The 72,089-nt window shown below is 41.8% G+C and overlaps 1 protein-coding gene across 1 annotated transcript; it reads right to left on the bottom strand.

Annotated features, from left to right (window-relative positions):
* Nucleotides 1-2,969: 2,969 nt before the first annotated feature.
* Nucleotides 2,970-40,434, bottom strand: E2F7 (E2F transcription factor 7). The gene is made up of 13 exons (XM_065934128.1): nucleotides 40,219-40,434; nucleotides 39,444-39,533; nucleotides 31,507-31,782; nucleotides 30,009-30,177; nucleotides 25,469-25,759; nucleotides 24,122-24,280; nucleotides 22,532-22,666; nucleotides 14,846-15,031; nucleotides 14,329-14,401; nucleotides 11,694-12,186; nucleotides 9,582-9,822; nucleotides 7,591-8,012; nucleotides 2,970-5,939 (listed from the first exon to the last, which is right to left on the bottom strand). The coding sequence occupies exons 2-13, from the start codon at nucleotides 39,531-39,533 to the stop codon at nucleotides 5,769-5,771; spliced, it is 2,706 nt and encodes a 901-aa protein (XP_065790200.1). The 5' UTR covers nucleotides 40,219-40,434; the 3' UTR covers nucleotides 2,970-5,768.
* Between the last annotated feature and the right edge of the window lie 31,655 nt (nucleotides 40,435-72,089).

Raw genomic sequence — 72,089 nt, forward strand, 5'->3', positions numbered from 1 at the left:
ATGGTTTGAACTTATCACATTTTTTTTTCAATAGTACTACTGTAATGGTGCTATTTCAGATAATATTACTACATGGGTTGGTTGGATTGGTGGATGCAGAACAATGAAAGAACCTCAAACATGGAGTCTGTAAGGGGCAAGTTATATGTAGGTTTTCAGCTGCATGGAGGCTCAGCATGCTTAATGTCCATATTATTCAAGGGTCAACTGTTTTTGTGCTAACTCATCACCCAGTATTCTTCCCTCATTTTTATTAGGTGCACATTTTGTGGCAGGCATTGTGAATACAGATATAAAGCACCTACAGTCCCTGATTTTAGAAACTGATGTCCTTTTTCTATTCAGTGAAGACTAAGTTTTAGAGGGTTATTTGGTAGATTAATTCATTGTTTCTCAAAGTAACTTCTGCTGAACCTAATACTTGTAAAATGCTCTAAGGAAAACAAAGTGATCCTGCTATCAAACCAGGTTTAAAGAATTTGCATATATATTTCTTCTTGCACATTTTAGTCTCTAATAAATCCTGTAGTTAAAAAATTAGGTATTTAATATTGTTTTACCAAAATTACCCACTTTTGACTCTTAATATCTATCGGTAGTTGAGTTCTTCAGGGCACAGTTGGGGAATGGCTGACTGCTTATATAAAAGAGCCAACCAAATTGAATGCTACCATTGTGCTATTTACAAAAAAAGGATTTAGATATGAGAGAATTGAAAGAAAACTATTGTAGCTTCAGGTATGATTTCTTTATTTCAGTAGCATTTTTAGGACAGAAAGAACATCAAACTCATCAAACTGATGTTAACACTAAAAAATTAACAGCGATCAAAAATTAATCTCTTAAAGATGAGATATTAAGTTCCCTAACATTCACCTAGGAAAAGGCAAATCTTGGACAATGGAAGATTAGAATTGTTTTAACAGGATGTTAAATGGTGAGCTTGGCTGAAGCAGCAAGTTATAGTTGCATTCTGTAAAACTGATAAAGGAGGTTTTGCAAACCAGTTACACATTATGAGAACAAGATCTTGAAAGAGCCTTGAAAGGGCTGAGTAAGTGGGAATAGAAATGGATTTTGTGGAGAATTATGCTGTGGTTCCTCACCTCTGCCTCCCGGGAGCCACCAAGGGCAAGGGCAGGGTGCTGCTCACTTCACTCTTGCCTGCAGTTGAGAGGGATGCTGGTGCATGACTCTGGCCTGGGGGACCTGTGTGGGCTTGAGGCTACAGTGGGGAGGGAGAGGCCATGTGAGCTGGGTTGGGCCTTCTCTCCAAGAATCAGGCACTGGATGTGGGCTAGTGGCAGATAGGCAGATAGACTGTTCTAAGTCCTGCCCAGCAGGCGGCTTTGTGGAGTAGATGTTGGAAAACCAGCGACGGAAGAGCAGCAGCTGGAGGAAGATGGTTTCTCCCGGCCAGTGCTCCCAAGCAGAGGCTTCTGAGCAGCTGTCCGCTAAAACAGCTCCAACACATACCAGGCCCACCACGTGAGAGGCCTGATCACCTCAGCTTCACTGCCATCTTCACCTCTTGCACCGCCCCTGCGTTGATCTCCCTGGGCATGGAAATCTAGGCCAGCTCACTGCAAAAGGAGCGACACCCAGCAGAGAAGAGACGAAGGCTTGTCATTGGTGACCAGGCTACAGAGAGCCCAGGCAGCAGAAATTTTAAATGCTTATCCTGCATCATGAACCGAGAATGCCTTAACTTAAGATTATAGAACTTCTACTATTTACAGTAACGGGGAGGCCTCAGCGCCTGACTTTACCTTCATACAAGTGTATGTGTGTTACCCCCATTGACCAGGCTTAAAGGGACACTGGCAGACAAAATCAAGTTGCTTCCACGATTATCCCATGAGTTCTGCTTGTTCAATATACCCTTTACATGGTTAGACACAAGGATTGGCACACTCAAGAAGATACTTGGATCTTGATTGTTGGATGCCTGCAATACTCTGTTATATATGATGCCACTAAATCGATGCTAGTCAAATCCCAGTGGGCTTCCGGGTGGCTCAGTGTAAAGAATCTGCCTGCGTGGACGGGAGACCCGGGCTTGATCCATGGGTTGGGAAGAGCCCCTGGAGTAAGAGCCCACTTTACTCCTGCCTGAGAGTTATAAGGGCTGAGGAGCCTGGCGGGCTGCGGTCCATGGGTTCCCAAAGTATTGGACATGACTGAAATGAATGGGCGCTCATGCAAAATCCTAACCCTGACTGTGTGCAGAAGCAGATCTGTCCTGGGTCACTTCAGATACCTCTGCAAGATGAGGGCTAAAGACTGGGACAAGTGATTTGTCGGAAGGAAGAGGTCTCAGGCACAAGCTGAATCCAACTGAAGGCGTGGAAGGGACAAGCCCTGTTGTGGCAGGTCCTGTGGTCTGTCCATTCACCAGTTTAGGGGCTTCTTCACAGCCCCAGGGGCTGGGTTTGAGGTTGGAGTTTCTAAGCTGTTTTCCTCCGCGCCTGACAATCTAGCAGAGGAGACTTGACAGCAATGGCATCTCCAGTTGGCTCTGGAGATAATATGAGCTAAGGAAAGTCAGAGTAAGTCTCTTGGAGGTTCAAGTGAGGGTTAACCATGGAATCTGGCTTTGAACAATGATTGGGTGAGCATTTGCTAGACTAAGAACCATTTAACCTAACAGATCATGAGAAGCCAGGGAGGTGATCTCACTGGTGATTCTTGTATTGGTTAAGCCTCACATCATCTGGAAACTTCAAACCCACAGTGATTCTACCTCTGGCAGAAATGAAAATCTCAATAGCAGAGTCCCTCAACCTGCCCAAGCTCCCACATGATTCTGCTACTGTTAAGTTTTGGCATTTGGGAACCGCCGGAAGGGCTCAGGAAAAAGATCTGACTTGGGTTTGTGAAGGTCTGGTTGGCTACTTTGTAACAGTGAATGGTTTTACCATGAAATCAGTATCTACAGAAAGCTCACCAACAAATACAACCAACACCTCTTGTTAAAATGAATTAATTTTTATTGATATTTTATAAAGCTTAATACTTTGCTAAAAGAAAAAACGAACAAATTATATAGATAATATAGCCATTGGAAGAAAGAGCAGAGCTACGTGATACAAAAGAAAGCAGTAAGCAGCAATAAAATACCTACACAAAACTAGCAGTGCAATAAGACAAAGCGGAAAGCAGCTTTACACTGGGAGAAAACGTTCTTTAAATACAGAAATAGCACCTTACAAAAAGGAATCGAGAAATGTAAACTTGGTAGGTAGATTCAAGTATAAAAGTTACACCCCCAACTCTTGTACCAGAATGGAAGGGTTTCACAAACCCTGGACAGTGCAGGACACACACACACACCTCCCTCAGTGCTGACTCAGAGCTGCATTCCCTTAGCAGGGTCACGGACAATCTTTTTTTTTTTTCTTTTACGAAATTATACAATGATAGACTCAAGATTGACACCAAGGCTTCTTCCCCACCCCTAACATCCACATCTAGCTCAGCTGTTCCACTACCGTCAGCTGCTCTCTAACAAACAGATTCATATTCCGAGAGAAATGACCACTGCATTATCATTTCTACACACCATGGAGCCACGTGAAGAAGTGGGTACTGAATGCAAAAGGAACCTGCTCTTGGTTTTTCTATTGCTAAGTATGGTCACAGAATCATAATCTCACTTATGGGTTTGTCTGTTAATGCTCCTCAAGAACCGTAAATCTTCTGAGGTTTATATGGTCACACCATGAACAGAATTAAAAAAGGATTGAGAAGTTAAAGTGGCAGGCATCCAAGAACAGTGAGGGGAAAATCAGTCTGTATTTTCATCTAAATGTAGCCCTCTGAAGTGAAAATATTCTGTGGATGGTCTGAAGCATGATATATTTAAAATGTATGTATCTTGTATGGATTTATATGCCGTGTGTTTTACAATCTACTTGAAAAAAGGATATTTTTGTTTCGATAGGAAATCCATCCTATTACTTCAGGGTAATCATTACCATACAATTAGACTAGCAGAAGATGAGGACTGGACTTTTTATCTGTTTAACTCTAGAGAAGACTATGAAAAGGGGGGAAAAAACCATCTTGTAAACTTTAAAAGTTTAGTGTTGATAAAAATTTTATATAATAGCAAATTTATTTAATCTGGCTACCTACCTCAAGTTTTCAACAATCTCGTGGGGGTGATAAGGCTAATACCATCCTGTAGTTAATATAAAGCTACTTTATCAGACTCCCAGAGTCTCTTAAATTAATATTTTTATTCTTTCATATAACATTTTGGGTCCAAAAATAAAAATAAAACCCTACACCAAGACTCCAAATTTTAAAAGTTTAAAGAAGGAGAAAGGAATGAAGGAAGGAAGGAAGGAAAGGAGGGGAAAATGAAGGGGGAGAGGGAGGGAGGGTTGTGGGGGGAGGAGGAAACCATCTGTTCTGAAGAGACCATGAGGTAAGAATCAACACATCTAGGCATGCAAAGATCTAGTTCTGCCACTTAATGAAATCCTCAAGGAACACAGTTTGACAAAGGGATACTGATACGTCTCTAGAATTGCATTTATGCTAGAACAATGATCCCCTGCACTCTCTGTTCTCATTTTGCAGAACTTCTATGAAAAAAATCACTGTGGTTTGAATACTTTCGGATTCTAAACATAATGTGTCTGTTTTCCCTCTTACTCTTCCCAACATGAAGAAAAAAAGTAAAAAAAAAAAAGAAATGCATCACCTATTGTCCTATATCAATCTTTACATTGTCATTCTTCAGAATTCTACTAAAACATCCCAGCTAGGTCTCAATTCTCTGTAGAATTCCTTTCTACCATCCTGATTTATTCAATAAAAAAGCAATTGCTAGAAGACGTCCCATACCTGATACTCTACAGTTAACATTTAAATAAAAAACCACAAGGGCATGTAGTGAAGGAAACTGAACATGGTAGGTTTTTTCCTTTTTTTTTTTTTTTAAGCAAATGATCAGTAAAACCTCACTGTTCACACAGTTATTGAGCAGCAGCTATCTGGCTGCTAGAGTTCATCTTAATGCTCACGCCCAGGTTGGGTTAGCACAGTTCATTATAGCAAGGTGTACCATTCACAGTTATTTTGGTCTTGACATTCCGTCATGTATATATATTTATCCACATTATTACTAGGTTGTAAAGTAAGTGCAGGGCAAATTATAGGAAAAAAGTACAAACATTCAAGTCGTCATACCCTGAAAAATATGTGTTTTGCTGTCGTTGTAAACTTTTTTGCACTAAATCCCACTTCACGAACAAAATAAATAATACCATAGGATTCACAACTGAAGCTGGCTTCCTGATGAAGCCAAAGGAAGCAGTAGCTTTTTTAAACTGCAGAAAGGAAGTTTCTCTCACCACAGATCTACTCGGGGTGAGCGGTAATACACGTCAAGAACATTCACCCCAGTTAAGTGCTAGACGCGCCCCTCCCCTTTAGAAAAACCACAAGGTTCCAGGAGGCTATTCAGATTTCCTTCCAGCAATAAGATGATTCCTGAATGAAAATGACAGAAGTCAGCTGATGCTTCCACTGTGACACCACGTACAGAGTCGGACACTAACTGGTATGAAATGCACAATTAGGAACAATTACTTGCAGGAATATAGATGCTTCATGAAGATGGATAGTTAACATTAGAACCAGGGGATGCAGGAGAGAGGAAGGATGCATGCTGGTTTCGGTTCAGCATTAGGACATGACCTGTGACCAAGGGAAATTCAGGCGCCTGGATCCTCACCTCTGCTGGGCAAAGCATCAGGTTAGTCTGCACCCCCGCTGGGGATTTCCAGTCTCCTCTGTGCCGAGCTGGAGCTTCGTGACTGATTCCTTTCTTTTCCCCTGAGGACAGGGTCCCCGAGGCTGCCAGGCGTCTTGAAAAACGTCTCTTGGTGTGTGCACCGGATGCTCTTGGGGGTCACTGGAACTGGAGACTGAAACAGGAGAGAAAAGTACATAAAAACAGAAGTGACCTCACATCGCCTCAAGTCTCTGAACTGGAAGCCCCCTCCTGACCTGTGTGGCTGTGATCCCCATGCAGGCGCTCCATCCTCTTTGCTTTTCTGCCACATTCATCCAATGTGTCTCCTTCACAACACTCATCACAACCGGAAATTAGCTGACTTATTTTCTGTGCAGAAAGGTGGCCTAGTGAAGCGGTCACAAGCGGCTGGAGCCAGGGTCTGGGCTCTGCCATAACTAGCTGTGTGACCTTGGGCAAGTTACTTAACCGATCCGTCCCTCAGTTTCCTCATCCGAAGATGGGGATGACCAAAGTACTGAATTAACAGGACTGTGAGACTTAAATGAGAGAATATTTTTAAAGCGCTTTAGATCATTCCTGGTGAGTAGTACGTGTATGTGTCTTTGCTCTTTTTGTTTACTTGCTAATGTTTATCTTCTCATGTTAAACATTTACCCCTTTAACATGCCCTAAAAGGGCAGGAAACATTATCCTGTTTACCAGTATCTTTACTGCCTAGGTCAGTGCCTAACACATAACCAATCATCAAAAATACGCATATGGTATGTTACAATCCCCTTGTTTAAAAACATGTTGACTTCAACGTCTAGCAAACTTTTGAGATTCGGATTACTTGTCTAAAAATAGTTGTGGCCATAGCATAACCCTTTCTCTGGGAAAGAAAGTAATTATTCTGAACAATGCCTAATGCATAACAGGAGTTCAACGAATGCTTACTGACTGAACTACAGATGGAACTGGGGGAAGTGAATAAAGTACTGATTAATTTACACTGGTTATAGACATTTACACATGTACATCTGTGTATATTTTGTGAGTATGTGTGTATACACACACACACACACATCATGGAAACAATGGGTATGTATTAATATATCCATTGCCTCCTAAACAATGCATTTTAAGAAATGATAGATGCTAAAATTCATGGGGTCGCAAAGAGTCGGACACGACTGAGCGACTGAACTGAACTGAACAACCTTTGAGCTAGTATTAAGACTTTCATTTCCCTTGACTATTTCTATAGCTGCACAACTAAAATTCAGGATGGTCTCCTTTATTGATCTAATGAAATGAGAGCTTGGAGAAATCACCTGGATAGTCAGCATGCATCCAAAATCCCCCTGAACGATGAAGTCCCTTCTGATTCTAAGAAACAGATTGACACCTAAAACTATTTTTGCCTTCAAAGCACAGGATCTCCCCCTTCAGTCTCAATACTTAATGAAATGAGCAGATGCCTCTGGGTCTACAGCGGACGCTAGCTAGAATCTGGTGTTGGATCCCCGTCTGAAAGTTGTTTGACTAAAGTCTGACTGTGCGTGTGCTAAGTGGCTTCAGGCGTGTCTGACTCTTTGCGACCACATGAACTGTATGTAGCCTGGCAGGCTCCTCTCTCCACGGAATCTCCCAGGCAAGCGTACTGGAGAAGGTTGGCACTTTTCCTCCAGGGGATCGTCCCCACTCAGGGACTGAACCTGCACTGGCAGGTGGGCTCTTAACCACTGGTGCCACCTGGAAGCCTGATGCAATGCAGGTGAATCCCATCACGGCGTGCTGCGCCGCCCTGTGCCAGGCTAACATGGACCCTCAGGACTCACCTGTCGTGATTTTACCGCGGGGGCTGGGTGACCTCCATAAGCGGGGGATCCAGGCTGCACGCTGCCATGTGACCTTGACATCACTGGACTCAGGTGAAGTGAGCATGGACCCTGAAGCTGAGGGTCTGTGGAGGGGAGTGTGGACGACTTTGGGTTGACCAGGGCGGCAGGGCCGATGAGAAGATGAGCTGTTGATCCGAGGCCAGGCAAGCCAAAATTCACAGGTCCCGCGTTAGGGAGAGGGCTGGGAGCAGAGGACCCCGGCCCGGGCACCGTGGGAGAGCAGAGAACAGGAATGGCACCCAGTGTTGGCGACGGCACGACCACACACGGAACGCTGAGCGGGGGCAGCGGGCCCACGGGCAGGCCCACAGCATGGGGGCTCTGACTGCCAGACAAGAGCACGTTGAAACCATTTAATCCTGCAACGGAAGCAGAACAGGTGGAAGTCAGTGCAAAGTGAAGATGCCATCCAAGCGCCCACGTTCAGGGCCTTTTAAAATGGGAGCCCACAGTAAACTATCCACCTCCAGACCAGGCCACCCCTCCATGCTCTTCCAGCACCCCCTCACTTCCTTGCAGCAATGGCCACCTCCCCATGTCCACCTTTACTTGTGTGAATATTTGGGGGATGCTCACATCTCCCAACAGAGTTTATTAACATGGGTTCCACGGAACCCAAACTGAGGAGAAAAGTGAACCTGGATGGGAAAAATAGTATCTTTCTTTTGATCAACTTCTAACTGAAATTTATATTTCCCTCAGTTAAGATCACAGGCAACAAATCACAACCGAATGAACAGTACCTTGACACTGTCACTAGTAAAAAGCACGGGTGTATTCATATAATCTTACTTTGATGGAAGATTTCTTGAGTCTAAAGCTCCCCACAAGTTATGAGAGGCTTGGCAGATCTTCTTATCACTATAATTTAAAATAATTCCCCTAGTTGGATTTCAATGCAATTTGCCTCCTTTGTAATCCTATGTTTTTAATTTTCTGCATTTGTAAACACCCTAAGGAGGAGTCCACAGGCTTCATCATAGCGTCCAAGGACCCATGGCCCAGAAAAAGCTATTGATCCCTTTGCTGGACTGACATTTTCATTCTGAAGAACCTGGGTCTGTTTTTTGTTTATTAAGGTATCAGTAACACTATCATGCTTAGGTGAAGCTCTCACAAAATATTGGCTAAAGGAATAAAGAATGTGTTCTAGATAAATGAATAGTAACAGATACCCACCTAACCTGTGACAGGAACAAGAAACTGAGGAAAATAACTGTAAGTCTCTTTGTATCAAGAGCAGCTTCATGTACACAGTGCATATTTTAAAAAATTAGGTAACATATTTCAGCTTTATTTCAAAAGAGGGCATTTACTGAATCTTCTAAGTGTCAGGCACTATTATTCTAAGTGCTCCAGATGTATTAGCTTATTAAATTTAATCTTGTTTTCATAGCACCCCCAAGAAGCAGGTGCTTTTATTATTGCTATTTTACCAATTCAGGAGGGCTAGATACTTAATTTCACGCAGATCAGAAGAGGTTTTAATGTCCAGCCCCCTCACTCCAGTCCCGGCACTCAACCACAAGGACATGTCAGCACTTTGGGATATTTAAGTGGTCGGCGTGTGAGCTGCACATGGTGGCCAAGAGGTTCATATTGTGAAACTGAACCGATGCCAGACTCAGCTGAATTATAAAAACAGAAATGCCATTTGAATATTTGTGCTTTTTTTTTTTTTAACCAAGGAAAGTTGAATGCATTAAAAATAAATTACCTGCCCTAATGACTTTCTTGTCATCTGTGAGGTTAGTGAAAGTGAAAGCAGGCTCCATCTTCATTTCATTGATGGAGAAAGCCAGGGGCTGGAGTGAAATGACTCAAGAGACAGCCCCTCAAGACATCAGTCACATGATGTAAAGAGAAATGCAAACATGCAATGTATAATCTGACTACCCCAGAGGACTCGAAGACGTGACACCTCTTACCTGCTGGTGACTGCACATAAAGATACTGCAGCAGAGAGGGCTCTTTGGTGCTCTCATTTTCCTTTGAAGGCTTTTCTATCTCTGTATTTCTAGAAGGATTTTCCCACTCAGAAGTGACGAAGCCGTTTGTGGTAGCCTTTCCCAAAACTGCTTTTGCAGCAGAAAGTTGTCTGTTCATGAGAGTGTCTTCATGGGGTGCAGAGGTCTTGGGAGAGGCGATGTCTGTGGAATCTGAAGGTTTCTAAGCAAAACCCAACCAGAAACAGAAAAGCAAATCAAATTCCCAGCAGTGAACTATCGTAACAGTTTTCTCCAAATAGCTAACCCATAAAATGAAAAGGTCAGGCACCACTGTGCGCCATCCTCATTTGTGTATGCCTGTCATTTCTGATGTGTTTAGAGCAATGGTCTGAAGATCAAGGACATGCCAGGGGCTTCTGTAGGCTTAAGGTTCCTTAAGCACAGAAATGATGGCGATTTCAATAATGGTTATGTAAGCATGGTGTTTAGAAGGTGAAATAAATGACTGAGTTGGAATACACAAAGGATGTTGATGGCTGCAGGCTTTTAGGGGCTGGATAAGAATTGCAGGGCTGACCCAAAGCCATCCTGTTTATCTGAGACACACATATATAGACACACCAGTCAGTCTTTTCCTGCTGTTCTATAGCCACAGGCTATATACAAAACTAGAAAAATCCATTTTGGCAAGAGGAATGCATAGAGGAGGAAGGGTCTTAATTAAGGGACTGATGTCCATGAAGTGTGCTTCGCTGACCCTCTACGAATGGCTGTGATGACAGTGCTTCTGCTTTCTGGGAGTTTTACTGGTCATATCGCATTGACCTCCAAAGGCTACTAAGCAGGGGATGCAGACAGCTTAGAGTTTTGTTCTTTTATTCTAGAAAAATGGGCTCCCTGAGCAGTGACATGAGCACTGACACAGACGCAGAGCCAGCGGCACCAAATTCCTGACCTGGACCTCAGGGGCACCCTGGAGCAGATGGTTGTTTCATTGACGTGTTAAAAAAAATAAGGCAAAACAGTCTGGGAAAGGATATACAAACATGTTAACAATGAATGGCTCTCTCTTTTTTTTTTTCTTTTTACTTTTTAGCATTTTATGCCAAGTGTGATTTTTCTAAAAATTACTTTTATTACAGGACTACTTTATGGCCAGGGCTTCCCTGATAGCTCAGTTGGTAAAGAATCCACCTGCAATGCAGGAGACCCTGGTTCGATTTCTGGGTTGGGAAGATCCACTGGAGAAAGGATAGGCTACCCACTCCGGTATTCTTGGATTTCCCTTGTGGCTCAGTTCGTAAAGAATCCATCTGCAATGTGGGAGACTATTTTTGGGGCTCCAAAATCACTGCAGGTGGTGACTGCAGCCGTGAAATTAAAAGATGCTTGCTTTTTGGATGAAAAGCTGTGACTAACCTAGATAGCATAATAAAAAGCAGAGACATTCCTTTGCTGACAAAGGTCCATCTAGTCCAGGCTGTGGTTTATCCAGTAGTCATGTATGGATGTGAGAGTTGTACTATAAAGAAAGCTGAGTGCTGAAGAATTGATGCTTTTGAACTGTGGTGTTGGAGAAGACTCTTGAGAGTCCCTTGGACTGCAAGGGGATCCAACCAGTCCATCCTGAAGGAGATCAGTCCTGGGCGTTCATTGGAAGGACTGATGTTGAAGCTGAAAGTCCAATACTTTGGCCACCTCATGTGAAGAGCTGACTCACTGGAAAAGACTCTGATGCTGGGAAAGATTGTGGGCAGGAGGAGAAGGGGATGACAGAGGATGAGATGGTTGGATGGCATCACCAACTCCATGGACTTGAGTTTGAGCAAGCTTCCGGAGTTGGTGATGGACAGGGAAGCCTGGGGTGCTGCAGTTCATGGGGTCACAAAGAGTCAGACATGACCGAGCAACTGAACTAAACTGAACTTTATGGCCAGGTTACTTGGAAGAAGCAGTCCTGGCCTTAAGCATAAAAATGATACAGGCACCACCTCCTGTTCCAGACTCAGGAGCCTGTGACTACCTGCGCGTCCCAGTGAGGAAGACGCCGGGTTGAGGCGCCGTCCGTCGGCACAGCCGCCGAGCGCTCACCTTGGGCATCACAAGGGCGAGGGGGCCGGCCCCGTGGTCCCTGTTCTGTCTCTTGGTGGCGGGCGCCTCGTCCTCCTGCGGGGGCTTCCTGTCCCTGCTCAGGCGCTTCTGACCCGAGGCCACGGGGGGCTGCTCTGCCGCCGCGCCCTCGGAGCCGCCGCCGCCCGCGGAGCCCGCGCCCGGCCCCGGCGGCCCCTCCTGCAGGCCCCCGCACAGCATGATCAGCGGAGCGGGAGGCACGTAGAGCAGGGGCCCGGCGGCCGCCACCAGCGGCTCCCCGTCCCGCGCCGCGGCGGCCAGGGAGACGCCGCCTCCGCCGCTCAGACCGGTCTGGGCCGACAAGGCCTTCGACTCTGTCTGGGCCGCAGGGAGGACTTGGCAGGACAAGGGGCTCACACAGTATTCCGAGTCAACACACAGGCTGGGGAGAGGAGCCGCGGGGTCCAGGCTGCTCGGCGGAGGCATCGCGCGCTGGCTGGCGAAAGCTTCCGCCCTGTAAGGAAGCGAACAGAGCGGGGCCATGCGGTTACCACAGTCTACCGACCTCAGCTCGCTTTCCTAAAGAGAGACGAACCAAAGCAGGACTGAGGCAACACTGCTCTCTCCTGCTACTTAAAAAAAGCTTTTTAAAATTAATTTGTCTGCATTGGATCTTAGTTGCAGGCTCTCCAGGCTGTGGTTTGCAGGTTTAGTTGCTCCCCGGCATGTAAGATCTCAGTGGGATCTTAGTTCCCCGACGAGGGATTGAACCCTCGTCCTCTGCAATGCAAGGCACACTCTCAACCACTAGACCACCAGGGAAACCCCCCACTCCTGCTATTAAAGTGGGCTCCCTGAGATCATGAGCCAACCCCTGAAGCAGACGACCACATATTATTAACCTGGATGGATGCTTTGCAACAAGATAGGGGCTCTCAGTTTGGGGCTCTCAGAGGCTCCTCTCCGCCTCTGCCACAGCCAGTAGTCATCACAGATGCTATAATGACCAGCGGGGTATGGTTACATCATTCTTTAACACGAGCGACTCTCAGCCCACTCCCCCACTAGAGGAGGAACACTGAAGCCCAGAGGCTCATCTAACTACGGAAGGTCACCCAGTGGGGCTGCACACGGAATCCCTGAGAGATGTCCGGCAGATAACAGGCCAGATGCGATTTTAAGGGCACCCCTTGTTTTTCTCACGTTCACTGTGAGATGAATGAAGTAAGCAGTGAGCGAGGAAGTAAATGTATTTACAGAATTATTCTCTGTTGTTCTCCTCCAATTCCGCTCTATATTACTAGAATTTTCAAGCAGCACACATTCAAACTGGGCTTCCTGGGTAGCTCAGCTGCTAAACAATCTGCCTGCAATGCAGGAGACCCGATTCCTGGGTCGGGAAGCTCCCCTGCAGAAGCGATAGCCTATCCACTCAAGTATTCTTGGGCTTCCCTGGTGGCTCAGATGGTAAAGAATCTGCAATTCAGGAGACATGGGTTCGATTCCTGGGTCGGGAAGATCCCCTGGAGGAGGGCATGGCAACCCACTCCAGTATCATTGCCTGGAGAATCCCCATGGACAGGCGAGCCTGGCAGGCTGCAGTCCACGGGGTCACACAGAGTCAGACATGACTGACTACGCACAGCACAGCACACGTTCAAATTAACTCTTGCTGACTCACTGTCTTATGCTGGTTTCCATTTCTTCCCATCGCCAGCTGATGGTGTGGACCCGCACCACAGCAGAGCAGAAAGAAGGGAATGCACTATTCTGTGATCCCCTAACATGCAGTCCTTCTCTAATTCCAACCCTACCTGCTCAAAGCAGCCTGAATGGTCTCCAGTGAAGCTACAATAACCCTTTAGTGTCCATCTGCTAAGTCTAAACTCTACGACTTGGCTTTCAAAGCATTCTGCCAACTTGACCTACCCACCTCCAATACCCCAAGCTCTTCCTCTGTCTTATTTGGACAAATCACTACGGCTTACTTCCCATTCACTCCCTGACTGGCTCAACAGTCTTTTTCTTCCCTTGTCTGTCATTATAAACCTCTTCTGTTCTCTTTTCAGCATTTCCTCTGTTTCCTCTGCTAATATGTGATTTCCTTCAAAATCAAACCTCAAATCTGATTCAGATAGTGTAAGTTTAAATCTCAGTTCTTTCACTTAATAACTTTGTGACTTTGGGCGAGTTACTTAACCTCTCAGGATTTCAACTGCCTCCCTGTAAAATTAGGATAATAGCACCAACCTCAAAAGGTTGTATAATTGGATGAGATAATACACACAAACCTTTTAAGAATAGTACCCGGTAGTTCATAAATGACGTTAGTTAGGATAATGACAAAGTGATTCATGGGACTATGATACATTATTTCTCTGTCACATTAGTAGTGACTTGTCTTTTCTCAGTGTATTTGTCTTTTTATTTATTTTTCCTGGTAAGTTTTCATAGCCTAGGGGATAAATTTTTCACAAAAATTTTCAATTTTTGGGTCCCAGATGCCAAATCCTGCACAGTGTTGGGCACAAGGGGGGAAACTTACAAAGTTCTTAATAAACAAATGGCTGATTTTTGAGCAGGACTGCTAAACTTTACCCTTGATAGGTGGCATTACAATTGAGTCACAGTTAAAACCAGGATGGAGACTACTTACTTTGAGCTGTCTTCTATTTTCTGTCTGTAGACAGCTGCCAGACTTCCAATTTCCAAGGAGTAGCCTCCTGATCCTAAAGAGGAAAACAAAGTTCTAACAAATAGAGCAAGGGGCTTATACACAGCTAAGTTATGTACAGCAGGATTCACTATTCACAGCTCAAGGATTATAAGACTAAATCCATCCTGGTTTTGATTTAGAGACAGACATGTCCAGAAGCTAGTTCTAAGCAGTGAATGTAGGTCTCATTAAAAATTAGTAAGAAAACAAAACAAAGCAAATATTGCTTTATAAATCTGATGAATTGCTGAGATGCATCAAAGAGGTTAACCATGGCAAACCAAGTAATCTTCAATCTTCAAGGTCAACGAGAATCAATTTCAGGTCGAGGGCCACCCTGTGAAGTCACCATCTCACGCAGAGCCTATAGTCAGCTCACTTTAAAACGTCAGTGCACAGGTCGGGCTACCATTACATGGTGACTGATAGAGTCGGTGGGTTAAGTAAAGGCAGATACCTTGTTTTTGTCTGTAAGGGCTGCTGGGTTCTGAGTTCACTTTCCTCTGTATCCTCTCAGAAGCCTGCTCTGAGTTAAAAGAGCCGTGTCGAGCAAGTTTCTGTCTTGCACAGAACTGAATGTGGCCATATATTTCTTTTTTCAATTCTGGTAGGATAGGTGTAGAAACATCCATGAGATCGTCATCTAAATAAAAAAGAGATGTTGTTATAGTGTTAGTGTTGTTATATAGATGTTATAGTGTTGTTATATAGCTATAATTCAGGATAATTTTAGCCTTTTTAAGATACGGCTTTGAGAACCTCTCATTGTAATGGAGCTACCTATAAATTAAAAACGAAGACAAAGGAATTTCATGAGCCTTATCTCAAACCCCAATTTCTTTCAGTGTACTAATCTTTTCAAAAAGTTAGTCAGTGACTTTAAAGACTGAATCCATATATATTCTAAAATTATCTAAACTGCAACAAAAGTAGAGCAGGATGTTCTATAACCCAAATTAGAATGGACCTGACATTTCAGATGCTTTCTTTGGGCAGAGATATCAAAGGAAAACCCAATCATACTCAGCCCAACATGAATTTTTGGAGATTTTAACATTAATTGCAATCAGCCTCTTATGCCACAGTCCCAGGGCAATGAGTATAAGAATCTCTGTTTCCTATTATTATGCTTTATTATTTCTTTCTTATGCAGCAGGAAGCTCAGTTACTAAGTGACCAAAGACATAAGGTCAGCAGACACCTCATGGTTGAAATGCTGCGGAACAGTGAGGGTAATAGAAGACTGGCCCTGAGGCCAATTTTATGCTTAAATAAGCCTGTGTGAAATCAGGACAGAAATCTCTATATAGAACCAGGTCTATGTTCTATAAAGAAACACTTACATTGTTCAGATAGTCATTCCTACCCTGCTCATCTGTGCTATTTTTTTTAAGTTCAAGGGATGCACATTTTAATTATAAGACTGATTTAATAAACTGAAAGGCCCAGCTAGACTTACATTTTCTAAAATACAGAAATACTGAAAAAGAAAACCACCTACGCTTTTCTTTTTCTTATAATAAAAACCCAACAAATTCTCTCTTTAGAAAATCAGAAGTTATAGAATCAACTCGAAGAAAGAAGAAAGTGGGTCAAGACAGTATTATTTACCCTCCTTCCTGAAAGAAATAAAATACTGAACTAAGTATATAAAACAATGGTTCTCAAGATACTGGACACAAGGACATGAAGGACAGTGAAACACTGGAGACAGGAACTGAAAAGAGGGAAGCTCTGATCAGCCCAGCTTGCTGCCTGGATAACACTTCCAGGTTAGGGGCAGAGAGGGCGCTCTAGGCAGAGCCTGGAAGTCTCCTTCAATTGGGAATGGAGCTGGGAGACCTGGAACGTCAGGGCAGCTAGCGTCTGTGGGGCAGGGTCCTAAAGAGCACAGCCATGCAGAAGGAATGCTGGAGGTCTGCAGAGGGTTCCCCCCTTGAGCAGAGCTGCCCTTCAGCAGTCACAGGAGATCGGTTTCAAGTCCCCACATCTCACCTGAGATGCTCAAGACTCCTATATGAAATGGCATAGATTTAATCCTGTGTAGATAGTGGAGTAAATTTTGTAGGCACTGTACACCAAGTCATCTCTAGAGTACTGTAGTACCTGCTGCTGCCGCTAAGTCGCTTCAGTTGTGTCCGAGTCTGTGCGACGCCAGACACGGCAGCCCGCCAGGCTCCCCCGTCCCTGGGACTCTCCAGGCCAGAACACTGGGGTGGGTTGCCGTTGCCTTCTCCTACTATGGTACCTAATACAATGTAAGTGCTATCTCAGTAGCTGTCAGTGTGCAGCAAATTTTGAGTTTTGATTTCTGGAACTTTCTCTATTTAAAAAAAAAAATACTTTCGATCCATCATTAGTTGACTCTACAGATGTGGAACCTGCAGACTCAAAGGGTGACTGTATTCAGTGGAGTACTCATCCGTGAGCGGAAACTACCCAAGGCCAAGGAAACAGCCCTCAAAAGGAGTAGACAGAACAGTGTCTGCACTCAGACAGGGCTGAGAATAATGCTGACTGCCAGTAGCCACAGTGGGGAAAAAAAATCTCATACTTCATGGTCTTTGGTTAGAATGCTAAAGAGGGTGTTGCCTCAGTAGAGGGGACAGTGTACTCAAGACGAATTGCTGATAGGGTGGGTTCCGCCTAACAAAGCTTAAAAGCAAGAGCTGAAAGGATGACTGTTTCCAAGTAACTTTGCTGTATCAGAGAACAAAGCTCAAGAACATTTTTAGGAAGAGAGAATTATTTAGCACATAACAATTTATAATTCTCAGTGTACATATAATGGCATACAATCGGGCTTCCCAGGTGGCTCTAGGGTAACCTGCCAATGCAGGAGACATAAAAGATGTGTGTTCCATCCTGGGGTTGGGAAGATCCCCGGAGGAGGGGATGTCTTCTTGCCTAGAGAATCCCATGCACAGAGATGCCTAGCGGGTGCAGTCCATAGGGCTGCAAAGAGCTGGACACGACTGAAGCAACTTAGCACACATGCATGGCATACAGTTAAAAATTACGTCATACACAAAGAAGCAGGGAAATATAACCCACAATGAGCAGAAAAGATTAGTTGAAATGGACCTCAAAGTGACACAGATGATAGAGTTAGTGGACAAGCACATTAAAATAGATATTATAATTATATTCCACAAACTCAAGAAATTGAACTTGTTAAGTGGAAACATCAAAGCTATAAAGGCCCAGGATCCCCTGGTGGTCCAGATGTTAAAATCCCACCTTGCAATGCAAGGGACACTGGTGAGAACCCTGGTCTGGGAAGCTCCCACAGGCCACGGAGCAGCTAAGCCTGTGTGCCATAGCTACTGAGCCCGCGTACCCTGGAGCCCGTGCTCTGCAACAAGAGGGCATCGCAATGAGAAGCCTGTGCACTGCAATGAAGACCCAGCACAGCCAAGAAGTAAAATACCTTAAAAAACTTATAAAGGCCCAAGTCAAACTTCTAGCAATTAAAACTACAATGTTGAAGATGGAAAAATACCATGGGTGAAATGCATGGCAGCTTAGAAAAAAGTTCATGCCTGCAGAAAAAAAATTGTGAACTTAAAGAAAGAGCAATAAACACTATCCAAAGTGACAGAAAAGAGGCAAAGAAATGAACAAAACATCAATGAACTGTAGGACCACTTCAAACAGCCAAAAATGAGTATAACTAGAGTTGTCAAAGGACAGAGGGGAAAGAAGAAATGACAAAAAATTTATCAAACTTGATGAAAAGTTTAAATCCATAGATCCAAGAAGCTCAACAAATCAAAGAGATACTGAGAAAACTGTAACAATGCACACATAATCAAATTGTTTAAAACCAGTCATAAAGAAAAATATTAAAAGTAACAAAGAGAGGGAGGTGGGAGGGGGGATCGGAATGGGGAATACATGCAAATCCATGGCTGATTCATGTCAATGTATGACAAAAACCACTACAATATTGTAAAGTAATTAGCCTCTAACTAATAAAAATAAATGAAAAAAAAAAAGTAACGAAGAAAAAAGGAAACACATTATGTGTGGAAGAACAGGATGACGGTAGATTTCTTGTCAGAAACAATGCAAGCTTGAAGACAGTGGAACCAGTTCTTTAAAGTACCAAAAGGAAAAAACCCCTCCAACCTAGAATCCTTACCCAAGGAAAATATTTTTCAAAAATATAGGTGAAATAAAGATGTTCTCAGACATACAACAACTGGCAGATTTCACCATTGGCTAACCTTCACTCTAAGAAATGTTAAAGAAAGCCCATCAAACAGAAGACAAATGATACCAGATGGCTGGATTGAACACCACGGGGAAACACGAAGTAAAACAACAGTGATGCCTCTACACCCCTATTGGAACAGCTACAACTCAGGCTGACCCAGAACTCTCATATAGCACTGGTGGGAATGTAAAATGTCACAGCTACTTTGGAAAACAGCTTGGAAGTTTCTCAAAAACGTAAACATCCACCTATCGTGTGATGCACCTATTCCACTCCTAGATGTTAATCAGGAGGAATGAAAGCATGTTTCCATATAAGACATGTACGTGAATATCCACTGCAGCTTTGCCTGTTGTTCAGTCAGTCATGTCTGACTCTGCCACCCACAAACTGCAGCATGCCAGGCTTCCCTGTCCTTGACTATCTCCTGGAGTTTGCTCAAATTCATGTCCACTGAGTCACTGATGCCACCCAGCCATCTCATCCTCTGTCATCACCTCCTCCTCCCACCCTCCATCTTTTCCAGCATCAGGGTCTTTTCCAATGAGTCAGCTCTGTTTGTAATAGCTCTAAAGTGAAAATAATTAAAAAGTCCGCTATTAGGTGCATGAATAAAGAACAGTATATCCATACAATGAATACTCCTCAGCAATAAAAAGGAATACACCATCGATACATACTATCACACAATTAATCTCAAAATAATTATGCTGAATGAAAGAAGTCGGATAAAAAGAGTATTCATACTACAGCTGATTGTCATTATTTGTGGTAAAGTTCTATAAAGTTACTGTGAACACTGAATTAGTTAATACTGAACCATCACTCCCAAAGGAAATACAGGGTTAGTTTTCTGCAAGTCTCTGGTAAAAACATGTTTATAAACTGATCAGTACATAACCCTGCTTCATGAGCCTGTGTAAGACACATTTAGAACACCTTGTTGATCCATTAGTACTGCACTCAGTCAAAATCACTGAACTCAGGCCGGAACTAAGGTCCTCCAACGCGTGTATTTTCTCTGTAAGATACAGCACAGCCTTCGTGCACTTAGAAACACTAGACAGCGTTTCAGTATGACCCTTGGGAACAATTTTAAACAGCAAGATCACCAACACAAACCACAGAAACGTGAAAACGTGGCACTGAAAAGACCATGAAAAGGATGCTTGTTTACAGTATGAGTCAAAAGAAGCAAGTGTGGGAAACAAGAAGGCAGAGGGCTGCCTTGTTCTGACCTCAGCTGGGAACACACGCAATGGCAAATAAAACCCTGTGCTACTCTGCAATCTGTGAACGACTCAGAAAACGCTGTGTGTTGATTCTGGAGTTTCAAATAAATTTTAGAGAGTTGGTAAATTCACAAATACGGAATCTGCCAATAAGAAGCACTGACTGTGTGTGATTCACTTATTAAACATTTTAGAAGATGCAAACATGTCTCGAGTGAAGGAAAGCAGATCATTGGTTGCTGGGAGTGGGGAAAGGGAGGGAGGTATTCCAAGGAACAGAAGGAGGCTTTGGAGGGTGATGGGTTTAACTGCTTTGGTTGCAGTGATTATTTCACTGAGGCATATAATGCAGAACTTACCAAACTATAACTTTAACCATGGTGCTGTTTATTGAATGTCATGATACCTCAATAAAGCTGTTAAGAGGAAGGAAAGGTCCTGATGGTGGGGGAGGAAAAGAGTAAAGAGGTGAATTGCTAATTGAGGAGTAAAGGGGAGTGAATTATGAAATCAAAGGTAACTTGATGTTCCAAATTTAATTGTTGGGCTCATGACAACGGTGCTGTCAGTAATGGAAATAGGGCATACAGACGGAGGCCCAGGTTTCTGAAGGACAGAGGAAGAAAGTTCAATTTGAGGTTCCTGACCTAGCGCCAAGTCCTCTCTACCGTGACAGATCAGAGCACTCCCAGGGGTTGACCCACTGGTTATATAAATCCACAAACTCCTCGACTTCTCAACATCAGCTCATTTCTCTGGCTATCTTATTTTCCTCAGTGACACCACCAATTTTGAATCCCTCCCCTCTTTTAATCTCTTTATCTAAAGACCCCTGTCACTTCTACCCACTAGTACCGATTTCTTGGCCTAACTTTTGAGGCTTTCCAAAATGTGGTCCCAAATGATCACGTCTTACTTCTCATTATTCCTATCCTAGGTCCTCCACTTAAGTCAGGATGCTTGAGTTTTCTGACACAAGCCAGAGATGTTCTTAGGTATCTGTTCCTTCAACTAAAAAAACAAAACAACAAAAAAAAAAACGCCCTCCATCCCTCCAAAACCTAACAGTCCATCAGAACTTAACCCATATCATCTCTGAATTCCTACAGAGCCAGTACTATCATATGCAGTGCTTAAGAATTCTCTGATTTTCAAAGGTATATGAATTATACACCTTCAGTAAAGCTCATTAACCAACTGAAGTACATAAGGCACTGGTCTGGATGCTAGGGTTTAATCAAAGGTGAATAAAAACTGTGTCTACCCCAAATGTGTACAGCAGGGACAATACCATGATATCATCCCCAGGTATAATGTCAAGATACTAAATTACAGTCGTTCAGATGAGACACTTCTTGCTCTGAAGCAAGAAGTAATTGGGGAAAACTTCATGAAAGAGCTGACATTTGAGCCAGATTGAAGGCTGAGTAGAATATTTTATGTTGAAACAGGGAAGAGAGCGTCACTGGTGAAAACCCAAGGATAAGCCAAAAACAGGAGTATAAAGTGGCAAAGTTGTACATTTCATACTGGCAGGGACTGTATCATAAAGTCTTTGAGTTTTCCTTGGCATTACTAAAGGCAATGCTCAGAGATATTGTGGGTTTGGTTCTAGGCCACTGCAATAAGACGAGTCACATGAATTTGTTTTCCAGTGAATATTAAAGCTAGGTTTATGCTGTATTGTATTGTGCAATAGCATCATATCTAAATAGTGTACATAGCTAAGTTAAAAAATACATCATTGCTAAAAAATACTAAGCATCACCTGATATCATACAGTTGCCACAAATGTTCAATTTGTGAAAAATGCATTACCTGCTCAGTGCAATAAAATGAACTTTGCCTGCATAGTTCACATGCAGTAAGTACTTGCTGAATTAATTATACTTGGTTGTAAGTGGCTTCATCTAGTTTCTAAGTGAATAATGTGTTACAAAGTGAGGTAGAGAGCTATATCTTTTATAAGCCTGGGTTAAGTGCAGGAATTTATACTAATAAGACTAACATTGGAAGGGCAATTTAAAAATAACTTTAATGGCTTTTTTCCAGGCAATATAGCTATACATAAATAGCTGGTGCAGAAAGATCCAGTCCCCAGTTGCACAAATACTACCTGTAAAATAAGTAGAAGATAATACCCTCTTTTGCTCTAATTGAGTAAAATTATGACACTTGCGACGTTTTAAATAAATTACAGAAAAGGTGCTCATTACATCCATACTATGTTTAGGTGTCATCTTACCAACTATGAGTTTTGTGACAGTAACTGATATAATTTTTACATTATCTGGAATTTCAAAGAAAAACAATGTTTTATTCTGCTAATGCAGAAACAACCAGAGTTCATAAGAAATATCATTTTTAAAATTTAAAAAAACCCAAAAACTTGTTAAAATGAAGCATTATTTTTAATCCTCAGGCCCAAATTTCCAGGAACTTTGAAATGAAATAAAAAAAAAAAGCCAATGAGCTGTAATTTAATAGTTTCAGAAACTGCCAGGTTCTAAGCTCCCTGTGTGTGAGCTGCCAGCACACTTGTAGACTAAGGCTCACTGTTCCCAGGCTGGTGGCATGAGTCTAATTTTGAATGTGACGTGGGTGATGGGAGATGAAGGTGTGGTAGGTGTATGCTTCAAAACAGCAACTGGGCATTATGCATGAGATGGTCTTGAGCAACACCATGCCTTACCTGTGGAACTGAAATCCACAGGGCCGATCCACTTGAAGGCAGGTTTCCGGCCTCGATCTTCCGTGACATGCACTTTCTTTATCAGCGTCAAGCTGGTCAGCACATTGGCTATGTCATAGAGGCGTCGTACCTTTGCTTGAAGACATAAAAAACAGTTGTGGTCACACCACACCTTGGTCCGGGACATCACTACCTTAGTTTGTGTGACGGGTCACTTTCTCAGTCACCAAAGCAGCCTCCAGCAGAGAGCAGTGGGGTAGCAGGAGAGGCCAGTGGCTCCCGCGTGAAATCACTCAGGATTTCAGTGTCTGATCACCCCACTCAGCGAAGGTCAGGGCGTCCTTATGCTTTCACAGCTTCATGCTTCCTACCAGAGGCACCTGGTGACAAGCTGGGATCACTGTGATTGCAAAAACACCGAGGGAGGCGAACGGGCTGTAATTAAAGGCTTTAGGAAATGTCATTCTGATCCGTGGCTTGTCAGAAGTTTGCCTGGAGTCTCTCCCCACAGGAGACCGGGGCACCCGCTCTCCCAGGCAGCTGGGCTGTGACAGTGACAGGGGCCCCCTGGAGTTCCCGGCGAGGCTGCACTGCCGGCACGCAGGCTGTCCGGGGCTTGAGGTCACGCGGCATGACTGTGCTGAAGACAGTCAGCGCCTCTCCTCTCGCCCTGGCGGACACGCAGTGGGGGAGGCTGGGTGGGCTCGCCCTGAGTCTGAGAGGTTCAGGGAGAGACATTTGAAAATGCATGCACTGGAGGAGGAATTCAGAGGGGCGGGCGGTAACACATAAGAAGGGCAGGACGATGCCCACAAAGCAAGCTCTACCCAAGAAGTCAACTTGCAGGGAGGAGAGCCACTTGAACTCAGGGCTAGGATAAGCAGAGGGCTCTGGTTATCAGCCTGAAACCTCAAGTTCACCCCAGATGCAGTATTCTTCCCAATCCTGATAGAATTGGATTTTATTTAGTCCTTTCTCCCACAGGGTGGCTATACTTCCAGCTGGAAACAAACAAAAGCTAGAGAATGTTGAATTCACGGTTTCCAGGGCTTGAATGAGCTACCAGCAGCCAGGGTCTCTGGCTCAGGACCCAGGCCTGGCGGAAAAGGAAGATGTTCTGGGTGTGAAACTCCAAACACTCTCCTGTCCAGCATCCATGTCCCACCGCTCCCCCCACCCCCTCCCCTGCTGTTCTTCTGGTTCTTACCTGTAGACAACTTTCATGTCCACCCATCAGAAGAGTATGCAGGGGGTGAGGAGAAAAGGGAAAGAAAACTCAGACATTCCATCTTGGATGCAGCGATGCTAAAGAGAAACTCAAAGCCTCTGACACCCTCCCTGACATGCATCTGTGGGATGCCATTCTGCCTCCAGCATCCACTCTGCCGAGGAAAAGGCATCAGGCAGAACTTTCACAGGAATTCTAGGATGTGATCAACTTACCTCTCACAGCACCAAGAAGCTCAAAGAAGGCAAGAAGGAGCGCACATCTCAACAAAATAATTTGCTAAAAAATCTCCAAAGCTGCAAACATCAACTGATGAAACCCCATCCTTTCTGTGCTAAGTGGATTTGAGTGAAGATGCTTACTTTTAAATTTACTATGGTCTGGCGTATCTTGGCTTTCTTCTATCAGTATTTTGGCAGCCACATCAAGAGTAACTATCTTGGTTTTGGAGACCAGGAACAGCATGACAAACTTCTGGCTCATAATTCTCAGAGACTTGTCTTTCCGACTGTTTGCAGATGCTACAAAGGGAATGAAACAAAAGCATCAGAACATATAATCTACCACAAGAAAGATTGTACTTGTAGTTTGCCAGACCTATCTAACTCTGTTAGCAGATGGAGAGATCACTTTTGATCACCACTTGGCCACACATCACAAAAAGATGGTTCATAAAGAAATAAGATAGATTTTTTTTCGGGTCCTAAAATTATTCTATAGTTGGTATAAATTCTGAAATGCTTTATACTCATACTCCACCGAATAGAATCTATGAAGCAATTTTGGAAAAGATTAAAGTAGAAGGGTGAAAGGATAGAGTGGGGATCAGGAACTGTTTTCAGAACATCAACTCTTCCCTCAAAGGCAAGGACTCCACTTGTATTTCTCTGAGCCCACAAGAGCTAGAATACACCATCCACATAGGAGGCACCCACCTCTTCCATTGCATTTTGGAAATAAGTTAAAGAAATAAACAATAAGTAAGCAAGAGACATTGCTTAGATGTGTGTTGCCATAGATGTGTGATTTGCCATAGGCAAATCATCCCCGACAGATGGCTGTCTCCTCTGGTTATTTGGATAAAGACTGGTTCATAGGGTGCAATTAAAGGCATGAGGTAGTGAATGGAATGACAGCCAGGCCCACCCTTCCATATCTATTTCTTATATTTGCAAGTGAAACATAAGGAACATTTGCACTTTATCAGCTTAGCAAGGAGGATTAGGGTGAGAATAAAGATCAAAGAAGGACAGCATACACAGCAGTTAGGAGGGGGGAGAACAATGTAATACAATATAAGTAAGAAAAATTCAGTATCAGATGAAAGGTTGTCTGTCTTCCTCATCAGCATTTCCTGCAAACTGGGTTCTTTTCTAAGTTGTCCACTCCAACATATAATGGAACAAATAGACTCTTGAAGAGAGAAATTCTTTCCAAGTAAATTTTCCTTAAGGGCTCACAAACAGGCAGCAGTGTGGGACTGTTAATCTGAAACTGGAACGCTACTCGCCACCTATGATCCAAACACACCAGACACCAATGAAACTGCCGCTAGACAGGTTTCCCGTGAGGTGGAGTGGGCAGCCCAGTTGGGAAGCCATCTGTCTGCCCGTCTCCATGAGACACACCGAGAGGCCACATGCCTCCAGGGTGGCCCATCTGGCCCTCCCCATCTTCAGAAGAGCCCGGTGTGGGCCCAGGGGACTCACAGGAGGGGTAGTCTGCTTCGGAGAAATCCAGTAACTGTGGATCTTGGGAATCGGGATAGCCATCTCTTCTGCGTTCTCCGAATTTATAATCTATCAGGTCAAGCTCTTTCTGCTGGAGGTGTGCCATCTGCTCCTCATATTTCTGCTCTTCTCCTAATCTCTGGAGGTTCCTTAGGGTTTTGGGCAGGCTGTGCCTACCATGCCAGTCGTACTGATTCTTGGCCACCCGGCTGACCAGATGCAGCGACTCCAGCACGTTTACAATGTCATAGATGCGTCTCCTTTCAACGCCTGTTTGAAAAATAGAAGCCAACCACTGTCATGCTGAACTTCCCCGATCTGGGATCAAATCTGGGCCCCTGAAGTGGAAGTGCAGAATTTTAACCACTGGACCACCAGGGAAGCCCCAAAGAACATTATGAGTATAAATTCCTTGAAGGCTTGGGCCTTGTCTGTGAACTATTTCGTGTGATGCTTTGCCCAGCAAATATAATTGCTCAACAAATTCATCCTATGAGAATGCAAGCAACAGAAATTATTTTTCTTTTTTCTTCTTGGGACCCAACTCTTGATAAGATCTAGGGTAAACATCCACCTTGAGATGGATGATAGTTCCATCTGTATCACATAAATAGTAGAACAACTTTTCTTTGAACCTGTTAGGCAAACCACATGAACATTTCAACAAGTTAAAACTGGTGGGATTGAGCAATATGCATCATAGTAATAAACGCTTGATGAAGGTTGGACGGTTGATTTTGACTTGTCGTTAGTCCTAATTATACAGACTATAAAACTGTGTCCAATAACTGTAGCCTCATTACTGGACCACACTCTCCTTCCTGGAGTTGGAATGATGTGAAAAAATTACCCTGTTAATTCTTCTAATGGCCAGTAGGAAACACAGATGGTAACTATTCTGTTTCCTATTTTGTGCTGGAAACTTAGGAGGCAAGAGCTTGGGCACCCTCCTCAGGGTGCAGGCGGAAGCCAGGGCCGGGGCTGGCACATACAGGTCTCCGCGTGCCCGTCGCAGCCACGGACAATCCCCCATGCTCTCACACCCCGTGTCCTGCCTCACAGCCCAACAGAGGAGCACAGAAACTCCTGCACAGGCTAACCAGCCAGCTCACGGATTCCCTACCCACTCATGCAGCACTCCCTAAATATCCAGGATTACGAGCAGTCTATTGAATTTACTAAAAATATTTCCATGGGTTAAGTGTGGGGTCTTCAGGGTCAGACTGCCTGGACTGGAACCCCCGTGTTAGCCCTTACTAGTTGGGTAAGCCTGGAAGTTATTTACTCTTTCTGTGCCTGGGTATTTATCTCCCAAAATGAGGAGGATTCAGTGCGACAATAAACTTAAAGGGATTCTGACAGGTGTTAATTTATCTGCTCTTTGTATATTATTTTGTAAGTACGTCCTGTGTGGCGTTGCAGATTTCTAAAATTCCTGCTGGCATTCAAGGTGACAGTAGAAACAGATTTTTTAAACCTCCCATCTGTGTCTCATCCTGTTATGCAAGACACTTAGGCTTTTGGGACTCACTGGCCCTTCTTGCTCTTGCCTAAGTATCCGTAACAAATGCTGCCAGGCATCTCCAAGCAAAAGGGCCCAGCAACAAAAATGCCTTCTTCCCCCTCGCTGGCCAACAGCTGTTGTATAATCAGAGCAGACTCAGGGTATGCGGCTCTTGGCTTTACAAAGACTTAACACAAGAAACAGACCAGATTACAAGAAAACTGTGGAGCTGAGAGGAAGTGCTATCCCCGCTTGAAGAGGCATTTCACAGTCAATCAGAACATTTCAGCTCATGACCCTGAAAGGCTCTTCACCCTCCAAAAGCTCCGGCTCTGCTGCCAGATGCCTGCTGGACGGTGCTGGCAGGACAGTCAGCAGCCCCTTGTCCAGGTCTGCCTGGGCCCTGGGTCCAGTCTGTTTCCATATATTAACACATCTCGTTTAGAGCGTAACTCACCATAAACCTTCCCATTAGAAATGTCATGTGAATGCAACTGAGACACCCCAGGGCCAGCCATATGCCCGCTTGTTTTCTTATTTTGCATTAGATAGGAGCTGTTAAGTCTCCATCTAGTGGCTAGACATCCCAAGAAATAAAGGAAGAAATAAGAAATAAAAGGATGATTCGGACCACTTAGACAGAAAGATACCGCTTGACATGCACAATAGGTGTGCTGCCTGACTGATCACTCGCTTTTGCAACCTGGATTGAGTTTAGCTGTCCACTGGCTGGGCGCATCTAACAGTTGCATTTCACAGACCTCAAGTCCTGCAGGTTGCTCTGTCAGAAAGACTGTCCCTGGCGCTGAGCCTTCTTTTCCTTTTGTCTTCAAGGCAATCCTATTCATCCTAGTCATGGCACTGGTTATGCCCGCAAGCCTTTACTCATTGTTACCACACTTCCCTATGCCCCACAGAGCTTATCAAGAGCATCTCAGCCCAGTAAATTTTCCTAGGCTGTGTAATTTTCCATTTACTAAAGTCATTCCCTTTAACGTCTTACCTGTAATATCAGTATCAAATCTACATGAGAGCAGAAACTGGGAAACAGTGCAATTTGAATGCTCTGCAGGTCCTTGGTTAAAATCTGGTCTTACAGCTTGTGACATGGGATAGAGCCAGGAATTTAGACTCAATCAAGGAGATGGTTACCCTGGAAATAGCTTCCTGAAAGGGACCCTGTCTTATTTCACATGAAGAGAGACAGAAAGTTCATTTGGCAGGCCTGGAAAATCATGACACGGTAGGAAGTTGTTACAAAAGCCTTGGACTTCTGCTCCAGACGGTTATAACAGGAGACCCACAGCCCATATGAGAGCAGGAGTCCACTCTCCTGCCCTCCCTGGGACCTGTAAGGCAGCCTTCCAACATCTAATCTGTTTTCTTCTTTGATATCAGCAAGATCTCTTGATAAGGGGTGGGTGTATAGAGGAACCCAATGAGAAAGGCATTGTATGATCTGTTCTTTTACCCTCAACCTCTTCAGACTAGTTTCTAGGACCCAGTGCCTCAGCTATGTCTACACCAAGCTTCTGTCCAGCTGGCTCACATCTCGTTTCATTGCTACCAGAGCCAGAATACTGTGTCCTATTCCTGGGTTCTGAAACAGCTCCCCTGTCAAAGCCCTCTGCTTCCTCTTCCTGGCTGTACAGGTTGACAGGACAGCTTGAGGGCTGTGGAAGTGGGCAGGGGGAGCCTCTCATAACAGCTGAGTAGAAATAGTTCCATGGGGCAATAAGTTACTAAGCCAGGCCCTGAGCTGGGCATGTTACTGACATGACTCCTAACTTTTCTAAGCTTCTGCAAGGTAGGTGCTCTGGTTTCTATACTATGACTGAGAAAAGATTAATTAACTTTTTAAATCTCTCTCAGTCTATATATTAGAAAGCTGGGCTTCAAATCCAGTTTTGTCTTACCCAAAGTCCAGCCCACGGTATTCCCATCGCAACCACTGGCTCCTCATTACTTCAATTTCCAGCAAATCTCTTTAACCATCCGTTTGAATAATTCAGATTGACAAGGATCAACTGAGCCACATTCTTAGGGCTATGGGAAGATACAGAACTAATAAACCAACTAAAAGTATAATCTGTCATAAAGCCTTGTATGTGTGTGTGCGTGCGTGTCAGGTCACTTCCGTCGTGTCTGACTCTTAGGGACCCGAAGGACCTCCCAGGCTCCTCTGTCCATGGGATTCTCCAGGCAAGAATCCCGCAGTGGGTTGCCATGACCTCCTCCAGGCTCATAAAGACTACTGGGCTGACTTCTTTGAGACTTTTTTTTTTCTACATGTAAATTGTCCTAATTTGTTAAGGCGACACTCTTGACATCTTCGAATCATTGTGATTTCTACTTATTCATCATCAACAGTATGTTCCTTGTGAAACTAACTGCAATCCATGTCCACTAGGAATCTCTACTTGGATCAGCTGCCTGCGTATTTATAGCCCAGACACCACTGTACATGACACCCAGTCACACCATGTGGACGGATGTGTTCCTCTTTGTTATAAGGCTTAGCTGTTTGAATTATATCCAGATGTGCTTTTTCTAGTTGGGCAGACTTGCTGTGAAGGTTACAGTACAGGGCTTTAAACATAACTCTCTTGCTTTCAAATTTGGCTTTGTAACAGAAATAATAGCAGTTCTGAACTCATAGAAGCATTAAAAAAAAATAAACAGCAGGATATTTCTAAAAATCTTTTGAGTCTGTCTGAAATAAGATAGAATTAAGGTGTTAGCTATTAATTTGTAATGTGAGTCTTTTGCAAACACATTTTTTGAGGTTAAAGAAACCAAATATTTGTTTGACCCTCAGGCCTAGAAGGCTCCCTGGGATTCTATGCATAACGATAACGAAAGAAGAAAAACTCTACCTGCTCCTCTGTCCTCACTCTTTTGGAAGGCCTGCTCTTTACTTAGTAGAGGAGGTGATCTGGAGCCTTCGGCTTGCCCGAGGACTCAATTTCCCACCATAACTGGAGACAGGCCTCCAGGTGATTCCATGATACATACCGAGACTAACAGCAACTTCATCCAGGGAGATGGTAGTTTTTTCAGTTGACAGAGGGTAACTTGGATAGCGAGCTAGAAACTTCTGGCACAGGAGTCCTAAACTTTTCTGTTTTCTGCTTGGCCTTTGCTTTTCAAACTCATCCACAGCACTGTCATCCACAACATCAAGCTACAGACAGCAGACAGAGGGGAGGGGGGAAATGTCACGGTTAACATCCTGAAGGAGAGACTGCAGTGGGTGGGACTGCATCCCCATCCTCATCCTTACCATCCCAGATTCTCGTTGAAATACTCTTCCTGACCTAATTTTCTTAACCTTTTACCTACTGCTTTCTCTGAACGGAACTCCTCCTCCTTTGTGATTTGAGGTTGAGTCTCTGCTTGTGTGTTAGTCACTGTTGTGTCTGAATCTGCAACCCCAGGGACTGCAGCGCCCCAGCCTCCTCTGTCCATGGGATTCTCCAGGAAAGAATACTGGAGTGGGTTGCCACTCCCGTCTTCAGAGGATCTTCCCAACCCAGGGATCAAACCCAGGTCTCCTGTATTGCAGGTAGATTCTTTATCATCTGGGCCACCATGGAAGCCCTGAGGCTGAGTCTACTGGTTAAATTAAAAAATGAACAACACAATAATTTACAGGTTGCTACACCCTTGAGACTAGCGTGGTCATCAGGCTGCAGATCACAGCAGCAGCTGCAAAAACCTCTGGCCTTCCCTCAGACCTGATGTATTAGAAGCTATTTTTCCCTAAGATCCTGTGTAATTCCTATTAACATGAAAATCCGAGACGGACTTGCCTGCACTGTGTCACCAAGCTTATTTTTCACAATTTACCGAGAGTTGATAGACCTGAACAAGGACAGCTAAATCTTCCTCTTCCTTCCTCTTTCTTATTGTAAGCAAATTAAACGAGTTCCCTTGTCTTATCAACCCACATTTGAAAAAGGCTCAATTTAAGTCCCAAGAAGGACTTTTTAAAAAAAGTATATATATACTGCTTGTTCAAGAGCCCTGGTTCCTACAGGACAGGTAATTTAAAGACAACTTAATCTTAAAGCATTAAACCAGTGAACTAAACATACATGGGAGAATGATAAAATTTCCCCAATCACAAATATTTATATTATTAAATCAGAGTGAAAATTATAATTCATGGCAGCATTAAAAAATCCAAATTTCTTCATTAAATCAAAATTATTAAATACCTTTTTCAAGCAATAATTTAAGCAATGTTAAATTGGTTAAAAAAATTATGATTAAAAAAACTCGTACTGGTAAAGAGAGAATAAAAAAAACTGAAGAAAAGAATACAAAACACTCATTATGAAAAATGAGACAGACTGAGAGTCCCACTTCAGCTGTAAATAAATAAAAGGATTAAGTAGAAGAGTGCTTTCAACTCAATAGCAACCTAAAAGTTAAGAATTCTGTAACTTTTTAATAATTAGGTTAAAAATTTTCAATTCTATGAAAGCCCTTAGGGGCACAGCCTGTATACCTGCAGAGATTCTGTAAACACATTATCCTTGTTCTCAATGGGCCTGAACAGCCCTTTTTTCTTCTCTCGGTCTCTTATGTCCGGGCTGGCGGCGCTAATGAGCATCTTCAGGTTAGCGGTGGGCGTCCATGGTTCTGCCTGCTGTCTGTCAGCAAGCTTAACTGGAGTGATGGGATTTCTTTCTGGAGTGAAGATTTTTTGCTTTGACAAGTCAATTGGCTCATTTTTTATTGGCGTCTTTGGGGCCATCCTTGAGAGATCAACAAATATATTTTCCTAATAAAAAAAAAAGACCTTTTAGCAAAAATGAGAAAGGGCAGGTGTCAGCTAAGAGTGCACCTTGATCCCATCATTCACTAAGACAAGAAACTGCAAACAGACCACATGTCCAAGGCTGAAAAATATCAGGACAGGACGAAAGAAGACAAACAGAAGGATCCATGGGAATCAAAAGGTGGTTCCAATGAGAAACTGATTATAATTGGCTACTCCTTTTAAACATTTTTCACGGCATCTGTGTGAAAGAAGGCATGAGAGCATCTGTCACTGGTGGATGTTTATAAGAGTTGGGGATGACAATAAGAGCCAATGTGGGTTGCGTCCACATTGCTTCTCAGTGACGTATTTTAAAAACACTATTCACAAGTTTGCACTAACTAGTGAAGAGTGATTATGTTTTTGCTCAGTGTTCACCAGTGCTAACACAGCAGTTAATGGAAGGGCATCCACAGAAGGCCACATTTCAAACCATCCGGCAATGTACGGTCCCTCCCCTAGAGTGCTGCTTCTCAAACTACCCTTGTTGAAGGCACTTGCAGACTCCCGCAGGCTGATACAAGGACTTCCTTCATAGGACCCACATGCAACTCCCATCACATGTGACTCTCCCCTTGCGTTTGCCACTCAACCCAACCTATAGCTTGTCTAACAAGAGACCACTGATCACAGGCTTAGATGTTATAGGGGCAAGATCCAATTACTACAGAGGTTTCTGAATGCTAAACTCTCAAGTTCTGCTATTGATTTTTTGCAGCTTGATAGGAGTTTGTGGACTAGCACCTTTCCCTAGACCATAACTTTAAGTAAAATGTCTTAGTTAATTATAGGAAAAGATTAATGATGGGTCTGCTAATCCATTAAGAAAAAGGACTGAGTACTCAGAACTCACATTTGAAACTATGAAGTTAGTTTCTGAAATGAATATCTTTCCTGCAGAATAAGATTTGCCATTCAAAACCAGAAAAGATTCTGCCCTTCCCATAGCTGAATTCACCTCCAGGCAATTGTGCCAGACATAATTAGCAAGGTGGATGAGTTGCATATTTGGTATTCCTGTACAAAATATCACTCTATAGCTTACTGCATGCTTAGATTTTGGCTGAGAAGTGGTTTTAAAAAAGTGTTTTCCTATAAATGAGCAACAAGTGGAAAGGGAAAAAGAATTGTTTGGGAGAAACTGGAATTCATGGTAGCAGGCCATCTCTTGTTCCTTGGATCAGTGGAAGCTGCCAGCTAGTCAAGGTGAGTGAGATCTGTCCTAGGGTAACGGGAAGGGAGCGGAGATGGGGGTGACAATTTCTCATACCACTGCAGCAGTCAGCATGCAGGCTATATCTCCTCAGATCTCTTAACAAGTCCCTGCTAGGGTGCAATTCTGATGAGTCTTCTACAGGAGAACTCTCAAGGGAAAGTACTGAGTGCATATTATGTGCTACAGACAATACCTGTTTCATGCACTGTTTTTTTTTTTGGCTGCACTGTATCTTTGTTCCTATGCCTGGGCTTTCTCGAGTTGCAGCGAGCAGGCTTCTCAGTGCAGTGGCCTGTCTGGTTGTAGTGCACAGGCTCTAGAGCAGGTGGCCTTGGCAGTTGTGGGGCACAGCTTCAGCTGCCCCGTGGGGTGTGGAATCTTCCCGGATCAGGGATCGAACCCACGTCCCCGGCACTGGCAGGTGGATTCTTAACCACTGGACCACCCGGGACGTCCTGTTCCGTGCACTTCACGCCACTAACTCCTCATCCAGTCCTCTAACCTAGGTACTATTATTTTTCAAGCCGACAGATGAGGAAACTGAGGCACACAGAGGGTACCTTGCCTGAGGTCACATACAAACTCATTCAGTATAAAAGTCATGGGTAGGGCAAGAAATAGCTGATAACATTTTCTGAATTCCTGCGTCCAAGTTTCCGAAATTCTGCATCTAGAAATAAGCTTGTCTGGAGTATGAATTGGGATGGAGTTATCTTTTTCGCAGCTCCATGGTACCCAGCAGGCCACTGATCCCCGCAAACATCTATGGCGAAGCGGCATGGGTAGCAGTTCTGCATGCAGGCTGGTAGGGCCAGCTCATCAGCAGGGTGAGTGCAAGCAATTTCCTTCTCCTCACTGTATTTTAATTCTCTCAGCTGAAAATGAGTTCATAAAAATACTGATCTCCAGAGTTATGAGAGTAGTTCCTGGCATATAGTGAGCACTCAGTAAAACTTAGCTATTCTCTCCCCCAACTTTCTCGTTCTTTATTACCATCCATCCTTGAGCTCAGAGCTAAGAGAACAGAGCACATCGTATTGCTATTTAACTTCCTGGGCGTGTGTCTTGTCTCATTAAGGAGACTGTGCACCTCTGGAGGTCAGGGAGCTAGTTCTACATGTCTCATTCTTCACTATTTTTGGCACAATGCCTTGCCCCTCATAGGTGCAAAAGGAACAACGGGCTTTGATTATCGAGTTATTTTAAAAGGTCTCTCCATGGTGGAGGGCGTGGTCCAGGCTTGCGGAGGTGCAGAGAGTCTTCCTCCTTCTCCATTGCCTCCGTGGTAGCTGTCTTCCGAGGAACACTGAGCTCCTCCTACTTTTCCCGACTGAGGAGCAATTCAGATCAATTATTTCCTCTGGCACTTTGATGTATTTTCACTATAGTTTAAGTAATACTTGGGGCTTCCCTGATGGCTCAGACGGTCAAGAATCTGCCTGCAATGCTGGAGACCCAAGTTCAATCCCTGGGTAAGTAGGAGGGGAGTCAGGTCACGTGGTAGCTTACGATCGTTACCACACCTCTACATTAATAGAAAATAAAACAGAAAATTGTTTTGAGGTCTCAGGTGGGCAGAAAGTCAGTTGCAACCTAATCACACCATGCTCCATCCGTCTGTCCATCCCCAAATCCTGACGCTGTGGAAGGTGGAGGAAGCGACTGGATTGAGAAACCGGGTTTTGGGCTCCACTCTGTATTTTGTTGATACTGGACAAAGTGTTGGTTTTGTCTGGACTCAAGTTTCCAGATCTATAAAATAAGGGGTTCAGACCAAAGTACCTATCTCCAAGGCTTTCCAGCAAGGCTGCTCAGCCATGCAGTGGACACTGGGGTGTACCCAGCTCTCTTGAGAAATGAATGCCTCATTTCCCCAGCTGCTGGACTAATGCCAACAATAAGCATCTTCATGCTTTGACGGAAGAGGACTGACTCGTCCAAGACACACCCCTTCCTGAGAGACCAGGACCATCCTCAGGGGCTGGGAGAGGCCACACCGACATGGAGAAGCCTGGTCCTCTTGCCCAGACTCAGAACCACTCCCAGGGGGTCATCCCAGAACTTCCCTCAGGGTGAACCCGACTTCCACGGAGACCGATCTACTGCTCCACTTCACTCGCTGTCTCATTCTGCTGCCTTCTTGTTCCTTAAACGGGCACCGTCCCCAGGGCACTCCCTACACCACCTGTCCGCTAATCTCCACGTCAGATCTGCCTGCCAGGAAAAAGCTGCCACACCCTGGAAATGACCTTGCTTCTCTCTCAGATGCAGCCTTGATCACGTTAGCAGCAGCCCGTTCAAGGCCCCTGGTGATACTGTGCCAACCTCTTTTCCAGTCCCACTTCATGCATGTCCTACATTTGGCATGAACAGTCCACTTGTGTTTCTTCAAGCCTGTCCCGCCTCTTATCACACCTGAACCGCTGCTCACACCATCACGTTGCTGCCACAGGCTAAGCTTTGCCCGCTGAAACCCAACTACTCTTTAAGACTCATTGCAAATATGACAGGCACGTCCGGAGATGTCTCCTAGTCACTGACACATGCTCCTCCCCTTCAGAGCACATGTTCCAGAATGAGTAATCTGCACCCAGGACTTTCCCCTGCCCATCTCTGGGGGTTCCTCAAACCACCAGTCTGCTCTTATTCACTGCTCTCGTTTAGATCACATGTTAGGTGACAAGTCAACCGCATTTGACCTCACTGCTACGGTTAAGACTGTCGACTATTTGCTTTATAAAATTCTCAGTCCTTCTGAGCTAGCACTTTTTCTCTCTTGGTTCTCTTTCTATTTGTGACTGTTCCTTCTCAGCCTCCTTCATAGGCTCCTCATTTTCTGCTCTTAGAAACCTCAGCCCTCTACACTTCCCTATTTGCTCTCCAGGGCAGCTCACCCACTCATGGCTTTAAAACCAACATGTATTTGATAATTCCCAAGTTTGTATCTGGCTAGAACCTTCCATGAATTCCCAAATCAGGCAACCAACTGCCTCTTGCACATATTTATTTATTTACCTGTAAGCACACGGGTATAAATAAACGCTTCGAGTTGAAGTATTTCAACTTATTTCAGCTTATTTCAAAGAAGTAAGCTCACCTTCTTTTGAGCTTTATCCCTGGGTTGGGAAGATCCCCTAGAGGAGGGCATGGTAGCCCTCTGCAGTATTCATGCCTGGAAAATCCCATGGCGAGAGAAGCCTGATGGGCTATAGTTCATAGGGTTGCAAAGAGTTGGACACAGCTGAAGCAACTTAGCATGCAAAAGATGAATGACCTTCAAAGAAAAGCCATGCCCACTAAGTCTAGGTGAGGTCCCCAAATTTACTATGTTAGCTTCCACTTCTTTACTAGTGTCCTTCTTCTCCACTTGCCTAAGTCTTAGCATTCATTCCTTCAAGACCTAGCTCAAGTGTCACCCCCTTCACACAGGCCTCCCAAAGCTCAATCTTTCCTGTCCACTCCTTCATCCCAAACCATCCTTTTTCTTCTTTTGTCATTCCTAAATGCAGTACAGACAACCAAAAAGGAGAGTCTTGTTTATAATCTCACAACTTGGGCACAGTAAACTTCATGTTTTAAAGAAAAGTTTCTCCGTGAGTGGTAAGAAGTATGCAGTACTATAGCCTGTGACCAATGAAGATCAGACTGTCAAGAAAGATAAGTCCTCCACATGCTGACTGACCCATAGGACACTGTTCCAGGCACCCACCAGGGGGTTTCAGGCAGTGCCACTGGCTTCTGGCCACTCTGGAAATTTTGAACATTTCTTGAATGTCCACACCACACAGACTCATATGATTCTTCTGCCTACCAAGGCCATCTTATCCTCTTGTTCCCGGATAGGCTGAAGTCCTCAGCCCAAGTACTATCTCCCCAGTGAAGCTTTCCAACTTCCTCTAGACTCCCCATGAATTTCTTTCTTACTCTTCTGTTCTGCTGGGGTAACTGGTTCCCACTCCTAGAGCACTTAACAAATCACAGGCTAGTTGGCGAGTTTACATCTGAGCCCCTGAAACATCTCTGAGGTAATTGAGGGCCAGGCCTGCATCATATTTATCTTTGAGCTGTCAGTTCAATTGAGTAAGGGTGAACAATATGGGTTGTTGGGTGCTTTATAGACATCCAGAGGAGAGCGTCTACTTACTAATTCCAATTCATGAAATAAAAAATAGGCTTAGGGAAGCTAGGAGATTTATTAAAACACGGTACCCCCCGCAACTGGAACATAAATATTTGTTGAAAAACTGAATAATAAATTTATTCAAGCTTACGGAGCTAACAAATGGTAGAACAGGAACTTAAAGCCAGATCTGACTCCAAATCCCACATTCTCAGCATCCCTAGAATTCCTCTTTCCTTTCCTTTCCAGCAATGTGAAAAGAGAGAGGAAAGCCCCGTCGAGCATCTCCTGGAGCACTCATCTCTTCCTCTGCCATCTCTTTGACAGGTGAAATAAGCCCTGCATTCTATCTCAAACATTTTGGTCACTTTCCTAAATCTCTATGGAGTCATCTGGAGTTTTCTCTAAACCCACTAACATATGAAAGCTCAGCCAGGCACAGTACTTACTGGGCTGGAGGAGGAGAAGCACCCTTGTTGAAAGCACTTGATAAAAAATCACCCACTTGGAAGGAAAGAAGCGGATACCAACTTTGCCTTTTCTCCCCCCTTGACTTTGTCTCTGTGTAAAGGTATACACGCGGCTTCCCTGGTGGCTCAGACGGTAAGGAATCCACCTGCAATGCAGGTGACCCAGGTTTGATCCCTGGGTCAGGAAGAGCCCCCGGAGAAGGGAATGGCTACCCACTCCAGTATTCTTGCCTGGAGACTCCCACAGAGGAGCCAGACGGGCTACAGTCCATTGGGTCTCAAAGAGTCAGACACGACTGAGTGACTAACACTTACTTACTTCCTTAAAGGTATACACATTCTTTCAAGGCTGTCCCATCCAAATCATGAAGAGAAACAAAAAGCTTTGCTCTGAAACTTGCAAAACCAAAACTCTGAATATATACTCTAAAGTCTGGGCATTGCCAGTCTCATATGGCAAATGGAATTTTTTTAAAGTCCTCTTTAAAAACATTAATGTTTTGATATACTTCTTTTTGCAACAAAAATAAATCAAATGCTGGGGTGGGGGGTGGAAATCATACATGAAAAAGCATCTAACTTCACACCTATCCAAAATTAATGGTTGTCAAGTATTCTTCAAAGGCCCATATAACAGGTGTTTTGCAGTCAGGCAGTTTCATGATGGACACTAAGCCTAAAATTAACTCAGGGACTGAGAGAAGTTCAATGCCTAAGGAAGTGGCTGTGCTCAGATTGATATTTAAAGTTTCTAAACCTGGCTATGTCATATCTACTTGCCTCTGCCTCAAAATACTTAGATGTTCATTACTAACAAGCTCTCCCACCTTTTCAGTAGGTGCACTGGCTGGCAAGGGCGTTGTGATGACACGAGTCCTATTTAGACACTGCTAGGGTTGGTTACTTCGTAATGTTTCTTGAACACAGCCCCACTGTCTTACAAATTACAAGGCATGCAAAACCACAAGGGGCAGCTCAGTGCAAAACCAGCAGGAGTGCTGAAAATATTCAGTCTTGGTGAATATTCACTTTATCGGGAGGCCCTGCTCATGCCCTTGGGAAGATGGGACACCCTCTAGGAGCTGGTTCATCAGTATGAAGAACATCTCTCTATACTTTAATAATCTAGCACATAGAGTTTTCCTGGGAACTGAGACTTAACATTTCTGACCAGCATTAGCTAATTCTACTTTAAAAAAAAAATTTTGTATTGGGTATAACTGATTAACAAAAAATGCTGTGAGAATTTCAGGTGAATAGCAAAGGGACTCAGCCATACATACACATGTATCCCTTCTCCCCCAACCTCCTCTCCCAGCCAGGCTGCCGCATAACATTGAGCAGAGTTCCCTGTGCTATACAGTAGGTCCTTGTTGGTTATCTGTTTTAAATATAGCACTGTGTTCCTGTCCATCCCGAACTCCCTAAACACTTCCTTCTCCCTACACCCCCAACTGTAAGCTCCTACTGGAAGTCTGTGAGCCTGTTTTGTAAGTTCATTTGCACTAATGCATTAATTCTACTCTTGATAACCATAAGTACTACAGTCTTTTGACTGCAGTGTCTAGCATATCTTTGATTCATATAAATTTGCTTCAGCATTACACGTAACCTAGCCTCTTTCCACTACGTAGTGACTGAGAAACTGAAGGATATGGCTGGATGTCTCCTCCCTTAAAAAAAAGCATAGTTCTAAAATGTTCACCAAGATTATTATGTTTATAAGACAAATACAAGTGGGATGCTGGAATCCTTAACTGAATTAGACATTACCATCCTAAATATGATAGAGCTTAAGGTATTTAAGTTCACTTACCTTTTGTGCATTTTCCCCATCTTCAATTGCAAAATCTAGTCTGGGCGGCCTGCTGATCAGGTCTTTTAGTGTTAGACAGTTTACCTCCATCTGTAATGTACATTAGAAAACGACTTTACAGTTGGATATTCTTTCCGTCAACAGTAATATCTATTACTCGCTCATGAACATGAACTTCCCCTCCCTAAGCTCATCCTGGGAATTTCCAGGGTCGTGGCTACCCCAGGTCTGTAAAACGCACACGAATGAACACAAACACTTAACGCTGTGCTTAGCAATGACTGAAATTGGGAAGAAAAAAAAACCCGATAAAAATAGTAATTTTTAATGAAAAGTAACAGGACAAAATTAAGTTTCATGTCAAGAGAGTGTAGGGCAAATCTGTCAGAAAGTACAGGGTCTCCTGGGTCAGTTAATTTTGGCGCAAAGAACTGGGAGGAATTCGGCTTTGACGGGGGTTTGAATGGGGGGAAGGAAACCTGATCGCTAGACCTAACCCACTCAGTGCCTAGCGCAGTCCCTTCCCAGGCCTCCGAGCAGACCCCAAAGATGAACTCTTGCAATGAAACCCCTAGCTCGTGAGGAAGGGCAGGTCCTCTCTCTACCGCCCGGCCAGAGGGCGAGCTGGAGCCCAGACACCCCACGCACGCCTGGTCCAGAGGCAGCAAAGCCTCGATTCCCCGCCAGCCGGGGTGGGGAGGGGTGGCAGACTGGTAGCCGCAGCCGCAGGGTCCCCTTTCCCCCCAGTTCCCGCCTCCCTGCCAGCGCTACTTACTCCCACTCTGCGAAGGAGCCTTCCAGCCTCTCCCGGGACCTCCGCAGCCCCACAGTGGAGCGGGATCAGCTGGGGGACTCGATCAGCAGCTGGACGGCGACATCGGGCGGGGAAAGCTAGGCGAGCAGCTCCCCGCTCCAAGCACCCTTCGCTGGCGGGCACCCCGTGGCGTTCGTGGAGCGCCAGCGTCCCGGCCCGCCGAGCGCGACTCCTGCTCGGGACCGCGGTCCCCGCTAAAACACCTCCTCTGGCGCCTTGAGACCGAATTCGAGCATCCGCCAATCAGCGGCGGCCGGCAGGGCGGCCCCGGCCAATCGCGCGGCGGCACGGCCCGGGCTCGCCGCCCTCCGCGTCTTGGCGCTCCTGGGCGCGCGTTTCGGCCTCACCCGCCCAATTGTGGCCGCCTCGCCCCCTCCCCTTCCGGGTACCTGGAAACCTCGGGCCCGGGAGCCGATTGCTCCCGGGGACGCGCGCCCGGGCGGCCGCGGGAAGCGAGGGCAGGGGCGGCGTGGGGCGGCGGGGGGAGGAGGACGCGCGTTCTTTTGTTGTGCGCAAAATACCCGCCGGTCCCTCGGCTGGCCGCGCGGGGAGGCCGCGGGCACAGCCCGGGGACGAGGGAGCAGATGGAGTTTGGGAAAACGATACACACACTCTGGATGCTGCCGCCGCCACCCCCCTCCCCCGGCAACCTGCGCGGCCGCGAAATTGCCCAGGCTTGTTGAGCCGACTTCTAACGCGAGCGCTGGAGTGACACGTGAACCATGGTTACCACGCTCTGCGGCGGCAAGCAGATGGCACGCCAGTTAGCCCTGGAAACTCGACTGCCAGCAGGACCAGCTGCTTTTTCCTTTTCCTCTGCAAGTCCAGGAAAGTTTTTTGGTGTTGTTCCCTTTTCAGAACATCGCCAATAATTAGCCTTATTAAATAACTCTTTGCAGCATGGACTAGAATTCTGGGAAACAATCGAGGAACATTGCTGATTTGTATGAAATGTTTCACTTCCTTCAACCTTAGTTTCTTACTTAAAATATGAATATTGATAGAGGTGTGTGTGCACGTGTGTATTAATAGGCGTGGCTGTTAAAAGCAGCTTGAAATTATAGAAACATTGAGAAGATAGTACAGGTAATTCCGATACAGCGGGCGCCCGGTTTCATCTGTTCGTTAACATCTTAAAATTTGTTTTAATTCAGTTCAGTTCAGTTCAGTCGCTCAGTCGTGTCCGACTCTTTGCCACCCCATGAATAGCAGCACGCCAGACCTCCCTATCCATCACCAACTCCCGGAGTTTACTCAAACTAATGAACCAGTATTGCTATATTATTTTTAACTAAAGTCATCATTCAGTTTTTCATAATTTTTATCCAATGTCCTTTTTTTTTTTTTTTCTGTTCCAGGATGCAGCGTTACATTTAGTCTTCATGTCCCCATAGGTGCCTCTTGGCTTTGATAATTTGTCATACTTTACTCATTTTTGATGACCTTGACAATGTTGAGGGTTACTGTTATTTTGTAGAACGTCCCACTGTTGGAATTTGCCGGGCTTTAAAGCCTGTGTACAAACATTTTCCTACAAACAATACACTTTCTAGCAAAGATAGCCTTCTCATTATTATCCTTTCTGTAGTGTAGTGTGTGTGTGTGTGTGTGTGTGTGTGTGTGTGTGTGTGTGTGTGTGTGTGTGTGTGTGTGTGTGTGTGTGTGGTTAGTCGTGTCGGACTCTGCAACCCCACGGACTGTAGCCCTCCAGGCTTATTATCCTTTCTGTAGTGTGTGTGTGTGTGTGTGTGGTTAGTCGTGTCGGACTCTTTGCAACCCCACGGACTGTAGCCAGGCTCCTCTGTCCGTGGGTTTTTTTTCCAGGCAAGAGTACTGGAGCGGGTTGCCATTTTCTTCTCCAGGGGATCTTTCCACCTCAGGGATAGAACCCATCTCTCCTGCAAGTCTCCTGCATTGTAGGTGGATTCTTTACCACTGAAACACTGGGAAGCGGCGTATATGTGTGTATGTATGTGTACATATATATATATATATATATATATTTTTTTTTTTTTTTTTTTTTTAACAAGTTTTCTGCAGAATTCAGAATGCTCAATCAGTGCTTACCTTTGTACACTAGGGGGACATCCCTGGTGGTCCAGTAGTTGAGATGTCACCTTCCAGTGTGGAGGGTGCGAGTTGGATCCCTGGTTGGGGAGCTAAGATGAGATGTCACCTTCCAGTGTGGAGGGTGTGAGTTGGATCCCTGGTTTGGGGAGCTAAGAACCCACGTGCATTGTCGCTGAAAAACCAAACCAGAAGTGTTACAGTAACAAATTCAATAAAGACTTAAAAAATGGCCCACATTAAAAAAAATCTTGAAAAAAAGATTGCTGGTAAATACAGCCTGAAAATCACTGCTAGATCATACATTAAAAAGACCAAAAAAAAAAAAAAAAAAAAAAAAAAGCATGGGAATCTTTAAACATAAAGGAAAATAATAAAGTAATAAAAATCTGACACTTTTATAATAGAAATGGTATTTTTAACTGAGGTTTGTCTTGTAGGTAGAAGCATAAGGACAAATACAAAAAAATAAAATTGCAGTTTATTAAATTTTGCAGTTTTAGTGGAAGCAGAAAGTTAGATGAATAAATATTGTTGTTTTACAACTATATTAATTTCCTGTAGCTATTGTAACTAATTACTGCACACTGGTTGGTAAACCAGAGATTTATTTTCTCACAATTCTGGAGGCCAGAGTTCTGCAATCTAGTTGTTGACAGGGCCACACTCCCTCTGATGCTACGGTGGAGAATCTCTGCCTTCCCTCTTCCAGTTTCTGGTGGCTGTAAGTAATCCTAAGTAACATATGGCTTTCTTGCTCAGATCTCTGCCTCCGTGGTCACAGTGTCTCCTCCTTGTCGGTCTTAAATCTCTCCTGTGTGCCCCTTAGAAGGATACTTGTCATTGGATTTAGGTCCTATCTGTATCATCTGGAATGACTTCATCTCAAGAGCCTTACTTATATCTGCAAAGACCTTTCCAAATAAGGCAACATTCACAGATTCCAGGGATTAGGACATGCACCAGGTGGTGTAGCGGTAAAAAATGCCTGCAGTGCAGGAGATGCAAGAGACATGGGTTCAATCCTAGGGTTGGGAAGATCCCCTAGAGTAGGAAAGGGCAACCCATTCCAGTATTCTTGCCTGAGAAATCCTGTGAACAGAGGAGGCTGGTGGGCTATAGTCCATGGGGTTGCAAAGAGTCGGACACGACAAAGCGTGCATGCATGCCTTTTTTGGGGGGACCCCCATTCAGCCTTCTTGATCACGATTCCAATGGTTAGTTTATTCATTTCTGTGATATTTCAAAATAATACTGGTTGTCTCTTTGAAGTTAGGGAGCTTTATGTTGTAGACCTTTTCATAGCATTTTCAGAGTATTTTATCCACCTATTTCAATTAAAATGTAATCTCTATTCAAAACATGAAAAACTCAGTATGTGGCTTCAAACACGTGTAATTTCATTAACTGCTTGAACAAGAGTGATCTTAGATTTAGAGGAAAACTAGAAAATGAATGTCTGATGCAAATTCAGAGACAGTATTCCAACACATTTATTTATATTGATGTTTTCACATCCCAGAATTCATAAGCAATCTGCCAGTCACTCAGTTACTCAACTGAAGCTGATAGTGGCTGGGAACTCAGCCAGGGCATCGAGAATATGTGACTTCTCCATGTGACTTGATCTTCCTCACAGCATGGCGATTCAAGCTGGCTAGACTTGCTTGGTGGTTCGGGGCTCCACAATGCCTCTGCCAGCTGACAGAGGGGAAACTGTGCTCCGTGCACGTTTGTGGCCACAGTCCTCAGGGTCCTGTACTGTGTTAAGACCATGGTTCTCAATCCTGTCTGTGCTTTAAAATCACCTGGAGAGATTTTTTTAAAAAAAAGAACCTATATCTTTTTCCAGCCCCTCACTTTCAGCCTGTATGTGTCCCCAGGTTTGAGGTGGGTCTCTTGTCAGACGTTTGAACTCAGTGTGAGAAGGAGAAGGTGGTATGATTTGAGAGAATAGCATTGAAACATATATATTACCATATGTAAAATAGATGTCCAGTGCGAGTTTGATTTGTGAAGCAGAGCACCCAAAACTGATGCTTTGGGACAACTTAGAGGGGTAGGGTGGGGAGGGAGGTGGGAGGGGGATTCAGGATGTGGGGGACACTGTATACCTGTGGCCGATTCATGTTGATGTATGGCAAAAACCATTACAATATTGTAATTATCCTCCAATCAAAAAAAAAAAAAGGAAATAAAAAAAACCCTATATCTGAACCACACACTCAAGAGATTTCTAGTTTACTTGATCTGGAATTGGACCTGGATATTACATGTTTTTTCAGTTCCTAGTGTCGTGTTCTTTGTATATGCTATTTACATGGTTATTCATTGACTCCTTTGAATGCTTCTGACTCAGTGATTTCAGAAATGGATCCTCAGGCTCTATTAGTGAAGGCAGAAAGAAGTCACATATTCTTGATGCCCTAGTTGAGATCCCAGCCACTGTTAGCTTCAACTGAGTAACTGAGTGACTGACAGATTATTTATAAATTCTGGGGCTTGAAAACATCAGCATAAATAAGTGTGTTGGAGTACTGTCTCTGAACAGTATGGCTATGTCATCACTGGTTTTCAGAAGGAGTTGAGGTTGCAAATGAGAAAGCTGATGGGTGGGTAGAAATTAACAGACGAATGAGCAGTAGGGGTGTGATCAGAAGATAACACAGCAGATGACTGACATTCTTCCATATATAAGACATACAGCGTGGTTTCTCAAACTTGCAGATAGTCTTTTGCCCTTTTGGGGTTCCCAATCTCAATTGATCACACTTTGCAGGGAAAATATACTGTGGTGAGATACAATACATTTCATTTAGTATGAATTGTCCAGTTAATATATCAGCTTCCTCTGATATTTTCCTTTCCTTCCATTACTGCAAGCACAGTCATCTTGTTGTAACATCCGTTTGCAAAAGTTCAGTCACAGAAGGGAATTAAAAACTGATTTTTCACCACATGGGTAACAGAGGGACCTTGACTTCACATCCTGGCAGTTCCGAGGTGTCTGAGTGATCAGTTAAATGGTTTTTCTTAAACTGAGGGCTACCATTTAAAATGGGCTTTGTCTTCAGATATTCCTGGGTCTGGGAATGTGTTACATTTGCTTCTCTACTGCTTGTGGTTCAGAGAAGGCAGAGAACTTATTCTTGGCTGATCATAAGCAATGTCAGAAGGAGGATCAGTTCATGATTGGTTCCTGCTCATGGCCTTAGTAACAATTTTTAAAAAAAGATCATATTAATACCAAAGGGCAATTATGGCTCCCATCTCACAACATCCAGATGTCTAGCTATTCAAAGAGAGGTGCCTAAACTGTGCCTACATGTCCCACAGGAACAGAGGAAATTCATTCTTTATCTTTACAGGGTCCTTGTCATCCTTGGCACTATCGAGCAAAATCAGTTTCCTTAAGGATTGTGTGACATGCGTCCTCATGCAATTAAAATTTAACATATTTTGTGTGCATGTGTATATGTTTGCACTTGTGTGTGTATGTTTTAGGCAAGGATTGTGCATGGGTTGCGCTATAACAAACATTTCAGACCACAACACATAGGATGGATATTGAGCTGAGTTGGGTGTTTCTGGGAATACTGTGGTACTGGAGAGTGTATAGTAGGACATCCCTTTATGCAACGCTACTTTTATGCTGCAGGTTTGGGTGTGGTTGTTTGGGGGGACCACAGTGTTTGGGGGGTAAAAGTGGGGATTGACCACTAGCCTGGAAACCAGATTCTGTATAAAATGGGAGTAGGTGTCCTGTTAATCTCCAGAGCCTTAGCTAGAAGGGAAAGAATTCATTTTGAGTTGTGGAGGGGCATAGGTTTCAGATTAAGCTTGGCCATGGAACAAAAAATATTGCCTACCTAGCCTTAATTTTCTCTTTAAAATTGTCAGTCTGATTTGAAGGGTCTTTGAGAGTCGTCCATTTCTGTCATTCTAGGTATTTATTGGATGCTTAGGATATTCTCCTGAAAATGTTGCTAGTGATACCTAATCACTTAGTGTGGATATGTAAGAATGTTTGCTGAAGTCACTTTTTAGTTTCCATATTTGGTGATACTGGACACATTTCTCCACTCATCATGTTACATCATGTACATACATACATCAATGACAATGTTAAAAAATATCAGGCCAAGGGCTAATGTTTGTTGTCATTTTTCTAAGCTTAGAATTAAATTGGCTGAATGTAACTTTTTATATAAGTTAAAATAGCATTATTTTATATAAGTACATCTTTATAAATATATATTTTATAATTTATAATATACTTTATAAATTATGTTTATAAAATCACATAACTCAATAAATATATAATATAGAATATAATAAATATATAATGCTCCCTAATAGCATAATTTCAATAGTACTTTTTCATTAATAATACTCTGTAGGACCAAATGAATATGTTTTCACTATGAAGTGGAAAGAAGAGTTTGGGATGAGGGGCTCAGGAACTAGAAACTTGAAATACTTAAAATATCAGCTTTCCTGAACCTAACCACCTCATCCTATGCAGGGGCCTTCAGCCTTAGAACAAACTTGACAAGTATTGAGCCTCAATGGAGGTACATTAGCCATAACTCCAGTTAACAATTGGGGCAAGTGTGGGTATACAAATATTAAGGTTTTGTCTACAAGATATCGCTCTTGAAATACAAACTGTTCCTGGAAAGAGTAATCACTTAACTAACATCACTCATGTAGCATGTTAAGACATTTATCCTCAGATCATACCTGGGGGTAAAAATCATGTTAACCTTAATGTAAAAAATGTTGTTTGTCTATAATACCCTCTATAAAACACGGAACCTTCTAGCCGTGTTCAGAGACTCACTTCTGCCTCCCCATTGAATTTGGGCACCTCGTCACACATACTCTCAAACAAGTCCTTTCCACCTCCCTGACACCCAGGGACTCCAGTGCCATATGTTGATTTCCTTCTGCCCACACTGGGGTTGCGGGATGCCGGATATCTCCATGTAGCCTGGCCACTCCGGCTAGTGAAGCTGTTGGTACCCATGACATCAAGGATGCTCTGTGATGCCGCTGTGTCCTCTGTCAAAGGCGCCAGCTACTGCTGCTGCCACAGAGGATGGAAGAAGGGTTTGGCCCCCTTCTCGCACCCTCCTCTCACCAACCCCCCAAGCAAAGTCTTATCAGTTTAGTTCATTTCTGTGCCAAGATAGGGAGTCAGAGAACAGTCTCTCCTGGTGGTTACTTTTCACTTCTTATCCTTATTCCTAAGCATTATCTTGGGGCCTGGGCTGGGGCCCCCATCTGGGAAGTAGGCACTTTGGTATATATAGATCCTCCCCAACTCCAGTGGCTGAGATGTTGTGACCGGATCAAATTTTGGTCTCTTTGGTTGAATGATTTCCCAAATGCTCCTCTCTGTTCCTCTAGTCGCAGATTACGAGGGTCAGTTCTTGGGTGTGTATTCATGGCCTCATTACACTCAGAGAAATTGCTCAAAGTGTCTGTGGACAGTAAGACCTACGAGAAGGGAGAACTCAGGACAGGCATAGTTGGGAGGGGCAGATATAAGTGGAATCAGGTAAGAGTGGGGACAGGAGTTGTCCCTTCTTCCAAGGAAGAAAGCTTGAATAGAGGTGACTCTACATTCCAAAGGGGGAGGGAGAGGAAGAGCCTCCTGATAGGAGAAGGGTTCAGAAAGGAGTGTGAGAAAACAGAGGCTTGCATGACCAGCTTCATAGAATTATTCGGGGTCCCTGGATTATTATTCCTGTCAAAGACTTAAAATATATGAATAAAATCTGTAGTGGGTAAAATCTCCAGAGAGAGCATGCCGATCAAATAAACAGCTATTTCTGAGATGGTAGAACATACTTTTGTTTTGTTCTTATATTTGGCTGCACCCATTATAGAGAATGATACCATCTAGCACAGGGACCCATAAGGCCCAGCAAATTAGGACATATTCTTTTGGTCTGCATTTTAATGATGCCATAATTAACTTAATTAAGTTCTCTTTCTCTCCTCTCTACATGTTGTCTCTTATAAAAGTCCCATCAAAAGCGATTGTGTTTTGAGCAAAGGAGTACTAAATCATTGTTTCTTTTGTTTAATGTCATTTTTTAAAGTTGTAGGTCCTTATTTGTAAGAAAGCATAGTTTTCTTTATTTTATCTTATACTTTATGTAGCTTAAGTAAAATGAGAATGTTTTCTTATTCATCATGTGGTTTTTTTTTTTTTTTGGAAATAATGTCTAATGTTGTGTTGCATTTATTTCTCCCTTGATGGACATGAGTTTGCAAATTCTGAGAGGTAGTGAAGGACAGGGAAGCTTGGTGTGCTGTAGTCCATGAGATCACAAAAAATCAGACATGACTTAGTGACTGAACAACAATAACGGAGGCCTTACAGTTGTTTAGTAAACTGATCTCTTTATAATAATCCTGCCTATCCTTTTGACTCAAGGGAGACTCCTTCCTGTTCCCAATACCCAGTTTACTGGATTTCTTACTGTTTAATTATGTTCCCATGTGGCCACTGCTATTATTTTCTTAAGCTTGTGGAATTTACTATGGAATTTTTTTTCCATTTTACCGATTTCTTGTCTCATGGTTAAACTTTCTATTGATGTTTGCAATTACAGTGACATGATGCTACAGTATTGTCAAGGCAATTTGTGTTTGCTCTTTCCCTAAATCTTTTCTAATCTTGTGATTTTTTTTTTAATTACAAATTTCAAGAAATTTCTGCCTTAGTGTCAACCTAAACCAGGTGAAGTTGCTAGTTGAAGAACAAAACAGAATTACCTTTTTTCCAGTGACACTTCTAGAGGAGTGAAAAATGATAAACTCAGCTAAGGCATAACTGAGAACATATTATAGAGAGAGGAAATCAGATCGTATTGCTAGTGAGGAATACCACATGTATAATGATGGAAATTATACAGGTTTTAAAAGGAAAAGAGATGGATTAAAATTTGTACAACAGTAATAAAAATTAATTTTGCTCTCATCATTGGAAGTAAGAGAGGGTAATAACCCTCCATACAGTCTGTGAGTAAAGCTTCACTGAATTTCATGTCTTGATAATTTTCCTATTTCAAGTAGCCTTTGTTTGTTTCATAACAATCATAGCTGGCTGTTGGAAAGAACCCCAAGCAATCTTGTCTCTCAGGTTGATGACAGTTTCATAGTTTATATTAATGACCGCACTGAGGGTGAATATATTTTAATAGCATTAAATCTCAATGAAAAGTTTTTAATGGGTTGAGTAGCTTAGAAAGCATTCCTAAGACCTCCGGTTAGTTTTGTTTGCTTTTTACACATCAATTATTAATACCTGTAATGAAACAATAATGCAGTTATGCATTGGAAGAGCCCTTTTCACTACAGAGGACACCAAGTACTTTATGAGCTGCCAAGAGCCAATTTCTGCTCTCGATGCATATGTAGTTGTCTAGCATGAGCCAGCCAGAAGCATAAATATCATTTATGCCTCAATTTCAGACAAGGAGCCCTTGGCATTACCTTAAACACATACTCAGAATCCAAACCCTGCTCCCCACCTCCTCTGCCACCTCCTGATTCCAAACCAACTTCACCTCCGCCCTCAATCATTTTAATGGACCTCTCGATTTGTTGTCTCTCTGGACTTTGTTCCTGAGCACCCGCTGCAGTGATCCAGGCTGAGATGTCAGGGCATGTCTTCCTCGTTGACTCTGAACACGTCAGTGGCTCCCCAACGCATTCAGGGTAAAAGCCGAAGTCCTCACAATGGCCGACAAGGTCCTGAGGATCTGGCCTCTCTTTATGGCTCTGATCTTATCACCTTCAGCTCTTCCCCTTGTTGCTTGGCTTTGGCCACACTTTTGCTCCTGGCTGATCCCTGGACACACTTATTCTGTTGCCCAAGGGCTGTGAGTTGACTGCTCCCTCTGCCTGGAATGCTCTTTGCCCAGACAGCTGCTTACCTCTCTCCTTCACTTCTATCAGGAACGTGTTAATTAGGGTGCTGTTTGCAACTATAGCCAAGAAACGTTCAATTTACAGTGCCTTTACCGAACCAGACGTCTACCTCCCATTTCTGAAACAGCTGAAAACGGTGCCTGGATGGCAGGCAACTTTCCTGTAAGTGGCAACTCTGGGACGCAGGCATCTTCCCCGTGTGACTCTACAGCCTCTTTGGCCAGGCCCCCGAGGCCTCTGTTTCTCCATAGTGGAAGGAAAATCAGACAGTGGACACGGCAAACATCACTGGTACTCAGCTTCTCTTGAGAGAACAGTTAGTGACGGGGCCACACTGGATTCAAGGGGAGCTGTGATGATAATCACTGGCTCTGTAGCATGTCCCAGCAAGAATCTAATACAGTGAACTTGGAGTAAGGACTCTGGGGGAAGCTAGATGTTTCCGCCACAGACCGCCCTCTGGCCACCAAATATCTGTGTAACCGCCCCTCTATTTGAGCCCTATTGGGTTCAAAAACAGGCTTCCCAGGTGGCTTACTAGATAAAGAATCTAACTGCGGTGTAGAAGACCCGGGAGTCATGGGTTCAATCCCCAGGTCAGGGAGATTGCCTGGAGGAGGGCGTGGCAACCCACTCCAGTGTTCTTGCCTGGAGAATCCCATGGACAGAGGAGCCTGGCAGTCTGCAGTCCATAGGATTGCAAAGAGTTGGATGTGACTGAGCACACACACATGCACACAGGCTCAAAAATGCATTTTTGAAATGAATTTTACCCATTTGTAATAACAAATAATCACATCTTGGATAAACTTGCTTGGCTATGTTACTGCCACTACACAAAGCTAAAATATACATGTTGTATAAGAAAGTGAAGTCATTCAGTCGTGTCTGACACTTTGTGACCCTGTGGACAGTAGCCTACCAGGATCCTCCATCCATGGGATTCACCAGGCAAGAATGCTGAGTAGGGTGCCATTCCCTTCTCCAGGGGACCTTCCCGACCCAGGGATCAAACTCAGGTCTCCCACATTGCAGGCAGATGCTTTACCCTCTGAGCTACCAGGGAAAGGAATAATATGTATATTAGTGTAGCTACTAGAAAATTTAAAATAACATATATGTCTCATATTGTATCTCTCTTGGACAGCCCTGTTCTGAAGCCTTAAAATCTTGTGTATAAGTTGGCAGAAGGGGAAAGAGACAGTGGAGGAGCCACTTCAGATTCATAAAATCTCAGCTTAGAGGTAAGAGAAAGCTCATCTCAAATTCTGTTGATGAGAATTAGTTACATGGTGGTGTCTGGTTGTGAGAGGACCTGCGAAATGTCCTGGCTCAGAAGTCACCTTGTACAATAGTTCTACTCTAATAAGGGGAATGCAAATGCTTGTGGACAGCCAGCCCTCTGTGACACAGGGTCTTTGCTCAGATATTGCCTTCTTGATGAAGTCTTCCCTGACCACGACAACCACCTACATGCCACGCCCAGCATTCCCTATCTTTCTTCCCTGTTTTATTTTTCTCTAGAACATTCCACATATTGACATGTCATATATTTTGTTTCTTGTTCATTTTCTTTCTTTCTCACTATGTGTCAACTTCTTGAAATCATTAAAAAAAACTTTCATGTGGCAAAATACACACAACATAAAATTTATTATCTTAACCATTTTAAGTAAACCCATTCAGTGGTTATTGAGAACTTTCATATTTTTAGGCAACTATCACCACCACCTGAATCCAGAACTCTAAATCTTGCAAAACTGAAACTCTGTACCCATTAAACAATAGCTTCCCATTCCCCTCTTCTTTTGTCTCTTAGCAACCACTGTTCTACTTTCTGTCTCTATGATTTTGACTACTGTAAGTATCTCATATAAGCAGAATCATATGGCATTTGTATTTGTGTGACTGACATATTTTATGGAGCATAATGTCCTTAAGGTTCATCCATAATGAGGCATATGTCAGAATTTTCTATGTTTTTAAGGCTAAATAATATTCCAATACATGCATATATCACATTTTGCTTATTCAGTTATCTATGGTGTGAATGACTTTTAATTTTAGCTATTGTGAATAATGCTTCTGTGACTACTAGTATACATATATCCCTGATGTCCTAAATAACCCACAGAGATGCTGATTTCAATTCATTTGAATATGTACCCAAAAGTGGAATTGCTTTATTATATGATAGTTTATTTTGAACTTTTTGAGGAAAGTCCATACTGTTTTTCACAGTGACTGCACCATTTTACATTCTCAACAATGCATAGGGTTCCATTTTTCTACCTCCTAGACAACATTTGTTATTCCTGTTTTTATTTTTAATTTTATTTTAGCCATTCTAATGTGTGTGAGGAGCTACCTCACTATGATTTTGATTTGCATTTCTCTAATGTTTAGTTATATTGAGCATCTTTTCATGCGTTTTTGGCCATTTGTATATCTTCTTTGGAAAAATGTTTACTAACGTCTGGAGACATTCATTTTCATCTGTGGGTTCAGTGTTATATTACTAGTGCCTGGAACTGTGCTGTCCTGTTCCAGATACTGAAGAGTTGTATGCTGACCAAATTAATGTTTGGACCTTACTGGCCTGCTGGGCCATAGGTAACAATCTAGGTACTTGAGATAACATAGTTCAGAACCCATTAGTACCGTCAAGATAAATTATATATTCTGTTTGTAGATATGATCAAACTAGTGTTAGACATAGTGGCACTATCAACCTAATATCACAGATTTTTAACTTGAGCAGAAATTTGCTACCCTGGTGTTTTGTTTTCTCAGCACCTATTGTTTTTTTTTGTTAATTTTTATTATTTATTAGTGGCTAAAAAAATCTAGATACATTTATAAATTTTTTAAAATCAAGATTTTATTTTTTCTTCTGTTTCTTTTTAAAATCATATACCCTACTTGTACTCTTTATTTAACTTGTATCATATCAGCATACCAATAATAGTAACTATAATGATGAAAACAAATAATTTATGAGGTTAAAAAGAAGACAAATTAATTCTGGATAACAAATCTATGTAAGCCAGGAGGGAAGTTATCAGTTAAGTTTCTAAAGTCTTTGAATTATTTGGAGGGGGTTAAAATATTAACTATAGATTTTGTTAGTTATTATGAATACAAAATATTATTTTAAAGATAATCAGTAAAGAGTAGACAGAGAATCTGTAATCTTCAACCAGCAGAAGGAAAAAAATAAAATAAGAAAGCAAGTCACAATTCCACATCTAGATGTATACCAAAAATAGTTGAAAACCAAGACTTGAGCAGATATTTACAAAAGAATTTTTATTGCATAGTTATTTAGAATATACAAAAGGTAGAAACAACCTAAATGTTCCTCAGCAAGTGAATGGATAAGCAAATTATGGTACATACATATGATGGAATATTATGAAGTTCCACTATGTGCTACAACTTGAGTGAATCTTGGCATTTTTACACCATGTGAAATAAACCAGACACAAAAAGACAAGGATTATATGAGTGCATTTGTGTGAAATATCAAGAATAGGCAAATTTATAGAGACAGAAGTAGATTAATGTTACCAGGGGCTGGGGAATGAGAGGAATGAGCGATTTATTGCTTAATTGTTACAGAATTCGTTTGGGCTGATGAAAAAGTTTTGGAAATAGATAATGGTATCAGCGGAGCTACCAGAGCTCAAGAATTTGCTTGCAATGCAGGAGACCCCGGTTTGATTCCTGGGTTGGGAAGTTCCCCGGAGAAGGGATAGGCAACCCACTCCAGTATTCTTGGGCTTCCCTGGTGCTTGGATGGTAAAGAATCCGCCTGCAATGTGGGAGACCTGGGTGTGATCCTTGGGTTGGGAAGATCCCCTGGAGGAGGGCATGGCAACCCCCTCCAGTATTCTTGCCTGGAGAATCCCATGGACAGAGGAGCCTGGCGGGCTACAGTCGATGGGGTTGCAAAGAGTCGGACAGGACTGAGTGACTACACACACACACACAATGGCTGCACAATACTGTGAGTGTAACTAATGCCTCTGAAGTGTACGCTTAAAAATGGTTAAAATGGAAATTTTGTTATATATTTTATTATTTTTTTAGTTTTAAATGAGAGCAAACCAACAATTTGCTCAAGGAAAGAATAAATAAAACATTAAAAAGTCCACTAGAAAAAGCAAGATGATAGGAACAAGTCCAGTTAATGGTGTCTGTAAATCATCTGAATTCATCAGCTAAAAGACATTCTTAGATCTAAAAAATGCAAAATCCATTCGCATGTTTATAAGGAACATCTGAAAATAGGGACTAAGAAAGGTTGAAATTAAAATTAAAGAAAAGTAAAAGAACTAAAAGAATTTTTAAAAGATTTACACCAGAAAAATACTAACTAAAAGAAAGTTCAGATTTCTGTAGTTATATTATTTAAAACAAAACATATTGTTAAAGATAAGGGAATCATAACATAATAATAGAAGGATTATTTCAGCAAGAAGTTCTCATAATTCTAAAATTTACATAAGTCAATAAAATATATGAAGTACAATATAAAATGTATAAAGCTTCAAAATATATAGAACAGAATTGATAAACTATATGAAAACTGGACAAATGCAATATCCAAATGGAATATTTCAATACACGAATGTCAATTATTGAGGGTCATGTAGACTAAATATTTAATGAATTATGGAAGATGAATCACATTTAATAACCTTGAGTTAATAGATATATATAGAACTATGTTTCTAAAACCACTGATTTATGAATGCATATTATATTGAAGAATATAAGAAACATTAAAACAAACAAACCTGACCATGTACTAGGTCATAAAACAGGCCTTAACAAATTTCAAAGATTATGTGTCATATAGCTCGTGTTTTCTATCAATAATGCAATCTCACATACAATCAAAATAATAGAGATATAAAAAAATGCAAAACTCCACAATTTTGAATGTTTAAAAATGTATTTCTAAATAACTCTAAGTCAAAAAAGGATAATAATGAAGATTAAAATATATTTAGAACTTAATAAAAGTAAACATACTAAGAATGAAATTTGAAGGATGGGTAAGAAAAGTATTAGAGGGAAATTTATAGTAATAAAGACTTTTTTTTTTTAAGAAAGAGAATGTAGGTTGAAAATCAATAAGCAAAGCATACAGTTAGGAAAAATGGAATAAACCAAAAGAAATCCAAAGAAAGCAAAATATAAAAATAAAAGCAGAAATTAATGTAAAAGAAAATAAAGATACAGTGGAAAGGACAAGCAAAGCCCTAAATTTCATGTCTAAGTATATATCCTACAGAAATTGTTACACATTTGCAGCAGATAAAATAAACAAAGTGGACAAAAATACATAATTCAAATTGAGGTAAGTGAAAATGGACATAAGTGAAAGTCACAAATAATCAAAATGGATGCAAAAAAAAAAAACGTAAAATCTGAATAGCATTTTATCTTTTGAATAATTTGAGTTTATATTAGAAGCCTTCTCACAAAGAAAACTAGTCTTGGATGGACTTACTAGTGAATTCTACCAAAAATTTAAGAGAGAATAAAAATATTAAAGGATAAGACCATTATTCCTTAGGCACACAGACAGAAAAGTTCTTAACAAAGTATTAGCAAATCAAATATAGCAATATATAAATAGGATAACTCAAATTTATATGACCAAATGTAATGTAAGTCTAATGACCAAATTAGATTTATCCAAGACATGCAAAATGGGTTTAGCATTCAACAATCAATTGATGTAATTGAAATATAATTAAAAGAATAATAAAAGGGGAAAATATTATTATCTCCATAGGTACAGTAAAAGTACTTTGAAAAATTCAACACTTTGGCTTCCCTTGTGGCTCAGCTGGTAAAGAATCTGCCTGCAATGTGAGAGACCTTGGTTTCATCCCTGGGTGGGAAGATCCCCTGGAGAAGGGAAAGGCTACCCACTCCAGCATTCTGGCCTGGAGAATTTCATGGACTGTATAGACCATTGGGTTGCAACAAGTTGGACACGACTGAGCGACTTTCGCTTTCAATTAATGATCTAAAAAAATCCCTGGGAAACTAGAAATAGAATACTTCTTTAGTCTGATGAAGGGAGTCTGAAGAACCTGCAACTAATATATTTAGTAGTGAAATACTGTATACCTTTCCTATGAGATTAGGAACAGGGAGGAATACATGTTTTCACTGCTTTAATAAAGCATTTTCAACATTTTCCTGGAGATCATAGCAGTTGCAACACTCAAGAAAGACAAATAACAGGTGTATAGATTGGAAGGAAAGATGTAAACCTTTTTATTTGTAGAAGATATGATAGTATATGTAAAAACCCCAATGAATCTGTGAAAAAGCTGCTAGAACTAGTAAGTGAATTTAGCCAGATAACATAAGTTCAATATGCAAAACTTTTTTTGAAGATTTTAATACTAACAACAAACAATTGGGAAATCAAATTAAAACACATACTCTTTTATGGCATAAAAATAAAATACCTTATAGTAAATTTAACAAAATATATTGAATAGCTGCATATAGAACATTACCATAGATTGCTGAGGAAAATTAAAACAGATCTAAACAAATAGGAATGTACATATTAGGTTCACGGATTGGAGGCATCAGTGCTATTAAAATTTCATAATTCCCTGACTTGTTCTATTGATTTAGCATAATATCTCTCATGCTCAGTCGTATCCAATTACAACCCCATTGACTGTAGCCCTCCAGGCTCCTCTGTCCATGGGATTTTCCAGGCAATTACAGGAGTGGGTTGCCATATCCTACTCTGGAGGATCTTCCTGACCCAGGGATTGAACCTCTATCTCCTGTGTTTCCTGATTGGCAGGTGGATTCTTTACCACTGAGCCACCTGGGAAGCCATTGATTTAACATAGTCCCATTCAAAATTCCCATAGCCTTTCTTACATAGATATTGGCAAATTTCTATGGAAATACAGAAGATCAAGAATGTTTAATACAATTTGAAAAAGAAGAATCAAGTTAGAAAACTTATACTATCTAATTTCAAGGTGTCATAAAGTTATAGGAGTTAAGGTAATGAATTTTATCATAAGTGTAGACATACAGATCAATGGAATAGAATAGTGAGTCCAGGAAAAAAATGTACACATTAATTGATTTTTGATAAGATTTCAAGGTAATTCAGTGAATCAAAAAGTAATATTCTTAACAAAGTATGTTGAGATAATTGGATATCCACCTGGAATAAAATGACTCTTGGCATGTACTTCACACTCTACACAAAGATCATCTTGAAATGGATCACAGACCTAAATTTAAAAGCCAAAACTGTAAGACTTTAGAGCAAAGTCTAAGAGACAATCTATATAACTTTGGAGTAGACTATAGTTTTTTAGATAAAGCAAATTTAAAATCTTTAAAAAGGATAAGTTATATTTCATCAGAATTAAAACCTTTTAATCTTTAAAATGAGAGGAAAAGGAAATGAGAGGTGTGCCACAGACTAAAAGAAATTTTCTCCTTACATATATATGAAAAAGTGCTTTCATCCTTTTTCTGGAATTTTTTGGCATCCAGAATACATAAAGAATTCTCCCAATGCAAAAATTGGAAAATAATCAACCCAATAATAAATGAGCAAAAGATTTGAACAGATACTTGGCAAGAAAAGAAATACAAAGGGCCAATAAACACACAAAAAGATGCTCAGCATTATTAGTTATCAGAATGATGCAGACTGAAACAGTGATATACCACTAGTGACCCCCTAGTATGCTTAAAAAAATGAAAAAGTTTAATAATATCAAGTGTGGGCAAAGACGTGGAGCATCTGTAACTCATACCTTGCTGGAAGGAGTATAAAATTGTACACATACTTTGGAAAACAGTGTTGTGCTTTAAGTTAAACATGCAGTTATATTATCCAGCAATTCCATGTGTGAACATTACCTGAAATAAATGAAAATATATGTCAACACAAAGCCTTAATCATGAGCTCAAAGCAGCTGTTTTTCATAATAGCAGCAAACTGGAAGCAACTCTAAGGTCCATCAAGAAGTGAATGAACACACAAACTGCTGCAAGCAAAACATTGCTCTGTGATAAAGAGAAAGGGACAAGGCATGGAAGACTCTCAGAAATGCTATATGCAGGAAAGAAGCCAAAGAAAAGGACATTCTGTGTGATTCTGTTTACTTGATGTTCTAGAAAATGTAAAATGTATTCCTTGGTGGTTCAGTGGTTAAGACAATACACTTCCCATGCAGGGGCATGGGTTCCTGGTCAGGGAACCAAGATCCTATATGCCCCATGTTGCAGCCAAAACAGAAAAAAAGTAACCTATTGGGACAGAAAGTAAATAAGTATTTCCCTAGGGCTGGGAGTGAGATGGGGCTGACTGTAAAAAGCCACAACAATTTTGGGTGAGGAACTGTTCTATATCTGGATTATGGTGGTGGTTACAAATTGTGATAGTTATAAATTGTCAAAACTTTTAATGACGTACTTAAAATAAATGTAGTTTATCATGTGCAAATTATGCTTCAATAAACTTGATTAAAAAGATAGATAGCAAATAAATCAATGTCAGATCTCATCTTAGTTTAACGTGGCTGTTCTGCACCACCGGTGGAGTATATTTCTGGAAACAGCTTCTAATTTGGGTGCTACAGACAGGAAGGTTTTGAAATTACTTCTCTGATCCAGAGTTTTCTCTGATTGCTCTTTTTATTGACATCTGTTCTTGTTTCAGTGAGTGTAATAGCTCCCAAATTATCTGATGGCATTAACTGGAATTTTATAATAGTTCTCTCCAGCCTCTGAATTACCTCTATTTCCTCTGTGGCCATAAAGTTAAGTAAAAAAAGTAGAACATTAACTGGTAAAATTTTTGTTTTCCCTTTTTTTCACTCTCCTCCTATATCTAAGACCTGGTTTTGAGATTAATGGTGAAGGATTTCCATATCGTCTTAGATAATATCTTGACTTGGAACATAATAATTGTTTCTAGAGTCAAATTATAAACCAAATATAAAGTTTCAGAAGAATTAGAGGACACTAGAAAGCTAGAAAAGCAATTGTGCTATCACTGCATTATTATCTTTTAGAATTAATGATGATTTTTACATGTTTATATGAGCTGCTCTGGTTCTGATTTTTTTCCTTTATTCTCCATCATTTCACAAACCATGTCTTTCTAAAAGGGGCTTCCTTGGTGGCTCAGACAGTAAAGAATCTACCTGCAATTCAGGATACCCAGATTTGATCCCTGAGTTGGGAAGATCCCCTGGAGAAGGAAATGGCAGCCCATCCCAGTATCCTTGCCTGGAGAAGTCCACGGAGCCTGGCGGGCTACAATCCACAGGGTTGCAAAGAGTTGGACATGACTGAAAGGTCCTGCCAAAATTAATCATGAGATTATTTTCTCCCATTTAAGTTTATTTACATTCTGTTAAATGGGGGAACATTTTTTAGTTTTGACATTTCATTTCAGTTCTGCTGAGAATTATTAAGTCTCTGATATTTGCAGTGTGCTGATCCTGGAACTTGGAAAATAAAAGTGATAACTGGACCTGTCCTAACAGTGAGAGAGATGCATACAGAAGTAGTTTGATAAAATGCAGTTCCCTGCCATAGAAGTACATTTAAAAGCCTGGGAGTACCAGTGGAAAGAACAACTGATTCTGCCTTTTGAGACAATACTAGACAGAGCAAGTTGCTGTCAAAGGTTGAATTATCTAGATGTGAAAGCGAAAGAAGGGTTGCTTAGAGGAAAGTGGCATAAGAAAAGAATCAGGGTGCTTTTTCTCCCATTGTTGGGGAAAGTGGAATCAAGGAATAAGTTACTGTGAGGAACTTTCCATGATATTTCAAATTGTTGTCTAAATTTTCACAAATATTTCACAGATATTTCACCAAATTAAATCCTCCAAATTGACTACACTGAAGAATGGAGGCAAGAGGGTTACATAGCCAGTGGGGCGGGCTTTCAGAACCTCTGAGATGAACGCACGTGGGCGAGTCACCCGTGTAATTGCGTCATCATGGACATATTCATGAGAAAAAGGCAGAGTGTTGGATTTTGAACATCTAGATGGTAATTTAAAGCACTGTCGAAATCCTAATAAAAGGAAACAGTTTATCTTATGGGGGAAGAGAAAAAAAAGCACACACAAGATGAATGTTAATAGACACAGTATAAGTAACCTCCCTGGTATTAAATTTACTCTTTTTTTCAATACTCCGTGGACCTCTGTACTCTTCCTTCTCAAAGAAGAAGAAATTCATGGTCCTTTGTGATGGATGATTTCCATTCAGAATGCTAATATATATAGTATAAGGGTTGTATGCTATACTACTCAGGATAAGAGTAGCACCAGCCTGGGCAAGCCGTTCCATACCTGACTATATAGGTAAAAGGACAAGCCACATCCTAATATAGTAGCTTAGAACCACAACAGTTTATTTCTTAGCGTTGGTTTGCATTCAGGCTGGGCACACCTGCACTTCTGCTCTGCTTCTTTGGACGTATTTGGGGTAATTCATGTGACTGACTTCAGCTAGGAGCTCAGCTCGAGCAGGGGCCTTTTGTCTCTCGGGGCCACTGTCCACCATCATTGAGTGTTTAGCTTGGACCTCCGTACATCACAGTGACTGCTTCGTCTTTTCATCCAACCTGTGTTTTACCCCTCCACCCACTCCCTAAACTGTAAAGACACATTTTTCATGAGACATGCTCGTTCCTTAAGTTCTCTCTTGCCCCACTGTGTACCTTCCACTTTTTGAAGTCCCTCCCATCCTATCATGTCCATCTCTACAGCCGCTTTTGTGATGAAACCCATATGACAATTTTCTTTCCCACTTGCTGTATCCATACCGTCTTTTTAAAAAAAATAATAATTTTATTTCTGTATTTTTGGCTCTGCTGGGTCTTTGTTGCTGCAAGGGCTCTTCTTTAGTTGTGGCGAGCGGGGGCTACTCTCTAGCTGCAATGCACGGGCTTATCATTCCGGTGGCTTCTCTTGTTGCAGAGCATGGGCTCTTGGGTGCTTGGACTTCAGTGGGCGTGGTGTGTGGGCTCAGTAGTTGTGGCACGTGGGCTTAGCTGCCTGTGGCATGGGGGGTCTCCCCAGATCAGGGACTGAACCCGTGTCCCTGCCATTGGCAGGTGGATTCTTTACCGCTGAGCCCCCAGGGAAGCCCTCCGCGCCTTTTGATGACGTCACAAGTTCTCACAGCATGCCGTCTGTTGTTCTTTCTTGTGTTCTGTTCAGCTGTTCAGTTGGCCTGAGAAAAGCCTGTCCAATCCATGGGAATGTACTCCATGCACCTACCTTTGTAAGGTCGTGAGGCCTCCTCTCATCAGCCATGTGTCCTAGTGATGACTCAATCACCACAAGAGCATATTAACTTGCTCCATTTTGACTGCCCAATGAAACATACAAAATTGAGCATTGTAAAATAATCTGTATTCCATGTTGTCAGAAGTTTTAACCTAGACACCTCTGCTGCCCAGTACCTATCAAAAGCTCAGCTGTGAAAATTAATATATATGGAGAATTGCCTGAAGGGTATGTAGTCCATCTATTCTCTGGACACACTCAGTTTTCTTCTTGGATTAACCAAACCAAGAGAGAGCTGTAGACTAGAATACTGTTGATTTAGTTCCCCAGAGAATTGCTTGTAGGCAATTGCCCTTGACATTATGCCAATGGCTTTCATTTTGATGGACATTAGAAGGAAAATCCTTTTCATTTTTTGGCAGTACACTGGTGAATCAACATGAAATAAGTGACTTTCTAATAAAAATATAAATTATCAAAATTGACTCAAGTGGAGTTCAGAAAATCCATACAGACCGATGACCAGGGACAGAGTTGGAAAAGGTTGCCAAAGATTTATTCCCCAAAAGTTCAATTCAGTTCAGTCACTCAGTTATGTCTGACTCTTCGCGACCCCATGGACTGTAGCACACCAGGACTCCCTGTCCATCACCAACTCCTGAAGCTTGCTCAAACTCGTGTCCATCAGTAGGTGATGCCATCCAACCATCTCATCCTCTCTCATCCCCTTCTTCTCCTGCCCTCAATCTTTCCCAGCATCAGGGTCTTTCCCAATGAGTCAGTTCTTCACATCAGGTGGCCAAAATATTCCCCAAAAAGCTGAGCTCATTTTTTTGGGGGGGGTGGGGTGGGGAAGGTTGTGTATCTACTGTGTTTATTTGCCTAAGAATTCTGTCTCTCCTTGTTATCTTTCTCTCTCTTCTTTTTCTTTTATCAATCTGTACCACTCCTTCCTTTAGTGGGGTTGCTCCTCCATCACCTCAATTATATGATATTCTGATAGTGAGATATTGTGGTACATGGATTGCTGGCCACAGAAGTAAACCAATCATGCTGACCCATATTTGAGTATGAGCATGTGTGCATACTCAATTGCTTCAGTTCTGTCCCACTCTATGTAAGCCCATGGACTGTAGCCCACCAGGCTCCTCTGTCCATGGGATTCTCCAGGCAAGAATACTGGAGGGGGTTGCCATGCCCTCCTCCAGGGGATGTTTCTGACTCAGGGATTGAACCCGTGTCTCCTGTATCTCCTGCACTGCAGGTGGGTTCTTTACCGCTGAGCCACCGCAGAAGCCCATATTTGTGTATATCCTTGTATAAAAGTATCCAAGGTGGGCACATGACCCAGATAGATTTAATCAAAGACTTTCCCACTAGTTTTGTATTCAGATCTGTGAAGAAAGTTCTCTTCTTCCTGGTTGCTAAATGGTGATGATGTAAGCCTATAACTGCCTGGGGTTGCAGCAACTCCCTCCCATATATATTAAGCCCATCTGCAGCGAAAGATAAGAAAGAGAGGGAGAGAAAAGGATGAGGGGCAGGGCCAAGGTGACCTGGGACAGGCAGAAACCCAGTCAGAGTCTCTTTGACTGAGAGATGGAGCCTGGGAGAGACAGGCACATGTGCAGACATAGAACTCAGATGCAGACACGGAATTAAAAGAGAAAGAAAAGAGAAAGCTTCCAGCATTGAGTCCCTGGTGCTACTCCTGACCTTCCTATATATGAAGCAATAGATTTCTTTCTTTCTCTCTCTCTCCCTTCTTTTTTTTTCTCTCTAGTTTAATTGAGGAATCTTTCATTTGCAAGTGAAATACTTCTGATCAAAATGATTTTAGACTAAAAGGTGAACTTAAAAAATTAATGAAGGCACACATCATCCTTTTGTCCTTTTTCTTCTTCAAAAGCTTAGGGGAAAAGAGCTCACAATATTTGTCTACCCATTTTTTAAGACTAGCATAACTCTGAGATATGAAAAATTATTGCACAAAATGAAAATAATGAGTATACAGGACTATAGATGTATGTATCCTGAATGTGTCCCAGAAAGCATTTATCTCCACGTCCTCACAAGATGACTTTTTGGCCCTGCACCTTTCCGTTCAGAGCTCACCCTTTTGCTGGATTTTCTCCAGTCACATTTTACCTGTCAGGGTCCTCAAGGTTTTGCTGTGGTAAAAGACCCCAAATCCTTAGTGGTTTAAAACAATGAAAGCTTATTCTCGCCTACTCAACTCAGGGTCAGCTGGAGATTTCCTCACACAGGGATACAGGTTTTCAGAATGTCAATCATTTGGAAAATTATTTAGTAGGTAATCATCCAGAGTTCCAAAGAATAGCCAGGAGAAATAAGAAAGCCTTCCTCAGTGATCAACGCAAAGAAATAGAGGAAAACAACAGAATGGGAAAGACTAGAGATCTCTTCAAGAAAATTAGAGATATTAAGAGACATTTCACGCAAAGATGGGTTCGATAAAGGACAGAAATGGTATGGACCTAACAGAAGCAGAAGATATTAAGAAGAGGTGGCAAGAATACACAGAAGAACTATACAAAAAAGATCTTCACGACCCAGATAATCACGATGGTGTGATCACTCACCTAGAGCCAGACATCCTGGAATGTGAAGTCAGGTGGGCCTTAGAAAACATCAGTACAAACAAAGCTAGTGGAGGTGATGGAATTCCAGTAGAGCTATTTCAAATCCTGGAAGATGATGCTGTGAAAGTGCTGCACTCAATATGCCAGCAAATTTGGAAAACTCAGCAGTGGCCACAGGACTGGAAAAGGTGAGTTTTCATTCCAATCCCTAAGAAAGGCAATCCCAAAGAATGTTCAAACTACCACACAATTGCACTCATCTCACATGCTAGTAAAGTAATGCTCAAAATTCTCCAAGCCAGGCTTCAGCAATATGTGAACCGTGAACTTCCAGATGTTCAAGCTGGTTTTAGAAAAGGCAGAGGAACCAGAGATCAAATTGCCAACATCTGCTGGATCATTGAAAAAGCAAGAGAGTTCCAGAAAAATATCTATTTCTGCTTTATTGATTATGCCAAAGTCTTCAATTGTGTGGATCACAATAAACTGTGGAGAATTCTGAAAGAGATGGGAATACCAGACCACTTGACCTGCCTCTTGAGAAACCTGTATGCAGGTCAGGAAGCAACAGTTAGAATTGGGAATGGAAGAACAGACTGGTTCCAAATAGGAAAAGGAGTATGTCAAGGCTGTATATTGTCAGCCTGCTTATTTAACTTGTATGCAGAGTACATCATGAGAGACGCTGGGCTGGAAGAAGCACAAGCTGGAATCAAGATTGCTGGGAGAAATATCAGTAACCTCAGATATGCAGATGACACCACCCTTATGGCAGAGAGTGAAGAGGAACTAAAAAGCCTCTTGATGAAAGTGAAAGAGGAGAGTGAAAAAGTTGGCTTAAAGCTCAATATTCAGAAAACTAAGATCATGGCATCTGGTCCCATCACCTCATGGGAAATAGATGGGGAGACAGTGGAAACAGTGTCAGACTTTATTTTTTTGGGCTCCAAAATCACTGCAGATGGTGATTGCAGCCATGAAATTACAAGACGCTTACTCCTTGGAAGGAAAGTTATGACCAATCTAGATAGCATATTAAAAAACAGAGACATTACTTTGCCAACAAAGGTCCATCTCGTCAAGGCTGTGGTTTTTCCAGTGGTCTTGTATGGATGTGAGAGTTGGACTGTGAGGAAAGCTGACTACTGAAAAATTGATGCTTTTGAACTGTGGTGTTGGAGAACTCTTGAGAGGCCCTTGGACTGCAAGGAGATCCAACCAGTCCACCCGAAAGGAGATCAGTCCTGGGTGTTCATTGGAAGGACTGATCCTGAAGCTGAAACTCCAGTACTTTGGTCACCTCATGCGAAGAGTTGACTCACTGGAAAAGACCCTGATGCTGGGAGGGATTGGGGGCAGGAGGAGAAGGGGACGACAGAGGATGAGATGCCTGGATGGCATCACCGACTTGATGGGCATGAGTTTGAGTAAACTCTGGGAGTTGGTGATGGACAGGGAGGCCTGGCGTGCTGTGATTCATGGGGTCACAAAGAGTCGGACACGACTGAGCCACTGAACTGAACTGAACTAATATCTTCTTGGTTCTTCATGCATTGTTCCAGAGATGATGTATATAATTTCTGCTTATATATCTTTGGCCAAGGCAAGTTAAAAGTTGCCTCTAACTTTTAAAGGTCAAGAAGAATCCTACCTTCATCTTGAAAGTGGAAAGGACTGGAATATTTACTAACAGTCCTAATAATTACCAGAGAACTCCTTCCTGGTCACCGAGTATTGGGTTCACGCTCCTTTTCACATTCACAGAATAGTTGTCCCCTCTCCAAAGGACACTATCCAAAATTTCTGTAATCTAACAATACCAGACTTAAAGTCCAGGATCGCTGGATGATGTGTGATGATCTGTTTATCAGCAAGGAGATGATGATTAAATAATAGTCTCTATCAAGCCTGGGTATGGCTTCTTTTGATCTGAAGACTTATGAAATAAAATTTTATCTGCCCCTCACACACTTAATATGCACACAGATTAGGTGACGTGAAAAAAGAGCCCATTTGCTGGTAGTGAGTATTAACCTTTGACCGAGTCCTGACTTGGCTCCTTGAACATCTATAATTCATTGCTCCTAGATTCTACTTCTCAGAGATTCTTCCTCTTCCACTATTCTCTTTGGTCATATCTGAAGTAGACATGAGGGACTATGTTCTTTATTGGGGAAGGCAGGTTTAATGGTTCACTTATTGTTCAACAGAAGATTGGGACCCATGGTTGTCTTAAGTCTAGGATCATTTTTAATCACTGAATTTATAATCACTTTTAGTCCAGGTCGATAGAATTGTGCAGTACAAATCACTCAAAAACATTTGTGACTACTTTCCTATCTGATTTCGGTCAGTTCCATGGACCAATAGGTGCAACCACGATTCTTTTCTGGACACAGTTTCCATTTTTCTGTATGTCTTTGTTTTCTCTACCTTGTACCAAATGATTTCTTACTGTATAAAATAGATTTTCATCTATTCATGTTTAAACAATAGTTTCTTCACTGTCTACCTCCCAGTCCTTAATCCAGTGCCAAATATTTTAGTATGTTTTTTTGTTTTAAATGCTCCACTAGAAGCTATCAGTTTCCATATCAGTTACACTGGATTATGTTACAGTAATGATCTAAAAATTTTAGCGGCCCAAGTTGACAAAAACTTGTTTCCTACCCTTACTGTGTCTATCACAGGTTGACTGTGGGTTCTGTTATATATAGTCCTTATTCAGGGACATAGGCTGTCAGAGATTCCATTATCTGAAACAAGAACATAAAAGGGAAAGAGGGAATGTGAAAAACCATACCACCAAAAGTTTTCTGTCTGGAAATGATCCATGCCAATTCCTCTCACATTTATTGTTCAGTGCAAGTCACAACTAATTTTAAGAGGTTAAAAAATTAGTTTGTACCACACGTCTGGAAGAACAGAGGGATATAGTATCTGTGAACCCATTTAATAAATAAGACACACACTTTGCAAGTTTAATTATCTTTGCGGACTTTACCAAAAATTTGTGGGGGCCAGAGAAAGAATTATATCACATGATGTTTAAAATCTTTCAGAAAACTCTCTATCTGAAATCTTTCTCATTCTTTTTTTCATGGCGTCAGTAATGTCTTATTTTTCTCTCCTTCATTCCACATGCAGTGCTCAGCCTCACAGGCTCCACTCTACCCCTGTCATTTTTTTCTGTTTTGGACATAAAATTCCATACTCCTTCATTATGGAGGGAAAATTCCATTATCCTTGTTATTTTCACATTCCCTCACAGGGAAAGTCCCTCAAGGACTTATATCCTATCCTATGAGGCTTATGAAGAATTACATCTCAGTAAATATAGTGCTTTATCTAAGATTCCTGGTGAATGCAATTTTCTCCATCTTACTACATTAATAATATATTAGCAAGTCAGATCTAGCATTACCAAGTAGATCTTGTTCCAGGAATGAAAGGTGGTTTAATATCAGTGTATTTAGTATCTCAATATCTTATATTAATAGATTACAAGAGAATACCTATATGACCATCTGAATGTGCTCTGTCCAACATGGTAGACCCTAGTCATGCATAGCTATTCCAATAGAAGTTTGAATAATTGAAGTTAAATTATTAAAACTTCTGTTCCTTATTCCCACTGGACATATTTCAAGTGCTCAATAGTCACATATGACTTGTGGATATGGAATTAACACAGATAATGAACATTTGCATCATTGTGGAAACTTCTGTTGGTCAGTGTTGATTTAAATAAAGAGTCATTTGACAAACATATTAGACATTTCTGATTTCAATTTTTTTGTAAATTAGAGTTAAAAGGAAACTTTCTTAAATTGAGAAATCGTATATATAAGAAGCCAATGGCAAATATCATACTAAGTAGTATTTTTCACTATGTTCAGGGAAAAGGGTAATCATCACTATAACAAATGTGTCTGTTAAGATTAATTTTTTTTATAAGTAATTTATTTTTCATTGATGTATAATACTACATAAATTATAGGTGTACAAAATAATGATTCACAATTTTTAAAGGCTTTACTCATTTGCTATATTCCCCCTATTTTATGATATATTCTTGTGGTTTATTTTAAACTGAGTACTTTGTGCCTCTTTCTTTTTTTTTAATTAATTAATTTTTTTAATTGAAGGATAATTGCTTTATAGAATTTTGTTGTTTTCTGTCAAACCTCAACATTAATCAGCCATAGGTATACACATGTCCCTTCCCTTCTGAAACTCCCTCCCATCTTCCTCCCCACCCCACCCCTCTAGGTTGATACAGAGCCCTTGTTTGAGTTTCCTGAGCCACACAGCAAATTCCCATAGGCTCTCTATTTTACATATGGTGATGTAAGTTTCCATGTTACTGTTTCCATACATCTCACCCTCTCCTCCCCTCTCCCCATGTCCATAAGTCTATTCTCTATTGTCTGCTTCTCTACTGCTGCCCTGTAAATAAATTCTTCAGTACCATTTTTCTAGATTCCGTATAAATGCATTAGAATACAATATTTATCTTTCTTTTTTGGTTTACTTCATGTATAATAGGTTCTAGGTTCATCCACCTCATTAGAATGGACTCAAATATATTCCTTTTTATGGCTGAGTAATATTCCATTGTGCATATGTACCACAACTTCTTTATCCATTCATCTGTCAGTGGACATCTAGGCTGCTTCCATGTTCTAGCTATTGTAAATAGTGCTGCAATGAACAATGGGATGCATGTGTCTTTTTCGATTTTGGTTTCCTCAGGGTACATGCCTAGGAGTCAGATTTCTGGGTCATATGGTGGTCTTATTCCTAGTTTTTTAAGGAATTTCCACACTGTCTTCCATAGTGTCTGTATCAATTTACAATCCCACCAACAGTGCAAGAGGGTTCCTGTTTCTTCACACCCTCTCCAGCATTTATTGTTTGTAAACTTTTTGATGATGGCCATTCTGACCAATGTGAAGTGGTAACTCACTGAAGTTTTGATTTTCATTTCTCTAATAATGAGTGATGTTGAGCATCTTTTCATGTGTTTGTTAGCCATCTCTATGTCTTCTTTGGAGAAATGTCTGTTTAGGTCTTTCTCACACTTTTTGATTGGGTTGTTTGTTTTTCTGGCATTGAGTTGTACGAGCTGCTTGTATATTTTGGAAATTAATCCTTTGCTAGTTGTTTCATTTGCTATGATTTTCTCCCATTCTGAGGTTGTCTTTTCACCTTGCTTATAGTTTCCTTTGCTGTGAAAAAGCTTTAAGTTTAATTAGGTCCCACTTGTTTATTTTTGTTTTTATTTCCATTACTCTAGGAGGTGGGTCATAGAGGATCTTACTATGATGTATGTCACTGAGTGTTCTGCCTATGTTTTCCTCTAAGAGTTTTATGTTTTCTGGTCTTACATTTAGGTCTTTAACCCATTTTGAGTTTATCTTTGTGTATGGTGTTAGGAAGTGTTCTAATTTATTTCACTCTTTTACATGCAGCTGTCCAGTTTTCCCAGCATCATTTATTGAAGAGGCTGTCTTTGCCCTATTGTATATTCTTGCCTCCTCAGTCAAAAATAAGTTTCCCATAGGAGCATGGGTTTATTTCTGGGCTTTCTATCTTGTTCCAATGGTCTATATTTCTGTTTTTGTGCCAGTACCATACTGTCTTGATGACTGTAGCTTTGTAGTATAATCTGAAGTCAGGAAGGTTGATTCCTCCAGCTCCATTCTTCATTTCAAGACTGCTTTGGCTATTCGGGGTCTTTGGTGCTTCCTATGAATTCTGAAATTTTTTGCTCTAGTTCTTTGAAAAATGCCATTGGTAATTTGATAAGGATTGCACTGAATCTGTAGATTGCATTTGGTAGTATAGTTATTTTCACATTATTGATTCTTCCTACCCAGGAAGATGGAATATCTCTCTATCTGTTTATGTCTTCTTTGATTTCTTTCATCGGTGTCTTATAATTTTCTGTGTATAGTTCTTTTTTCTCCTTGGGTAAGTTTACTCCTAGATATTTTATTCTTTTTGTTGTAATGGTGAATGGGATTGATTCCTTAATTTCTCTTTCTGATTTTTCATTGTTAGTATATATAAATGCAAGTGATTTCTGTGCATTGTTTTTGTATCCTTCAACTTTGCTAAATGCACTGATTAGCTCTAGTAATTTTCTGATACTATCTTTAGGGATTTCTGTGTATAGTACCATGTCATCTGCAAACAGTGAGAGTGTTGCTTCTACTTTTCTGATCTGGATTCCTTTTATTTCTTTTTCTTCTCTGATTGCTGTAGCTAGGACTTCCAAAACTATTATTCCAATGTTGAATAATAGTGGTGAAAGTGGACACCCTTCTCTTGTTCCTGATCTTAGGGGAAATGCTTTCAGTTTTTCAGCATTGAGAATAATGTTTGCTGCAGACTTATCATATATGGCCTTGGTTATGTTGAGGTAGGTTCCTTCTATGCCCGTTTTTTGAAGAGTTTAAATTATAAATGGGTGCTGAATCTTGTCAAAGGCTTTTTCTGCATCTGTTGAGATTATCATATGGTTTTTATCTTTCAGTTTGTTAATATGGTGTATCACATTGATTGATTTGCATATATTGAAGAATTCTTGCATCCTGGAGTAAATCCAACTTGATCATGGTGTATGAGCTTTCTGATGTGTTGCTGAATTCTGTTTGCTAAAATTTTGTGAGGATTTTTGCTTTTATGTTCATCAGTGATATTGGCATGTAGTTTTGTGTTTTTGTGTTGTCTTTGTCTGGTTTTGGTGTCAGGGTGATGGTGGCCTTGTAGAATGAGTTTGGAAGTGTTCCTTCCTCTGCACTTTTTTGAAACAGTTTTAGGATGATAGGCATTAGCTCTTCTCTAAATGTTTGGTAGAATTCTCCTGTGAAGCCATCTGGTCTTGGGCTTTTGTTTATTGGGAGATTTTTGATCACAGTTTTAATTTCAGTGCTTGTAATTGGGTTGTTCATAATTTCTATTTTTCCTGGTTCAGTCTTGGAAGATTGAACTTTTCTAAGAATCTGTCCATTTTTTTCCAGGTTATCCATTTTATTGCCATGTAGTTTTTCATAAAAGTCTCTTATAATCCTTTGTATTTGGATTGTCTGTTGTAACCTCTCCTTTTTCACTTCTAATTTTGTTGATTTGATTCTTCTCTCTTTTTTTCTTGTTGAGTCTGGCTAAAGGTTTGTCATTTGGTTTATCTTCTCAAAGAACCAGCTTTTAGTTTCATTAATGTTTAAAATTGTTTCTTTCATTTCTTTTTCATTTATTTCTCTTTGTATCTTTATGATTTGTTTCCTTCTGCTAATTTTTTTTTTTTTGTTCTTTTTCCAGTTGTTTTAGTTGTAATGTTAGGTTGTCTATTCGATGTTTTTCTTGTTTCTTGACGTAGGATTGCTTTGCTATAAACTTCCTTCTTAGAACTGCTTTTGCTGCATCCCATAAGTTTTGAATTGTTGTGTTTTCATTGTCATTTCTTTCTAGAAATTTTTTGATTTCCCTTTTGATTTCTTCAGTAACCTGTTGGTTATTTAGAAACATATTGTTTAATCTCCATATGTTTGTGCTTTTTACAGTTTTTCCTAGTAATTGATATCTAGTCTCACAGTGATGTGCTCAGAAAAGATGCTGATACTATTTCAATATTCTTAAATTTACTGATGTTTGATTTGTGACTCAAGATGTGGTCTACCTTGGAGAATGTGCACTTGAGAAGAAGGTGTATTCTTCTGCATTTGGATGGAATGTCCCGAAGATATCAGTGAGATCCATTTCATCTAATGTATTATTTAAGACTTGCATTTCCTTATTAATTTTCTGTTTTGATGATCTGTCCATAGTGTGAGTGGGGTGTTAAAGTCTCCTACTATTATTGTGTTACTGCTAGTTTCTCCTT

Source organism: Muntiacus reevesi, chromosome 4 (assembly GCF_963930625.1).
Source record: "Muntiacus reevesi chromosome 4, mMunRee1.1, whole genome shotgun sequence".
Lineage (NCBI taxonomy): Eukaryota > Metazoa > Chordata > Mammalia > Artiodactyla > Cervidae > Muntiacus > Muntiacus reevesi.

Coding starts and splice junctions, on each gene's coding strand:
- E2F7 (XM_065934128.1), bottom strand. CDS start 39,533: ATGGAGGTAAACTGTCTAACACTAAAAGACCTGATCAGCAGGCCGCCC. Junction 25,760..30,008: donor TGAAGTTGCTGTTAGTCTCG/GTATGTATCATG, acceptor TTTTTCAAACAG/GCGTTGAAAGGAGACGCATC. Junction 22,667..24,121: donor AGACCATAGTAAATTTAAAA/GTAAGCATCTTC, acceptor TATGTCTTCAAG/CAAAGGTACGACGCCTCTAT.